At 40.3% G+C, this 61915-nt stretch overlaps 2 protein-coding genes and 1 non-coding gene across 3 annotated transcripts in view; 1 reads left to right on the top strand and 2 right to left on the bottom strand.

Annotated features, from left to right (window-relative positions):
* Nucleotides 1-1570: 1570 nt before the first annotated feature.
* ppm1h (protein phosphatase, Mg2+/Mn2+ dependent, 1H) lies at nt 1571-40274 on the bottom strand. Its single transcript, XM_023284201.3, has 10 exons — nt 39733-40274; nt 28970-29135; nt 25976-26332; nt 16493-16605; nt 16234-16318; nt 15915-16033; nt 10499-10562; nt 8226-8333; nt 3483-3634; nt 1571-3116 (listed from the first exon to the last, which is right to left on the bottom strand). Exons 1-10 carry the CDS (start codon nt 39963-39965, stop codon nt 2969-2971), a joined length of 1545 nt encoding a protein of 514 aa, XP_023139969.2. The 5' UTR covers nt 39966-40274; the 3' UTR covers nt 1571-2968.
* On the top strand, nt 19711-19782 carry trnaq-cug (transfer RNA glutamine (anticodon CUG)). The gene has a single exon. It is a non-coding gene; the product is annotated as a tRNA-Gln (tRNA).
* A 17742-nt stretch (nt 40275-58016) lies between the features above and the next one.
* The window catches only part of avpr1aa (arginine vasopressin receptor 1Aa), a 4221-nt gene continuing 322 nt past the window's right edge, over nt 58017-61915 (bottom strand). Inside the window, exons 1-2 of the mRNA XM_023284194.3 lie at nt 61159-61915; nt 58017-60414 (exon numbers count right to left, since the gene is read on the bottom strand). The exon at nt 61159-61915 is cut by the window's right edge and continues 322 nt beyond it. Coding sequence (XP_023139962.2) covers nt 60131-60414; nt 61159-61915 — 1041 coding nt within the window. The 3' untranslated portion in view covers nt 58017-60130. The remainder of the gene's footprint in view (nt 60415-61158) is intronic.

Here is a 61915-nt window from a genome sequence, read left to right as displayed (position 1 = left end):
TTAACTCAGACTTTCTGCTTCAACTTCACATAAAAAGGGGAGTTTAACTCGTCAGGTGACTGAAAATGAACGGCTTGTGCAGTTCTTGATCCAAAAGTTGGATGTTTCAACTCATGTTTTACTACAAATACATGCAATAATAAATAAATACAATGGCTAGTTGTTAGTTTAGTCACTATTAATGTCATTTTATATACTGGATTGAACTTGAGCAGTGGAAGAGAGAAGGAATTTAATGAAATTATGGTGATTCAGAGAGGTAATGTTGCGCAATGTTAAGTTAAGCGTGGTTTAATTCAAACCAGCTGAATGTTATACTTCAGTGCAGCTGAACAGGTTTCAGTTAACCTTAAAGTAAAATAACTTTTTCAAAAGCTGAAATACACAGCAGAGAAATACAGGTTGAGAAGTTCATTCTAATGACAGACAGCTGCAGCAGCAACTAACACAGGTGTTCAGCGGTAAGTTAGCCACCTGTGTTGATTAGCCCCCTAGCTAACTTAGCCGCTTAGCTAGCTAACGCGTCCGGACCAACTGCTCAAACATGACAAAACACAACTCTTCACAAGTCGCTGACTTAACGTACAACAAAATAACGCTACAGGTTAGAAGTATTTATCTTCTTACCGTGTTTTACTCCAAAAACAAGATCAACAGCAGCCAGAGATGCTACCAGACGTGCCGACCACAGATATACATAGTAGACTAGATACGCTAGCGCGCTGTCTTCTATATTGTCTATGGTCTGACCAATCACTGCTCTCTGGCTCCGCCCTCTGGGAATCTTGTTGTCGTTTGGCTCCACACTTGCTGATGACCACTTCCGGTCTCAGAAAATGAAAAAAACTGACCTTTTTTCGTTTCTGTCTCTTACTGATTTTGTTTTTTGGTTTTTCTAAATATAACATGAAAATCAAAGCATTTTTAAAATTTTGTACATCCCTTTTTGATCATGAAAAGGAAAAACGCCTTGTATTTCAATTTTAATTTTTGTATTTTAAAACGAAGATCAAATAACCACTCATTTTTTGTTTTTCAATTCCCATTTCAGAACGGAATATCCATTTGCCAGATAAATACACGGACCATAAAGGCAATTATTTTTTGTATTACAGTTTTTTCAGAAGTGTTGTTTAAATGCGCACACTATAGTGATATCTTAACAAAACTGCACCTATTTGAACAAATGTAGATACAGATAGTGTAGGAAAATAACCACCTAAACGTGTTCACAATATTTTCTGTGCACTCGTTTAAAAGCAAAATAAGCCACAATCTCAAAACTAACCAGTGCCTGAAAAGACATCTTTTTGTCTGCAGTGTCTCACCTTAAGTTTTAGTTTAACAGAAATTATATTCATGTTTTAAAGTTACCAGGAATTCCATTTGCTGGAACGGCTATTGTTTGCCCTGGCCAGCAAATGTTGAGTAATGTTTCTGTTTATTCCCCTGTGCGTACACCCTGAGCCAAGATCAATCAACTACTCATAGCTTACTTTCCCCCTTACTACACAATTCCACGCTATTTTGAAAAATCAATGACAGAGAATAAAGTGGGGAAAAAAGGCGATTAAAAGGTCAGAAATTGTCTTTTTTTTTAATAGAGCAGAAAAGTAAGCATCTAAACCATTTTTTTACACTGTTTCTAGGTTTCTAAAAGAGTACAAATTACGAGTTTTGGTTTTTTGCAAGATGTACATCACTTACAGTAAAAGAAAGAAGGGTCCACTGAAAACATTATTTACATTTATACATTGAGTTACTCTGTTCCATTAGCTTCTGTCACTTGTACAGCAGTTAAGATAAAAACAGTAACATCTAAATGAACTAAAACCGCTGAATCAGAGGACAGTACTGAGACACATAAGGTCAGTGTTGTCTATTTAACTGTCAGCAATGATGAGTGTTACTTTTACTTAAAATTACGTTAAAAATCAGTCTTGTTAGAGGCACCTGTTATTCCTATGGATCAGTTACTTTTAATGGGCACAAATATCTGACAGAAGGTTTGAACTCTCTATATAAAATGTGACAATGCAAGTTAATAATGGCACAGGTAGCAGGTGATAATACACCTGATGTAGCATGCAAACAGCCACTTAAAGAGGACAATGACAACATGTCTTAAAGAGGATAAAAGGAAGACGTTTCAGAGGCTGGTGGAGAACGAGTGCAGGAGAAAGTCTTCTTGGTCTCACGTAGTCAAAACCTTAAAGTTGGCTCATCATTGTCAGTCTATTCTTCATAAATGGGTTTCTTCAGTTTCAATGGAAGCAGTTTTGCTTTACAGTGAGCGCAGTGTTGCAGTGCAAATGAACAAAAACACACCTGCAGAATTATGAGAAGCAACAGTCTAGATAAGGCTCGCAAGTTTTTGTTTTCCTACCTTTCAACAGGTGACTACAATTATGACTGGCAAAATTCAAATGAATTAAAAACCCACATGAAACAGAGGAGGTACGATTAATATATACAGGACATCAGTCTTCAGGTTAGTTTTTTTTCCTTTACACTGTACAGGTGTTCAACCAAACACACTTATCAAATGTCTTACGTCTTGGAAGGAATATTTACATTTTCACATTTATAAATATTGTGCATTAGGTACTAACAGCGATCCTGAGATGCACATCACCATCTCATCTACGAGCGTCCAGGCTCTTCAGCTATTCCCCGCAACAAAGTTCATGATGGCTTCCTCGAGGCTGAACAAAAAAAAAAACAACTCACTTTTTTATCCATAAAAAAGAAGCAGTCAAATAGAGATCACCCTAATTGAGCATGATCAAGGGGAAACTGGCCAGAAATCCCATCTCTGACCAGAAACAGCTTGGATCCCTCAGCAAAGGAGGAAGTCCACACTAAAGCACTTTTAAAAGAGAACAAGGGATGAGGGAAACTGCAGAAGTAAAGCTGGGAGGACAAGGTGGGGTTGCGTTGCTGTGGTGGTTGTCGTTTCGTAGCTCGGCTAGTTCTGCTTGTTACCGTACATGAGGGGAATGATGTAGACAGAGATGTCATCTCCAGAGCCTAATCTGTCGTTGGATATCCTCCAACCTCGATCCTTCAGCACTCCTCGTGCTCTCATTACCAGGTCTTGAGCTGCCATTGTGTACCTGATACAACAGAAGAGATAAATGGTGAAGGTGCAGTCGTTGCATGGGGCTATTCAAAAAGATAAATGTTCACATAATAATTATGGACAGCATTTTACTAAGTACATCTGCACACAGTCAGATGACAACAGAAGATCTGAAAATATTATAGTGAACTTTTGAAACTAAGCTCACAGGAGCAGGAGTGACAGCGCACCCTGTTAATAGTCTTACAAGCTTTTCCTCGACATCGGAGAAATGACTTATCTAAATGTTGGGAAATTTGCATAATTACAACAAGATAACAATGTTCATCATCTCCAAACAAGACAGGGGTGAGAGGAAGTTCAGCTCTGACTGCTGACTACAGCTGATGAGCAAACATGCCTGTGCTGGTCGTCGGGGTCGCAGTTCGCCAGGAAACAGCTGACTGCTTCGGCTACTTCCTGGTTGGAGAGGACGTCCCACAGACCGTCAGTTCCCAGCACCAGAACGTCATCAGCTCCATGCTCGGACTGTGCTAAGGGGTAAACTTTGACCTGAAGGTGAAGGGAGAGAAAAATCTATAAATTTTGCATAAAATGTTACCTTTAGGGCTGCACAGTGGCTCGGTGGTTAGCACCGTCATCTTGCAGCTAGAAGATCCCCGGTTCGCGTCACGGCCTGAGATCTTTCTGCATGGAGTTTACATGTTCTCCCTGTGCATGCGTGGGTTTTCTCCGGGTTCTCTGGCTTCCTCCCACAGTCCAAAAACATGTTGAGGTTCATCGGTAATTCGAAATTGTCCGTAGGTGTGAATGTGAGTGTGATTGTTTGTCTCTATATGTAGCCCTGTGATAGACTGGTGACCTGTCCACGGTGTCCCCTGGCTTCACCCTAAGTCACCTGGGATAGACTCCAGCACCCCCATGACCTGACTGAGGATTAAGCGGTATATAGATAATGGATGGATGGATGCTATCTTTAACCTTAAAGGTAAGTTCAGCCAGTTTAGTAGTTATACCCCGATGCCATGGCAGTGAATTTGATTCTGCACCATACTAGTTCCAAGGATGTTAATAAAATGAAGCGTTTTAAATTTGAAAGTGAAAGAGTGAAGTACACACAAACAAGATGTTGGGTCATTCCTCATAAAACTTTAACTGAAACACAACTTCATCACCATCATTCCTATCCTCTTAAGGAGGACCTACACACAATCTTTTATGCTCTTTAGTAAAGCATTGCCGCAAAGTCAACAGCAAAATTGGTAAAACAAAAATGAACCAAAAGAGCACTTTTCAGAAAAATGATGCAGGTAGGATCAATTACATGCCTAATAGAATGAAGGTTGCATTAGCAGTAGGCGGTCGTGCCTCAAAATAAGAGAAGTAATCTGGAGAGACCAAACCGTTTATCGTACCAGGCTGTAAACACTTGTATTTCTGCTGTAAATTTGGACATTTTAACAATGAGGTCTATGGGGATTGACTCAATTTTAAAGCCAGCCTCAAGTGGACATTCGAGGGACTACAGTTTTTTGGCATCTCTGCGTTTGCTTAAATTTTCAGCCTTGACAGTTGCTGCTTAATTAAGACGCACAGCTAGTGAGGTTAAAAATGAGTAAGTGAGCTGACTTTCCACAGCCTTCAGAGACATTATTTCATCTCTGAAAAGTAATTTCAATTAAAACAGTTCAATGCAAGACATATATTGCAATTTATAGTGTATTAAAAAAAAAAAAGGCTACACCTCAAGCAATCTACAAACATTATGGATATCTCAAAACATCTGCAAGTAAAACCAAAACTATGGTTAAATATCACCAAGGGTAAGTGAGAAGATATGTTTTATTCTTAATTTAGGTGCACTGACTATTCATTCCCCATTTTCTCGACAAATCTTCCTCTATATCCCTTTCAGCTGATATTCTTGAGTAAAGACATCCTCATGTTACTGTGGCAACTCTTGTGAGGCACAATCTTTGAAACTACTATAGCTGAACAAAAGCATGCTCTGAAATAGCAGGCAAAAAGAATATACGGTGGCCTTGGACTGCCTTTGTTTGGTTGCTTCAAGTAATTCCTTTGCTACTGTGGGGGAGTTTCTTATTCAAAGCAGACACACCAACTTACTGCAGAGGCTACCGTGGAAACAGTACCGCACACAGCGCCTGTGAAAGCAGTTGTAAAGGAATCAGAAGGACCTCCGTGTGGATCATGAGTCTTTTTTTGTGGTAAGCCTCATGACACGAGTCAAGGGAGAAAATGAGTGAGACTGTCAGTCCATTAAAGAGATGGCAGCTCCAAGAGTCAAATTCTCAATATAGATTTCAGCAGCGGCAACAAAATATCTCTGGTAGAAGGGTGACGACCTGAGCTTTTGATTTCTAACCCAGCACCCGTATTTAATGTCATAGTGACTCCATCTGCCAAGTTCAGTTTTTGTCTTAGCCTTTTCTCTTCACAAGTGGAGAGAAGTCAGTAATTCTGAGTTGACATCCCTGCAGGGCCCTCTCCAACCTACCACCTAATGCTATGCTCAGATATGACACGTCTCACATGCCGCTAATGTGTTTATGCTCGATCTGAAACAATAGGGACTACAAGCACTTCAGGGGAACATCAAAAAGGAGCCTGAACTATGACTGAACTCAGAGGGCAATGAATTAAAGATCAAGAGAATTCATGGGCTTCGTGACTACCGCAATCATGAGCAGAAGGAAAGGGAGTCATTTGAGGGCGATGGCCAGTGGGGAATGTTAATGTGTACATGCTGACCACACAGTTCACAGTGCTGACTGTTAATGGCCAAAGGCATTGTACATCGTTACGTCCGTGTTCTCTTTTTATCAGGAGGTCATGATTATGAAGTAAAATAAAACTAAATATCCATCATAAAACACTGCAGCACTGTTAATGTACTGCCACTGACGACCTCAGTTTATTTTTTCTTATTTTTTTCCTACATAAATGCTCAAATGCAGATGATTTAATATGAACATATGCTTGAAAACAAGTGAGTTTGATAACAGACACACTAACAATCAGAATCATGAGGTTCCGATCCTCCACATCAACTTTACTTTTTAAAAGAAACTTACTTTTTGGACATTTAACAATCACATAGGAACAAATCCAGAGAGGAGGAGGCACAGATTTCCTCACCAATAGTCCAAGTAATACCAGTATATGTGCTGCAAGAAGTGCTCTGTGTTCATCATCCTGTATTTGTGCACCCAAACACCCACCTTTTTGTCAGCAACAAGTTTATGTAATTTGTCTCAAAGCTAGATCGATACTGTGAGCTGACAACTGAAGGTGACAGTGTGAGAAGGGGAAGCAAGTAAAAACAAGTAAATCACCAAACATACTTTATTACAAGTATTACCACTCAAAGAATAATGTGATTGAGGGACATTATTCTGTCTGCACATTGTGAAAGAAGGCATAATCCACTAGCTACATAAATGTGAAAAAAGTGGAAATTCTTGAAAACTTTTTCAACATATTTGAATAGTGAAGTACACACTTGATCATCTATAAAACATCACCTTTGAATAAAAACACATTATAGTCATGGCGCGACAATGACAAGGTCGTTTTCAGAAATTAAATAAGAAATAACAATTCAGTCACACAAGAAAAGTAAGTATATGTATCACACCTTTAAATCTATAGCTGTAAAGCCTTTAAAAAGAAGGTTGTGGATGCCTGAGTCTGGCAAAGAATTGAAAAAGATCTCCAAAATATCTGAAATAAATCCTTTCACTGTGAGGAAAATCATCTACAAACAGTGCAGATTTCAAATGGCTGCCAGTTTGTCCAGAACTGGCCGCCCCAGCAGATTCAGCCCAAGAGCAGACCGTCTGATGCAAAAAAAAAAAACAAAAAACTTTCAAAGAACACAAAACTTTATCACAGGATCTGCAGGTAACTGTGCAGCAGATGTCAAAATGCTGGACCTAAAGTCAGAAAAATGCTGCATGACTTTGACCTGAATGGGAAGTGTGTCAGGAAAACAGTCTTTATGGTTGAAAAAGAACATCAGAGCAAAACTGTGGTTTTCCAGTGAAGATACGAGCAAATAGGAGAGCTTGTGAAGTAATGTGCTTTGAACAGATGAATCAAAAATAGAGTTATTTAGCCACCGTCATAGTACACATGTCTGGTGAAGAACAAGGACAGCTGTTCGGGAGAAGACACTTACACTGACTGTGAAGCATGATGGTGGAAATGTTATGGTTTGGGGCTGCTTCCCTCATGGACTGGGCAGTTTACAGTCATTGATTCAACTGTTAATTCTGCATTACATCAAAGAACGTGTGAAGATAATGTGAGGTCATCTGTCTGATAGTTGAAGTTGAAGCAGAAGTGGACATTTTACCATTATAATGATCATAAGCCCTTTAGCAAATCCACCAAGGAATGGCTCAAAAAGAACAAATGGGACATTATGGAATGGCCCAGTCAAGGGCCAGATTTGAATCCAATGGAAATGTTTTGTGGGATTTTGAATGTGCAATACATGCAAGAAAAACCCCAAACACCTTGCAAATGTAAGGATTTTGCAGGAGGAGTGGTTAAAGATTTCAGAACGAATGTCAGAGACTGATGGACAATTATGCAAAACACCTACAAGATAATATTAGCTTCTGATACCAAGGGTGCAGTCACTTTTTCCACCAAAGAATAGTACAATCTGTTGACAGTTTTGTTGAATAAATGATTGAAAAAGCAAAACCCCTGTGGTTGTGTTTAAGTATATTACCTTTATCTGTAGGTACTGCTTCAAAGATGATTAACTGTTTGCTTGTCCAAATATGTCAATAAAGCCAACTATTTCTATGGAACATACTTCCTTTTTCACATAACTGCAAACCCTCAGTTATGTTGGACATGGACATATTACTATCCTGACACACAGAGACAGACAGGTTTCACGCTCACATTCACACCTACAAGCAATTTAGAGTTACCATGCATGCTTTAATGTTTTAGGACCGTGGGAGGAATCCATGGGTTCCAGAGGAGTCTTGCTCGTACATTTAAAAGGCATCAGCTGAACCCTGAACCACCAAAGCTCAGCACCACAGCATTGTGTTGCCCCAAGGGAGGCATAATGAGAGATCAAATTCAAAATGGAGCATACCTCTGGGCAGCAGGACAGGAAGGGCTTGATGTAAATGTTGGAGTCGTGCACTTTGAGATTGTGGTCGCCAAGGCCTCTCGTGACACCGATGGTAGCCAACACACGAGCCTGCAAAAGACGAGCAGCACATCAAGGCCAGCCTTCATTTGAGTTAAACAGAGCAACAAAAAAACTCTGCAGTGTTTCGGCTTCTCAAAATGAGCCTTTTTGATTTCAGCTTTTGCTTATCTAAGTGCTCTCTAATGATGAGTGACATCTTTTTTTATTGAACAGAGAATAAAGAGGGAAACAGTGAAAGCCTTAAAGAACACTTTTTTTTTTTTTAGTCACTATCTAAACGTGAGCCATCATTTCTGGTGGTCATGATAAACTGCAGAGATCTGGGAATAATGTCGGCATCGCTATCAGGCAAGAAACGTGAGCAGTACAGTGATCAGGCAGTTTGGAAACAAGCCAGTAGTTTAGATTATTTCAATTTTGGATAATCATTTTACCATTCATCTTGATTTTTCAAAAGTTTTGAACAACTGGCTTGCCTGAGGGTTTGTTTAAAAGCTCCATTATCATCATGATCATAATCATATCAGACTTCCTTTTATATTACTGTGTTCCCAGATCTGGTCAATTAAATTGGGGAGCACAATGATATTTTTGGCTAAAACAAAGACAACAAGACCAAACAAAGCAATAAAGTGGAATTATTTTTAACTTGATAGCACTAGACCTTTCCAGTTCTGTCAAAACTAGGAAAAACATAGTTGTGATAAGTGATTTAAGATCATTTTGACACTTGTGTAGGTATTCATGAGGTTGTAATATGATCCAGACCGTTCTAATGAATTTCTGGTGCTGAATACTCAAGCATATAATAATTTTTTTTGAATTCTCCTTTGGATAAGCTTAAGACTTCACTCAACCTTCTGTGAGTCTATTCCATTCACTTCACGTTATTATGCCGTCCTTGATAACTGTAAAAGTAACCTGCACGGCATCGCTCTGTTGACATTTTACAGACTACTCCCAGTGGGAATCTTTCTCTGGATGGATAAGCAGCATTTAGACAAAAAAAAAAAAAAAAAGCTGCAGCTCACTGTCAGCATATCCCAGATGTAACAGGTCAATAAAATCATTCTCCAAGACTCAAATGATATTATATTCATTTATAAGCTGAATGAAACTGGACTGTCTGGACATATCTCTACGACTGCCTCTATAAATGGACGCAGGCACGGGACCGGGGAAGTGGGCTAATTGAATCTACTGTACAGACAAAGGGCATTTAAGTATGAGGGCAAGTGAGGCCTGGTAGAGATGAGCTGGGATCGGTATGCAGCACAGAATGGAGGAGCAGAGGAGACACAGAGGTGGAGAGGAGGGAGAGCATTTCAAAGTGGCGGTGCAGCTCCTCCAGCAGAGAAGGGGAAACATCCTGGGATTAATTGTTGAGCGCTGGGGCCCAGCAGGCTGCGAGCCGGGCTTTGAAGTGCTCTGGCGTTCCTCTCCCTCGCACAAAGCTCCCTCGCTCTATCTAGCCATCCATCTCCGTGCCTCACTTCAAAGGGAGAGGACACGACGTGGGCACCGGGGTAAACCAGACTGCGGTTGCAGGAAGAGAACACTGTGGTGTGACATCTGCCCCTGTCATCAGTCAAACATAAATCTACTGTCTGTACGTATTAAAAAAGCAGCCGGTGAAGGCCACGGTGAGAACATACTCAAATCTATCATGTTCCCTCTCTGACCTTTTCAATTCAACAAGGACAAGATGCTGCACACCACTGCATGTACGGCATCACTGAGGGAAAGGAAAATGTCAGGAACAGTGTGCTGAGCTCATGACCTTTTCTTTGGTGTTTGTGTCAAAACACTGACAAGAATCTCCTGCAAGTTTCAGTGATTCATTTCAGTTCGACTCCAATTAACATATTGCCCCTTATTGGACATTTCCATCTGTCTTTCATCATATCCATCTAAGAGGTGGCTTCAGATGGGAGTCCCTCCTTTCAGCCCTAGCTGGGCTAGTGCTCCATTTTACCTGCTGAGGGACGTAAAAGCACAAAGTCCATTAGAGTCCAGAAATTGCCTGTGGTATTGGTGCAAGATGTGAAATCCTTGTGGAAAAAGAGGCCAGGGATGCTTTCCACTGGCTGGCTCCTCCACACAGTGGCAGGAGGGGGTTGACTAATGGTGCCCTGGTGAGCTTTGATTACAGGCGAGGCACACAAGGCCGTGGGAGTAACTCTGTCAGCTAGCGGCTGCCGAGCACTTCTTACCTTCTTCCCTTCGCCGTAGATCAGGGGAAACTTTAGGTCATCGTCCTCTATGGTTTTATAAGCCCTGTGCAGAGAAGAGAAGACACTTTAATGGCTTTTTTGTTTATGGCAGGCAGCACACACGTGCCCTGGAGATGCATCGCTTCCGTGCCCCCCACAGGGCCTGCTGCCGAGGCGACTGGCACGGAGTGAAAGAGTATGTTAGTGGGAAAAAAAGAGACGAAATTCACCCAGACATCACAGAGAACGACACAGAGCCTTAGCATAATTCTCTCTCTCTTTTTTTTTCTGTCTAACTGATCTTGTAAAAGTCTCCCTAGCGACAAAGACGACGTCTACGGTGTGTGAGACTGTCTTGGTTAACTGTTGGTTTTCTGTGACTGTCTGCAGCAGCTGTGTTTATGAGTACGTGCGTGTATGACTCTGAAGGTCTGGATGTAAAACGGCTGAATGATGCAAGACCATCCACGTTCACATTCTGTTCTCAGAGCAATGTTTAAACTTCCCCAACTAATGAATAATTTACCACCTTCACACTGAGACCAGACGGAGCTGCAGCATGATGAAGAAGACTGTAAAGTACAGTATGTATTCATGCCAGGTCTAAGGATACACTTTTCACATTTACAGCTCAGAAACTTGCAGTAAAGAAACCCAACACTCTTGCTCATATGCTCATAGTGAGTGTACGCTTTTTCATCCATGAACGGTTTAACGTCAGAGGAACAGCTGTGTAACTTTACTGTACCAGAAACACTACAAATTTGAGCCAATTTCCAGACGAGCTGCCAGGACAAAGTTTTCCATTCACAACTCACACCAGGTGCAACGAATAAAAATCTGGCTTTGATTGAATCCTGACCTGTATCAAATAACGTTTAGAAATACAGGTTATTCTTCACTTTAGCCTTTAGCTTGGAGGAAATGAAGGAAGAAATACACATAACTGACATAAAAAAAAAACAGTTTAAAGAGAATTTAGAGCACTTTTAATTGTATCAGTTATGGAAAATAGCCATATAGTTGGAAAGACTGCTTAAAACAAACACGTTATTTGCAAATGCCATGTGACCCAGGTCTGCCCCACACACCATACCCAATGCTTTTCAGCTGCTGTGAAGCAGATTAGCAGGGACCAGGATGGTTTTTACATTACTGCTGGTTCCACTCAGAGAGACCATATGTTTCCACCTTAGGCGAGCGCCACACTGCTGCACTCAGCACTTTCTGAACTGTGCGGAGCGACGACTATCACAGCAAACACACAGCCCACAAACACAGAAATACAGTCTGCAGCCTCTTCTGAGTGGAGAGCTGCATCACAAAATAACAGTCCGCTGAAGTGTTTCCACACCAATGCTTGCAGTGATCATGGCGTGCTAAAAAAAAAGGCTAAAAAAGCACCATGATGATGGGAAACTTAAACTGACCATTAAAACAGGTCTCACCCTCTCTATTTTAACACCATTTCTCCTGCAAAATTACTCCAAACTCCTTTCATTTTAGTATTTCACCTTCAAGAAGTGTTAGTCTCCGGAAAAAAAAAAACTACAACAGAGAGGCACACACTTTCTGTCATTATTTCAAAGATGTCTTGGATGAAATCCCCGGAGCCTGCTGTCAGGGACAGTCTCCCTCTCGAGACGTGTGTTTACTGCGAATCCAGCCTGTCAGACTTGAGATAACGAGTGTGTGACAGAATGAGAAAGATACACATTAATCCTGTTATGATACCTGCTCCCTGCTCTGGGGACACATCAAAAACAGCAAGGAGATTTGCTCGTGGGCCGCACTGTTTGACCACAACGCTGGCCGCTTTGACATTCAAGGGCTGTACGACTGCCCGATAGACCGCAGCCTGTGACTAACTGGGAGAGAGTGGTGTGGGGGGGGGGGGGAGAGGAAGAGAGTGACACTGGGAAGGAGGGGAGAGGGGAGTTGTATCATCTTCTCTGCAGGTGACTAAGGAAGGGCAGGAGAGAAGAAGAGTGATGTCATCTCCGCTTGGTGCAAAGAGGGGTGACAGAAAAACATCAGCGGTACGTGCGCTGCATCCTAATTTGCACGCACACTGTTATATACATCCGTACACAAGCACAACCAGACGCACACACACACACACACACACACACACACACACACACACACACACACACACACACACACACACACACACACCTGTCGACAGACTTTTGAGGTGACATTGTGGCGGGGCCTGTTTCACCACCGGATGAGTCAGACAAATTGGCGCAATTGACGGTTGGTTGCAATAAATTTTTTGGACAACCTTGATGGGCTCTTCATAGACTGAGTGGTGCTCTCAGGAGCAAAGCAAGGCCAGAGTAAATGGCAGTGACCCAGCGATTCTCTAAATACATGCTGTAGGAATCGGTCACACCAATATAAAGGCATAATGGAAACGAGAGGAAGAACAGGAGGAGCAGGGGGGGGAAGGGGGTCAGAGAAGGGGGTGAGATTATACAGTACTGTGCAAAAAATTTTTTTGGTACTTTAGACATTTTGATGCTTATCCACCAGACTATACCAACAGGGAGATGTCTTATCAGTCCCAAAATCACACTGCAGCAGGACAGTGACACCAAACATACAGCCATGAAGTCATGAAGAACCATCTTCAGCAACAAGAAAGGTCCCCCAGGAGGTAGTCTGGCCCCTACAGAGCCCTGGTCTCAACATCAGAGTCAAACTGAGATTACATGAAGAAACAGAAGACAGCATAAGAAGAACTGTGACAACTTCTCTGGAACAACCAACCTACCAACTACCTTGAGACGAGGAGAATTCTTGATGGGGAGTCACACTTTACATTGATTTAATTTAGCTTTTTCTACAGAGAGCCTTTTGCACATATTCATTAAAGCTTCCTCCTTTGACATCTAGTGCCTAAGACTTTTGCACAATACTGTATGACAGTGATGCAAGCGTGTGTTATTCCCCCTCCTCCTTTATTCACTGTCTATAGGATCAGGGGGAGGACAGACACCCCTGTGGACATGGACACTAAAGGGAGAAAGCTTCAGAACTGCTCGTTGTCATTTGTCACTGCCCTCCTTTGTGTCCACCACATCATCTTGTTCTTTTTTTATTTTCCTTCTGCAGCCACCCACCATCTATCCCCATCCTCCATCCCTCCCTCCCTCCATCCCTCCATCCCTCCACCTGACAGCCTGTGCTACCGTGGCGTCTGGATCATGCCGAACACGACTGACCACTCAACATCCATCACTCTGGGCAAACAAAACCGCCCGCCGTCCCAGCCAACGACCACCATTACAGTCTGCGATGCCAAAGCCAGATCACACTCTGGTCCAACTGGCCGAGGGAGGGAAGGGAGGTAAAGAAAGCGAGGGAGGAAGACAGAGAGGTGGGCTGCAGGCCTGTATGCCTTCATTAGAGCACAGCCTTGATCATGGATGCCTTTGAGGGAATTGGACGGCAGCGTACACCCACACATACACGCAGCATGTGGGCACACAGGCTGCACATGCACGTGTACATGCGTAGACAGAGAACGGCACAGACATCAAAACCTGATCCTCTCTGCCTATAGAGCCTATGAACTGCACCTATACAAGATGACACAGTTAAGTCACACCTACGCAAATCCACAGCAATCAGCCCTGCCGGCTGACAGGCTACTAGTTTAAGACCCAGACTTAGTCCGGGTGAAACTGAAGCAGAACTGGGTTATGGGTAGAACCTTATTAAAAATACATCACAGGCCGTCTGCACTGCTGAGACAGTAAGCAGGCAGACGGCAGGCTGAGAGTTCTGGGCCCAATAAGGAACACAGCCACCGACTGACCTACATCTGCTGAACTGAGCCGAGCCGCAAAACACAACTGCACAGAGATGTCAGAAAAAATTCTGTTCATCCCTCGTCAGTCACCCGCTTTGTCCTCAGTCCAGTTGCTCTTTTACCCTCGCTGTCCCTCTGTCACTAGCATCTGCATCAGTATATATATATATATATATATATATATATATGCACAGCACGTTTTCTGCAGGGGTAAACACAATTCAAACGCTTAAAGAACAAAGAACTCCAATTTCTGGAATGACTCTAATTGCTGTTGCTACAACAGTGCTGTTATGTAATCGAGTCCATTTACTCACATTGGATTCATGTACATGCATTTGGATTTGAGGTATTTCTATATTTCTCTTTTGTTTTCTATTTCAGAAAGAATTATTGTACTTTATATCCCAAAGCATTGATCTGACAGCTGGTGAGCTTAACTGCACTTGAAGATTCAACTTAGAAAACTACAATCACCTTATAATATATAATATGATGATTCCATAATACAAGATATTCCCAAAAACTACATTTATATTAGTTACTTAAGTACATACGCTTAGCTACTTTTTACTACTTACTGTAATTGTAGTGATGAAAGCCCAAGTACAACTTTAAATACAGGACTTTTACTTTTGAGTTTTTCATATTACAGTGGTAATTCTACTTGCACATATCTGAATGTTTCTTCCATCACTGGCAAAAGTTAAATGGAAGAGGTAGGTGTCAAATCCCAGTCGTTATCCAAATGTGGCCTTAGTACTGTAGCTGTGTTTTTAACTACAGTATGACTTCAGGGTTAAAGTCCTTACAAGATTACATTAAATAATATATAACCTCAACATGTTTTTCTCTTACAGAGAAATGTAAAGTGGACACTTGGAGATGTAAATATCAACATTCGTCTGCTTCCTTTTTATCTGTTTGGTGCCCTTTTTTTCTTCTCTATCCTTTTACCTTGCTTTCACATTTCCATCTGTTTCTTCGTTTTTATGTTTTTTTTCTCATTTCCTCCATCTCACTTCATCTCCCTGGATCTCCATGACCTTTTTTTTTAAAAAAATCTCTCTCCACAGTAAGATAAAGAGGGAAGTTTTTGCTTTGCCCACAAATTCCTTCATGACTTCTTCTCATACACAGATGAAGAAATGTCAAGGACACATTCTGGCCTCCCTCTGACATTGAAGCTTTGAATGTTTTTTTTTTTTTTTGGACACTGGCACACACTGAATTGGACAGAGACGCTATTAGTGGCTATTTTCATAACCGGTACATTGCAAAGCCATTCAGATCTAGATAACAGGTTATCATGCAGAAATTACTTTGGTATAAATGATTCTCTGGGGGTTTATAAATGCAGATACACAAGTAAAAAGTGTAAAAAAAAAAAAAAAAAAAAGACAAGATTTTTAACAAATGTGTTCAGCAAAAAATAACTTCCCAGGAAGACAAAGGGCAAACTGACAGACATACATACTGAAGGAGCAAAATGGAAAAACACTTGCATTTGACATTATGATCAATTCAATCAGTAGTTCAATAAAAAAAAAAAAAAAAAACGTCTATCAATGAATCACTTTTCATTAGTTGACGTACCATCCGGACATGGTGAAGTCACGGTACAGGATCCTCTTCCCCACCTCCTTCCTATGCAGTCTCCTCGGGAACTCCAGATGTGTGAACTCGTTCCCTAATAAGTGGGGCTGCATGTAGGCCTTTGATATGAAAAGAAAAAAAACAGAAAGAGTAGAAGATTGACATGCCCAAGGGATAGGAAAAACAATTCCATAGTCTATTAAGCTGGCAAAGAGAGCAGGCTAAGCCTAGCTGGTGTCTCAACAGGAGGGGAGGTCAACTCTGCTAACATCTGACAGCTGTGCTTGCTAGAAACCAGCTGAGGAGGGTTCTTTCTTACCAAGAACTGCAGTCGCTGTCTCTCCGACTCTGGTGTGAACTCTGCTGACATGGGAATGACTTCCCCAGCCCGGATAATGATAGCTCTGAGGGAGAGGAGCAGACAAAGCAAAACTCTGTTTATTTAGGAAGGGACACAGTTGCTCCTGCTGGCTGCAAGGCAAGAGGAGGTGAGCGACAGAGACAAAAAGATGCTTATATGGTAGGTTATGTGTGTTATATAGCAGTGCACACTCCCTTTGTGTGCATGAGTATCGTACCTGCTGTCCCCGGCGTTCCCAACGTAGAGCTTTCCAAGCAAATAGACGACCACCAGTGCAGTGCAGCCACCTGAGATGTTGTAGACGGCCTTCTCCTTTTCTATCTGGACATCCTAAATACAAACACACACATACAGAAGATACGCATGAATCCTCTACTGAGAACATTAAAATCCAAACTCATCCTTGAAACATTATCGTGTCTCTAATCATCATAGCCTTCAAAAACTTTTTCCTATCACGCAGCGCCATATAGCGTTTAAGCCCAAACCTGATACGGAGTAAAATATCGCCTTGATGTGTAAAACCAGACATGATGCTATTATTAATTATAGCACCATAATGAATTCATTTATCAAGAGCGCCATAAGTCTAGGCGCAATAAAAAGAATGGAAACCTAAAGGACAGAAGAGGAAGTTTGGAGGGGCCGCTGGTTATTACACCAGTTAATTAGCCCAGATTAATTTGGTGCTAATTAAACCAAAAATGATTTGAAGAAAACCATGCAATCAGTCCATTAATTAGATGAATAATTAACCTGTCACTAGAATTAATCAAAATGGTAACATAAATTTGAACCAAGCTGCTCAGACTACGTCTTAACCCCTTTGCGCTCTACGTGGCTGTTGTTGGTCGGCTGCTAACAGCTCCTCAGGGGCCTTTAATCGCAAAACAGAAGCTGAAAGATATCCCACGGAAATGAGCGACCCCTCAGGCGCCTCATTTGCGTCCCTCCGTCACGATCAACAGATTGAGTGGGACTGAAAACGCTGGCAAACACGTTCGCGCTAGTCCTTCCCGAGCGTGTTTTCCCATGAGGGATGTTCACCCCAGCTAAAGTGTATCGCCCTCTGCTCCGCCGCTGACAAAATCCATCAGAATACCACTCTGTAAATGTGTGTGCGTTTCCGCTACACTAAAGGGAACGTATGTGTGTTTCTCTGAAAGGAAGACAACAGAAGGATCGCAAGTGTTCGCGAGCACAGTGCGCATAAATATGTGCACTCATGCCTAGATGCAAGATGCATTAAGTGTGCGAATCTGAGCACGAGTGTGTGTAAATCTGCACTCCAGCAGACACTCCTGACAGACACTAGTCTTGGGGGTAGGGGTTGGAGGGGCAGGAGGAGGGGGTGAACAAATGTGTCCTTCACCCTGCATGAATTATGAATTCACAGTGAGCTATACATATTTATCCTTGCTGTGTCCAATGCCTCTTGCCGCTGGCAGTTCTTCAATAATGGAAACGTCTGCATAAACATCTACACCTATCTTGACTCCACTTCAGCCTGGAAGAGTCACACAACTGAGCTAAATAACCAGAGGGCAGAGAGAGAGAGAGACAGAGAGAGAGAGATGCAATGCCTAAAATTACACATCCCATTTTTCACAACTGCCATTCTAGTGCCAAACCAGTTTCTACACGTCTTAAAATCTTTATTATATCCTTGAAAGACGAAAAATATCACCAGGTAGGACTGGAAATCAGAAGTCATCTAGTTTCGCATCGTCATATCATTACCTAATCCAGTTACAACAAACAAACATAACTCACTGTAAATAAAGCAATCATCCAGTAAATAATTCTAGCGACAAGGTCAAAGCAAGAACAGTCAATTATATTCCTCTTAATCCACTCTTATAAACTCATTCAGGAGAAAAATACCGGGACACACCAAAGTACAGCATAAACAAACAGTATCATGCTGTACACACCCACACATTTGGCCCCACCAAACTACATGAAGTGCAGTGGAACACAAATGGAAAACATTTGCATCCCCATCCAGATGAACATCTCAATATTCTTTTTTTTTTGTTTGTTTTTTTAATCTGTTCCTAAAGTCGTGGGTTTCCATTAAAAAAATAAAAAAAATATATACAGTTCTGTGAAAGAGTATTTGCCCCCCGACAGAAATTTTCTATTTCATGAATACTTTTTCACAGCACTGAATAAATGAAAACAGGACATAAAACAGGCCTACAAACACATTAACAGATGTTTTATAGTTTTATTTTAATGGAACCCATAATCAATGTTTGGTTTTGCGTGTTCCTGCCCCAAAAGTCCCCATCGTCACCATACCATTCAAACCAGCTTACACCAGGGCAGTACCTCCCTTTTCTATGCTCTTGGCAGTATTTTTTGTTATTGGATTTGCAGAATCAATGAGACAGCCTTAACCTATTAGGCCTAAAAGCAGGAAATGTAAAGGAATAACTCAGGGAACAGTATGGGGAGAAAAAGAAGTTAAATGTCAGAAAAGATGGAGAACTCTGGTGATGGACAATGTGGCAGGTAATTAACAGAATTAATCATTTTTAACTAATTAGCCAAAGCGGTGACATATCAGCTGTTTTTAAAGACAAGAAAGACCTTTGGGGAAAATCTTTCAGAACATTGATGTTAGCGCTACTTTAATAGAAAGCATTAATAACTTTGTACCAAACACATTTGCACTCACACAGTCACCAACCTTGACCAAGGAAAAGTCAGTATTCACACATTAATAGTTAACTGACACCTCACAAAAATAAGTGCAGAGTGAAGAATATGAAGTCAAAATGGATGTTGACAATTCATACCAGGTCAAAAATACATTCTGAATGTGGTTTGAAATTGCTAAAGCTAATTAATTTGCCTCAACTTCCTCAAGGTTAATGTTGAACCGTATATTTTTTGAAAACCATTAAATGAGTGGTTCAATAGTTTGGACAATACATATTGGTGAATCCGTCACACGAGACAAAACATACCTTTATACCAGTCTCACAGCTGTAGCTACAGCTTAGCATTACTGGAAAACTATCATGGCTTTGTCCATAGATTAAACTAAAAAAAAAAATACACCCTGAAAACACTTCTGAAGACCACTTATAAAAGGAGCTGTTCAAGATTTTAGGACATGCCATTTTTTTCACTTCCATACACGAAAAATACCACTTTTATGCCCATTTGCCAAATTTTAAACTACTGCCAGCAGCTACTTAGCTTAGCCTAGCACAAAAATACAGCCTGGTTTTGTACAAATAACAAAACCTAGCTAATAGGACATCTGAATTTTACTGATAAATGGGTCATATCTTGTTTTGTAAAACTACTTAGACACCAAAACCTTGCAAAACCAACATTTATCTTTTATGGGAGGTTAAGCACTTCCTTTTTTTGGCTGCTTGAAGCAGTGAATTCATGATGACAATGATAACAGTAACAATAGGTTCCATGGTGTATTGGTCAGCACTCTGGACTCTGAATCCAGCGATCCGAGTTCAAATCTCGGTGGGACCTGAGTGTTGGGGGCAGTGGTGGTACAACGGTTAAGTCTCTGGACTACTGATCAGAAGGTCAGAGGTTCAAACCCCGATGTGGCCACTGTTGGGCCCTTGAGCAAGGCCCTTAACCCTTCCTGCTCCAGGGGCTCTTACTCCCCCAATTGGGGAGAGATGCGAAAATCAGAATTTCCCCTCGTGGGATTAATAAGGGAGAATAAAAATAAATAAATTTAAAAAAATAACACTTGCTTTACTCTTTATTTTTTGTACAGACAAGATATAATACTGTAAATACTGAGCTCAGTGAGAGAGTCAGGCTAGCCAGTTAGCTTTGTCTTAAGCTAAGTTAACAGGCTGATGAAAACGCCAATAAGCCAATTTTTTTTCAAAATTATCACCTATTTGTGATTCCCCAGCTCCTAGGCTGAGCCCTTAAAGGACTCACAGATGGGTATGGAGTTACTTTCTTTATTTGAAGCAGTGGCGTTATTTCTTTGTTTTGCATTAAGATTTTGTAATGTTTTCCATCAAATCCCTGCCCTCTCTCTTTGGCAGCCAGACATACTATTGCTGCACAAGTGTCCTGTGCTTTAGTTTGAGCGTATCTCTTGCTCTCACACTGCTTCTGTGCGTTCATGAAGCTTCTGCTCAGATTTGTAATCTCAGTGTGTTATCTCTGTGAAGCAACCTTGTCAAAGGTCCCCAGCAAATAGAATTCCAGGTATGACGCTGATCAATGCACTCCTTGTAGAAGTGTACCTTTACTTCTGACAACATCTCTTATGAGCAAGTAATGCGTAACCAGGTCCATCCTCTCTGACCTTCCAGGGCTTTTTATACGTACATCAGTTGATTTCTTGTAGGATTTTTGGAGTTAATACACTTATTGTCACAGTGTTCCCATTACTCCATGCAATTAACACTTGAAAGTCAAGCAAATTATCATATATGGATTCCCATGCTGCACATATGCCTTTACCAATTAAGTGATAGTGCATTTAAAATAACATATTCAATTGAGGTCCTTGATTTGAGTCATCCATGCCAGCCAGTGTTCTGCTGAACTGGGTTAAATAATAAGAGATGCCATAAAGAACCTAACTGGCCTGTTTGTCTCCAAAAGTGACCCAATGGAAAGCCAATGTGCGATGGGGCTACTATTATATGTAGCTCTTTTATGCAGATATTGGTATATGTATTAAGTCAGGAAGTCCTACAAAATACAATTGACAAGCATATGATAAGACCTTGGAGGGCAGAAGTGGATGAACCTGCTTGTAAGGGACGACGTAAGAGGCAAAGTGAACGTGCCTACAAGGAGGCAGCAATGATTTCATTGATGATTTTATACTTGTTCGGGAATATTTTTGACAGGATTGATTCACAAAGATAAGACAATGAGAGTACAAATTTGTGAGCAGAAGTTTCACAAGTGCACGGAAGCTGTCTAAGGGCGAGGACAAAACTAAAGCACAGGAGATTTGTGCAAGCAACAGCATATCTAAGTGCACACAAACCATTTTAAGCAAGAGGAGAGCGGATTTGCACTCAAGTAGGGGCTATTTGAGAAGAAGGGCAGGGTTCGGAGGAAACGCATTACAAAATCTAAACCTAAAATGGAGACATAATGCTCTCAAATTGACAGACCACACTGTTGATTGAAGAACAAAAAGTAATTCCCTAATAGTCGTCGGATGTCAAGTTACAGCTAAAGTACAGCTCAACTAGATTTTACACACATACAGAGAATGAGCCAGGTGCTACAAATATATTTGCTAAACTGAGGAGGGTCACATGAGGCCAGTGATCTCATCGCCTCTTATTTCTGTCCTGGCTCAACATAGAGCTCAGCTGATAAGCCTGTGTCTCTAAGCTACACATTGGTTCTGATATTTGCACCTCCCTGAGTGTTTATCGGGCCTCAGCAGTTACTCCACTTCCAGAAGGATGCAGTGAGTCGTGTCAGAATTAAAGCCGTTTCCCGCTGATAAGATACAGTGGCTGGGCGAACTCTGAGACAGAGATTTAGAGAGATACCAGACCTTCCCAAGATTCCCTGACACTTCCCATTTTCTTAAAGAATGAGCTTCATTAAAAAAATAAGACGAGAGGCTTTAAAGGGGTGAGATTCTGCCAAAATCGACTTTTGGGTACTTAGTCAGCAGAAGTGACAGTATTTCGGTCCAAGAGGAAATGTGTGCTATTTGAAACAAACTGCATCTAATTTTACAAAAATTATTACTGAAATTAAAATAAATGACAGCTGTGGAGGAAAGTAAGTACTGTAATTAGAGCCTATAGTTGAGAGCTGCAACCACCTGGAAAAACAAATTAGTGAAACGCTGAACAGTGAACTGAAAATACATCTTATAAGATTTAAAATATAGCTCTTTGAAGAGCAAATTAGGGAGGGAGAGAAACACGTGTGGTAGGGCAGATAGGCTACTGACAGGAATAAGGTAAAGTGGGAGGAACGGGGACAGAGTGTATTATAAAGTCAGTGTGAACTGAATTCCCAGCTAGCAGGAAATGTTACTCTAACACTGACTACCATAACTTATAATAGTGCTTAAAGGAAAGGGATTTAACGGAATATTCAAAGATCATTTTAAGAACATTTATGCATAATACACAACGTTTTAACTGCAACATTCAGGGGATGTTGTCAGGGCCTCAGATTATGTTACATGATAACAAAAGGAAAAACGTCCTCAAAAAATGTTTTCAAGATGTTATCGGGGCTCACATGAAAGAACATATCTGTATAAAACAATCCTGTAATGTAGTATGTCAACAAAGGTAGAACATTCTGCCTGAAGTTTTAGGGGGATGTTTTTGAATTAACATATTATAGAACGTTCTTTGGTAAAATATTTAAAACTGTCACACTATGTTGCATGTTATCAGAGGAAATACACTCGAGAGGCGACATGTGCAAAATGTTTAGTGAAATACTTTTAGCATGATGGTCTGACAATGTTATCACCAAACATTCTTAGAATTTCCTTAGAGAACGTCATCCCACCCCGAAGAACATTCTAGGAACTAAAAATAGCAACGCTACTTTGCAGAATTCTCTCATAACGTTTTTTTAGAACAAAAAACATTCCAGCTGGGTCTTCCAGTGTAAAACTGGATTCCAATTTCAAGATCATGTGATTTCAGACATTTATCACCACACTGTCTTACTACAACACTGTCAAGCAGTGGCTGAATTATCATGATAAGCAATTAAAAACACAATACTCGAGACTCGGTGCAACAACATCACGTATTCTGTCACCAGAAACTCACAATGGATCCTTCAGTGTATTAGCTGATCCTTAAACGAGCATTAATTACTCCCACACACAAACAACAATAAGTGCCCCAGTACACTATTCCTCTTTTTGAGATCAGACAGCTTGGAAAGAATTATTAAATACATACTACCATCTAGTGGTCAAGACATGGAAGCACCAGACTGCACTGACTACTTGGATTTCTGTATCCACACTGCCCTCTATCAAGATCTAACCTCTCGGAGAAATCTCTTCAACAAATGTTATCTTTTAGCAATGACGGAGGCCGAGCATCACTTCAACATAACGCAGCGCATCTGTTTTAGCATGTTTCCAAGGCCAGGCGGGAGGGCTTTTACAGCAGCAAGAACACAGATACTAACTACGTTTTAGTATTTTTTCTAGCAAAATTGGCACTAACTCACTCTTTCCAGCTTTTCAAGGTGAATATTTTTTGCTATCTTAGTTTGTTTCCTGTGAAATTACACTGAATATATTTGGATTTTGGGCACATGTTCGTGACAAAACAAGACATCTTAAAAGAATTTCATGGCTTCAAGGGCAACTTTTGGTAATTAGCAGATTTCAGCTTTATGCAACAACAAAGGTGAAACTGCAAGTCCTCTCATTTTTATGGGGTTTGTGTTTACAGCATTCCCTCTGGTCTTGTTTTTCATCATGTAGTAATGTATTTTTTTCTTTAATTATTGTACATTAACTCTCCTTGTTTGTCTTACATATATTTTCTTCAATCCATTTGCATATTTTAATTTGCTTGCAGGCATTATACTGTCTACATAGCCCACTCTGATTTACTATTAATAAAATCCCTGTAAGTTTAAAACAAGCTGGTTTTATCTCTCAGTGTAAGAGTACATACCATCACTACTCTTTCGCAACGCAGGCAAGGATAAGCACAGGCAAGTACAGAGAGTGTTCAAAGCTGTGATGATGAAACTGAAACCAATGACCGATGACCCTCCCTGTCAGACAGGCCTGCACTGTTTTGATTGGCTCTGCTCTTGATCTCTCAGCATCTCCATGAGTTAAGTCTCCAGCATCCACTTTCAGCACAGCCAGATGGTGAGAGATGGTGACCTGCAGCAGCTCGAGGGGAAAGTACATCACCTTTCCTGGCTTTGCATTGGCTGTCTGACTGGTGCCGTGTGCTTCAAGAGAAACAATCATGCATTATGAGTTTGGAAAGTGTTTGTGCTGTTGTCATGGTTTTGTTGGAGTTTACCGTGTGTAATCACACCTTAAGCTGCTTATCACCTTCACCCACCTGGTATAGACACCTAATAATCTCTGTGGACTATGGCAGGGCGTAGAGATGGGATTTATAGCTCTTTGAAGGGAGCCGGATCTTGAGGAGCAGTTCCTTTCAAAGAGCCCTTCAAAGTGCTGGCTTGCTATTATATTCATTTATGTTTTAGAAGTCAGCCAGGAGTAGCTGGTTTTTATCAAGGAAACAATCACTGGTGGCAGTTATAAGATACAATACAGATCAGAATAATTCAAACTTACACATCCTACCAATATATATTCTATTGAGTTTTATATACATATATATATATTGTATTCTTATTTTTAATTTTTATAATTTTTTTAGTATTGTTAAAATGTTCTTGTGTAGTTTACATTGTTTTTCTTATTGTTTATCTATGCTATATGGTGGTGCAAGTTGCTTCAAAGAGATGTTTTTCTGACAAATACTGCATTGTGCTCTACCTTGCGTGTCGTCCCCAGAAAAGTGCATCCAAATGCTGCTACATTTCCTTTGACTCTGGCTCATTTTGTGTTTTTTTTTACGTCGCTAACATCTCCTTCTCCCTGACAAAGCGGTAAATGTGGCCTCACTCCAGTTAGCTGCATATATAGCTGCATTCACGTGAATAGAGCGTGCTGTGGACGACTCAAACTCTGAGATGTCATTAGTAGTTCTACATGAAGGTGGCATATTATTACAAGGAAACACCACAAACTCTTTTACTTCCACTTTTCGAATCGACCTTTGTAGAGTCATTTGTACCATTTTAGTTAGGATTACATACAGCACACGGCATAGAATGTACAGTTATTAAAAGTTAGTAAAAATGGTTCATGTGCGCACCCTTCTCTTTGTAAACTAACAGGAAATTTAGAGGCCTTTGTGCTTCACTTTATGTCTACAACAATGAATCAATATCAACTGATGCAATTAGAGCCTAATGGATGTTATCTAAGCACACTGATTGCACAGTGCTGTCTGTACACAGTTACTGATAAATGTTGTAGCCTGTGGTGTAAAACTCAACAGGAGGCTGGAAAATTCTTATCGAGTTCTGTTTAGTCGTGTATATAAGGTAAAGGTGTGTGTAAAGATTAGCAGTTATTTGGACTGCAGGCTATGCAAACAGAACAGAGTTAATCCTATTTTTTGTCTTTTTGTAAGCTTCTATTCATTTTCAGCCACACCCGGCTTGCAGGCAACACAGCTGGAAAAGCTTTTTTCTTTGTAGTCTTTAGATAGGTGCTGCATGTTCTCCTCCACCCAGTCATAAAATTAAGGACTGGAGCAACAAGTTTGGAGGTATTAGTTGGGGATGTCCAACCTGGGAATTATAGTCAATCAGACATCACACGATGTTACTGTAGTGTCAATAAATCTCCTCACAGTTCATTTTTATGTTGCTCTATTGTGAAGTCTGTTGTGTTTTAAAACACCAGAGTGGAACTGAGAAGACAGCCACAGATTTTAAGGTGCAACACAAACATAAAATTAGTAACAAAGTGTTTATGTTTTTCTTTAGGATTAGTGACAGGAACATATTGTTTTTACTGTATATGATGAACGGTGAGCATCATCTCCACATCACGTTAGCAGCTGTTGTTTAAAACTAAAATGCTGATTTTCAGTTTTTATATGAAGCAGCACAGGTCTCTTACCATGTCTTTGAAGGCATTCTCGATAGCTCCGATCACCAGACTCTCAGGTGAAACTTTCTTCTCTGTGAAGAATCGAGTGGGTGGGGTGCTGGGGGAACCTGGAGCCCCTGCGGCGCCTCGGAGTGAAGCAGCTCTGGTAAGGGCACGCTGAGATGTCGGGGTGAGGTGGTGATTGATGGGTTCTTCACCCAGGCATGTGGGTGGCAGCAGGTTGGGGGTGCAGAGAATCTCCATCACCTCCTGCAAGTGCAGTGCGATGTGGTGATGGAGGAGACGGGAGGCCACTACAGCCGCCCCAGAACCAGCATGACCGTCAAACAACGCCCAGTAGTGAAAGGTCAGATCCTCAGAGGTCTCCTGCACACAGGGAAGAGCACACATCCGCCACACACACATTAATCAGTTGTGTCAACATGTGCGTCTCCAGGATGTTACATGAGAAGAGGAACTTTGTCAAACTTTGCAATCACACTGATCCATCAACATGATCAACTACATCCTGAAAACCTATTTATCTTCTGTGGAGCAAACTAATCCTGAGCATGAATGATCAATGCAAATGTCTGCTAAAAACACTGGAAACTGGCTGTTTATTGTCGGCAGTCGACTGAAAAATGTCTTTCCTTGGTTATCTGCCAATATTAGTAATATTTAAGAACTGATCAGGACTTGAAGACATTCAGATCTGACCCAATAAGCATCTCTAAAGGGCATACACTGTTTAAAAAAAAAGAAAACTGCTGCATCCATGCTTGAAGCTAAGAAATTTAAAGCTTTTCCTGCTTACTTTCGATTACAAGCTACAAGATATCCTCTATTCTAAAAGAATGGAATGCAATGGCCTCTCATCGAGAATAATGAAAATGTGACTATAGCAAAATGCAAAGCATCATTTATGACTGCAGCCACAGGATACACAGCTGTGGTTCCAAACCTGGAGGCCCAGGACCCATCAGCTGGTCTCAAGATACCATGAATCCCTGGAGCAAAGAATGAAATATACACTTCTGATTTCTGTGTGTTTTTTAAAATCTTTTTTCTAATCTTTGCTCTTTTCTTTGCTGGTAAGATTTACCACTTCAGGCCTCTAAAAGCCAACAAAATGAAACAATCAAAATGGGGAACACCACGAGAAGAATTGCATGTATAGTACGGTCTGATCAGAACAGGGTTGCAAAGCTTGGTAACCGCTGGTGCGCCTTCTGTAGTGTCAGTGACCAGAATAATCTAAAAATCCTGTTTAACAGCACACTGGAACAAGCTACACAGCTACCTCTCATTGTGTACTATGTAAATAAACTCATGCAGACGTCAGTGCATCATGCAAGTGAATGTATGAAAGCTCCTTTGTGTGCTGCATTCAAATTCATCCCACAGGTGTTCAGTGGGAACACTGCCAGGAGACTGCAGCGGTCAGTTCAGTGATCTGATCCAAATGTAAACCTCCCCTTGGGGGTGCCAGATGTCTATGATTGGATGAGCCAGCTCTGCTATGATGGTAATGTTTGCTTGAGCTTCAATCCGCAGGGTTTAATAGGCTCGGGATGATGCGCTACGTGCTCCCAAACTGCGTACTGTCTTGATCTACAAAGGATCACTTCCCACGTCATGCTTAAACATAGTTTCCTGTGATCTGGCTCATTGATTGAGCACTTTTGAGTTTGCCGTCTTCACAAACCACAGCAACTCTATGATCCTCCGTTCTCCTGAACCCAGTGGAGCTTTCTGCTTCAAGACTCTTACATTACATGAGATTTAAATACTGATGGTGGAGTTAAAATGGCATGTAAGTAGAGACATGAAATCGCTGTTGCACATTATGCTGTGACGCATATATAAAACGCAAACAAGAGGACTGATGTATACTGCATTTTTTATGGCAATTGAGCACAAGGCAGTGGTAGCACATATTTCTGCACACGCTAAAGATCTGACTCTCAAAATCTAATGCAGGCAGAATCTACAGCATGAGTCCATGAGGCAAGCACGAAGCACTAGAAAGGCTCTACTGGACTTTTATTGGTTTAGCATCACTGCAGTAGTGAGTCATGAGGCACTTGCATGAGTTTGCTGTAGGCAGCGGGTTGGCCTGAGTAAAGTGCTGGTGGGCTGAGAGGAAATGTTAGGTACATCATTTTAGTGTGTGAGTGAAGAAAAAAAACAATGAAACAATGCAGAAATTAGAACAATAGAAAGACAAAAGCAGCAGGTGAACATCATTGTTTTGTCATTGTTTTTCAGTGCCACCAGTCTGAGTAACAGAATTAAGAGTGTCAATACACAGTGTGGATGTAGCACTCTGCCCTTCAGAAGAAAATGGCAGCGACATCCCGTTTCATAATGATACAGAGTTCTCCTTCGCAGTGTGTCAGCCTATTTGTGTGTGAGAGCTGTTGAAGGCTAGTGTGGTGTGGAAAGGACGCTGTGCTGTACGCCCCAATAAACTGCTGATGGGACAGGACCAGGGGACAGCGGGTCTCGACAAAACGCCCTGGAGACATTCAAGGACGAAAGTCACTCTGATTACTACCCAGACTTCATCACTAAATACAGGCTAAAATGTAAAAAAAACAACTTCAGTCTGTGATGGTTTGACATTTTTCATAGAAAAACACGGCTCACCTGCTTGCATCACTAGCACCTAAACTAAAGTATAAAATTCCATTTGGATTTGTTCTTTTGATTTGTTTAATGCCTGCTCTAAAAATATAACAAATCCTCGCAGGAGTTGTTTTCACTTGTGAACTGAATTTCTTTATGAGACTTTCCACTTCACCTCACCAAAAAGACTTTTTTTTAAACTTCAGTACCCTGAAATCATCATTTCAGCTGCACTCCATCCAGTCAGTGTGTGCTTGCTTCTAAGGAAAAGAAATACAATAGATCCCACTGATGCTTGTACTGTGTTCTTTAAGGCAATCCCTTTCTGTCATCATGGAATGTATCTGCAGAATGTCATGGAAAGATTAGAGATTTCCCTTCAGTTTGACTCACCAGGTTCTCCCGGAGGCCCAGGCCCTCTCCGTTAGGCAGGGAGGACCTCCTACGATCCATGGTCGTTCGGTTGGGTGTAGAGCTTCCTGTAGGTCTCCTCTTGACCACCAGCACCTCACAGCAAGCCTGGTCCTCATTCAGTGTGCTCTTTCCTGCATTGATCACCCTAAACAGAGAGAGAACAGAACACCAGAAAAGGCATTTCAGTGGAATATTAGTTTAATAAGACTTCTAAGATATGAGAAAATGTGATAGCAACAAGCATAAGAGTCGCAGCCACGAATTAAAACCACTGAGAGGCGATCATCTCGTTACAATGCAATGTTCTGCTGGGTAACACTGGGTGCTGGCATTCACGTGGATGTTCCTGTCACAGCGGCACCCCCCATCGAACCACTAAGACTCAGAAACGGATCAAGGAGCCTGACAACGATCCCAAGGCATTGACCTGGCATGCCAGCTCCCCAGATCCCAATCTGATCAAGTATCCAAACGATCCACCGGAACAAACCTGAGCCTCCCAGACGATCCACTTCCAATGGCATGATGTCAGACACGACAGGACACCGGTAGAGGCCCGATGTCCATGCTCTGATGGGTCAGAGCTGTTTTGGCAGCACGAAGGGGGAATTACACAACACTGGGCTGGTGCTTGTAATGTTGTGGCTGATAGGTACATTACAAATGAACTGTGCGAATATTTACATGAAAGAAATCCAAAAGTCCAGAGCATGCATGCTCAAGTTGCTCCACCTAAGTGTTGCAGGTCATGCATTGCTTGACCTGCAACACTTGGGTGGGTGGCACATGAATGTCCGGACTCAAGGTTTCCCAGCAGAACATTGCATTATAACAAGGCGATCGATTTTATTCACTTGACCTGCCAGTGGTCATAATGTTGTGGCTGATCAGTGTATAGTGTCATACAATATATATTTGCAGAGTAGTATTTAGAATAATGTATAATATACATAATAGAAATGTAAAAACAAACAGCCTCAGAGGGATCTGAGGGATGAACTATTTTCAAGTCATCAGTTGTCATCCTTCTATCACGAACACAAACAGCTTAGAAACAGCTGTGTCTTGAGTTTAACTTCACCTAAGGTGGTTGTGTGTCTTCTCCTTTATTGCTATCAAGATTTCCTGAACACATGGCTGCAGATATAAGAGAGGGAAGACGTGTGACCTTTCATCCGTGCAAAGTCTATAAAACCCGTCCACAACTTGATTTCTGTGTGAGAGTCTCACAGCAACCTGTCATGACAGCAGATTCTTGCCATTAACAAAGCGAGACAATGGGAAATAAGGTCGACAAACACACAAACTTTAAGTACACATTTCAGTGTAAGTCCCCCGCATGTAGGGCAGAGGACAGACAGACACATGAATACTACATTATACAACACCTGGCAGATGGTGCCATACTGCTGTGAGCTGCCGTAGCTATGGACAAGCACACGCTGCTTAAAAACACTCCAGATATTCTCCATTTAGCCACACCATAGGAGACATTCAGTCTACAGTGGCCCTATTAAAACTGTGCATTAAGCAGCTTATAAAATTAGATGAGCAAAGGCCATGCAGGAACACATCGTAATATAGGCATTATTGCAGAAATTCTGCCATGTTTTCATTTCAAAGACTCAAAACAGAAACATTCCTTGCCTAAATATATGAAAAAACACATTACATCAAGTTAATCTCAAAACAAATTTACCAGTGGGGCTCTTATCAGATAAATGAGGCATTCTATGGCTACATGTTGATATGAGAGGCAGCTGTAATTACCCCCCTATGTGGGATTCTATGTAAATAATCCTAAGTGGTCATGAGGATGAGCATGCAGAGCAGGGATCCCCCGTCTCCAGCTAAGAAAACATTGTGGGTCATAAAACTGACAGGAAATTGACCCGGGGCCTATCTTCACTCAGCGAGATTGATTTTAATTGCTGACTTACACAATGAGCTATTCACCACTTCCCTATTCTAAAAACCAAGAATAGCACATTCCCTACAGTGTGTTGATAACAGGAGTTTTAAGGGAACACTTAACCACCAATGAGTTATTTCTGTGTCTCTACACCAACTTAGAACAGAGAAAAGCATCAATCACACCGACAAGTCTCATAATTTTTTTTTTTTCAAGCAATTTTTTTGGCTTTATTTGACAGTTTAGTCAAGAGGCAGATAGGAAAGTAGGGAGAAGAATCGGGGGAAGATCTGCTACAAAGAGCCATGAGCTGAAATCGAACAAAGGCCCCCCGCCAGGGAATCTAGCCCATTTATGGGTCACCCGCTCAACCTGTTCATTGTGATTAATCGATTGAAAATTAAACAAAAAAAGTCATTTATCCACACAAAATGTCAAATATTTGCTGGTTATAGTTTTTCAGATTTGACAACTTTCTGTTATTTTGTGTTATTTTACTGTAAGTGACAAAAAAAGATTATCTTCAGATTGTGAATTTTCAGTTGAAGACTAAATACAGAGTTTGTTGCGTTCAGAAGTTCTGAATTTAACCAAGTTGTTAGGAATTTGAATGAAGTGACCAAAATGTGTGTTAAAGAGGTTTATAAAATCTGATCAAACCAAATCTCAACTGTTGTGGTGAAGGAAACTGTCTAGCTTTTAAATGTCAGACTATACATTTATAACAAGTTCAGTTTTATTTTAAATTTTAAATGTCATTACTGCTTATGTAGTTGTAAATGTTTTAAGACTGAAAAATACCGGTGACTCTGGTCTCGAGCAATGTTCTGCCCATAGCGCTATGAGTCTGGTTACACCCCACATCAAGAGTAATAACATAAACATGGAAGGATAAATGTTGAGAAGTTGTCTTTTAATCAAAGAACAAAAGCATCTCAACAAAGTTTTATATTGGAGTTTGTGTTATTCTAAATTTTGACATGAAAATTTTCATTTTTACTGTCAGTCATGAGTCTCCTCAATAACCAATTATCAGTACACACACAAAACGTTCATCCTTCCAGACAGCACGCCTGATTGCTATAGAAAAATTCAAAACCTGCTTGAGATAGATGATTAATCAAAGCTAACATCTGGCTGACATTAATTGATGATTGCATTATTACTGTGAGGTAGTGGGCAGACCAATATGTTTTTTTCAGACCAAATATCGATCATTAGCAATCAAGAAAATTACCAACCATATTTGAAACTGGACTGTATTTGCAGTTAAAATGAAAATCTTGGTGTTAGAATTAAGAATAACTCAAACTCCAGCATAAAAATAGTTTTATTTATGTTTTACGTGCGATAATCAAAAGAAAACTTTGAACTATTTATCTTTCAGTGTTGATAGACTCTTACTTGTGGTGTATAGCCAATCAAATGTGGTGACTACAAACAGACAGGCAGCTGCATCAGAGTTAAGGTTGCACATTTCTAAATTCATTTATTTTATCGGGAATCCATTACAAAAACAAGAAAAGCACTCAGAAAGCGCTGTACTCCGCCAAGGCTGTTCAGTCGTATCACTTCCAATGGATGAAATCTTGAAAAACTTCGTGGCAGAAATCACGGCACCATAGAATGTGGCCATTTAATATAGATGTAACCACAAACAAAAAGACCTTGTGCTGAGCACAGGCCTGTGTTATGCATGTGTATGCTATGTACAGATACCAAATCGCGTGACCTAAATATGTAGCAGGTGGCAGGAATTGATGGGACTCAGAAACACCCCCACAATTTTTTTTTAATTTAATTTTTTTTTAATTTAATCAATTGTTCCTTGTATCGTTTCCGACGGATAAGTCCCGATAAGTCCGCAAAGGTGGATTTGTAGTAGGATCGCAATCATGTGATCATCAGCAGGCAGGTGACGTAGTGTTCACTTGTTGTCATAGTTACAGTGACGCCGCTATCTCTCAATGAAACAGAAATCTTTAAGAAATCTGTGGATCCAGACTATAAGCCGCATCACTGACAGAATCTAATCACTTGGTCCTTGTGTCATTTCTGACCTTCCCTGAAAATTTCATTGAAATTTGTTTGTCCGTTTTTGAATAATGTTGCTAACAGACAGACAGACAGACAAACAACCAGACGGACAAACGTACGCTGATCGTCACATAAACCCTCGCCGAGTTCTTTGGCTGAGTAATAATAACACTGAAAAGCAGAAAAATGCGGAACATTAGATATGATAATCAGCCATTTTGATAATTGATTGCCGCCTACTGTGGGGTAATGAAATTAAAAAGACAAAAGCTTATTATTTGACATTTAAGAACTCACTGCCTAATATCACCAATCCATCCTTTAGGGGAAACACTGGGTGAACACAGACCTCATAAAACTGGTACTGTGAATTCATTAGTGTCCGACTTTAGGAAAGTTGTTAACTATCAGGTCTTAGTTTGCTAAACACAAGCAGAAATCACAGTAAACTCGGGAAAACAGCCAACAGTACTACAAAGTAAGAAGGTTTGTAATATGTAGCTAATATGTTCAAACAAAATGAGCAGGATGTTCCTTTAAGGCCACAACCTTCATACACCATCCTGCATGTCTGAGACCAAAGCGCAGCAGGGAGTGGCGTTCCTCTAACCTCGGAAGATAAGATAAGATTAACAACAGTTGAGCTTTCAAGCCTTTCATCTCTAATATGAGAGGAAAAGCCATCCACACCCTGAGGCATGGACTGTGTCCGAGAGCAGCGCTGTCATATTCACTTACCATTTCACTTCTTCATGTTTGAGACAATGGCATGACCTTAATTATCTTGTCAGTCATCTATAGTATTTGTTCTTCAGTGGAGGGATTTTTTTCAGTAGCATTGTTTCTGATGCTTTCCTAATGAACAAGTGACCACCAGGGTGACTCATAATATTGTACAATGCTATCACAAAATACAACCAGTGGTGAAACTGCAACAGAAAATAAATAAATTATTATTCTGACATGCAATAACTCATTTATTGCCGTTTGTCTTGCAAGAAGTCAAACATTAACTGATTCATCCTCAGTTCTGCTCTTCTCTGTTTTGTATCACTGCTAATTGAACATTTGGGATTTTTCTACTGTTGGCTCAGCAAATGTTGGACTCTGGGAATATGTGTCATTTTGCAAACACAATGGTCAAATCAACCTGCAATTGAGACTGATTTAAATTGTAGTTCTAACTTTACAACACTTCAGACCTGAGAGTCGAATCACTGCTGTGCTCTGGATCAGTCTTTGTTAAAACACTGTTGCACAACCAAAAGCACTCATGAGTGATGCCAAGTTGTGGTGGGAAAAAAACTGACCTGGAGGCAATGAACCCGGATAATTATAGCGTTTCAGGTTAGCTATTGAAACGGTGTATAGTCGATAATGGATTTTGAACATTCATACTCCATTTAATCCAGTGGAGGTTTCGCCTACAATCAAATCCAGTTCAAACTTTAATAAGTTCCATCATCACATTTCCAGATGAACACATTTTAAGTTGAGTGTTTTTTTCTGTTTATGCAGCACATTGCTTCTGCTATTGGATGAATGCGGCCATTTCTCGGGTATTATGTGTAACTCTATATAATTGCAGCCTTTACTTAATGCATTAAGACTGCTGATTGGAAATAATTACTTCTTGTTGCATATTTTATCTTTGGTTAAATAATCCTTCTTCTATATGGTTTTCTCCTGTACCTTTTTGCTGCTTTTTCTTCCACAGAATATTATGAACAATCACTATAGATAATGATGAAGACAATCCTATCATGATAATTTGATTAGGGAAGTGTAGCACATCTTTTGCTCCAATAGTAGCTCATATTTTAACTCCATATTAAGGAAACCAGGCAACTGAACTGAAACACGATTACACTGTTCCCGCCTCAGAGCGACGTGCCGTGTTGATGTAGCAGAAACAACACAAGAACATGTGCCGCATCATGTGACTGAGCACTGGGAAGCTTTGTACGTATGAAGCGTTGCTCATGTGCCTCCCCTCCACAGTGAAGCGTGACGTTAACTTCATGTGGCCTCCTCACAACGGGAAAATATTACAAATTTAATGTGTGTGGATAACGCTCCAATTAAACCAGAGAAAACACATCCTCTTTTCTGGGCTGTTTGTGGTGTTTAAAACGTCCCTCTGCATCTTGGAAACGTTCCCTGAACATGCCTGTCCTAATTTAATTCAACACCCTGGTTCACACTCTAACTGTTAAACACCGTGAAGCTGACACTTTTTTATACTTCTGTTCCCTGAACACAGATTTTAGCACTGAGTGTGACAATTTGCTGCTTGCACCGACATGCTAATATGTTCTAATATGAACGTCTGCTGACCTGCAGACAGAACATACAGTGTGCGGTGGTGGTACTAGCGTTTAACTTACAGACACGCTTATTGATTAACTATTGATCGGACTAATGCTGAGGTTGCAGAGGAGCTTTGTCACAACTGATCTTTATTCTCTAAATACCACTACACTACTATGCAAACAAACAAGCTGGAGGAGCTGAAAGAGGAATGTGCATGTGGAGGAGACAAGCAGCTCAGCAGTTGAAAGCCATTTGCACTGTATTTTTTCACTACTTTACCATGCTGTATTTCTGAAACTGGTGAAGTAGCTCTTAATCAACTTCTCCTTCAGGCTACTCTAGAAAAGAAATGGCTTAAGTATAATGGACAGCATGGATCTGTCTGCTCTATCTTATGTAACTGCCTTTGATTTGTTCCCATTCAATGCATTGAATTTCCACTTCTTTCCAAACCGATGCTCCACTTTTGCTGCAACCGAAAACCCTCTGATTGTTCGTCCTCTTGTCCTGACCCTCAGTGTTGTCCTAACAGAAAGTAACTGTGTCCAAACAAGGTAAATTTGGGTGAACATAGCGGACGACATGGTGGTTAGCACCGTCGCCTCAAAGCAATGAGGTTCTAGGTTCAAACCTGCTGGTGGGATGGGGCATTGGTTTGTATGTTCTCCTTGAGCTTCCTCTCAAAAACATGCATGGCGGGTTCACTGGTGAATCTAAATTGGCCGTGAGTGTGTCTCTGACCAGATGACCTGTCCAGTGTGTGGGGTACACCCTGGACAGGTCATCTGGTCTTGATCGATATCAGCTGGGACCTCACGATGATATTCCCCAACTCCCGCAAACCTCTACTGGACTTCTACTGGATAACACGGATGTAACTAATGGATGGATGGATCCAAATACTATAAAACAAATTATGTCCTTAGAAATCATGTGAAGAAAATCTGACTAATCCCACACCTGGTGACATAATCATGCAGCTAAAATGTAAATATTCAAATCAGGCTCCAGCTTATAGGCTACCATTGAAGCATAGCATTCTGGGATTTCTGTATCTGTTCTCCTTGATGCTATTTTCTGCTCAATTCGGGTGACCATTCCCAAAAGAGATTTGAATTTGAAATTGATCTTTAGCTAAAGCCCTCCATCATACCTTAACACGTGAAAGTAGGCGTGGAAATTTGAGTCATCTTTCCAAAACCAAAAACACAAGGCCAAATGTTCTAAGAAATCAATTTAACATGAGTTTCTCTGCAAACTGCTACAATGTTTGGTTAACTAACATGCTGTCTGCAGTAGGAACCTGTATGTCGCTCTGCAAGCATGATTTATCTAAAGTAAGCATCTGAATACCTACAATTATATGTGTAATGTTACATTTCCTTACTGTTACTGTATTATATTAAAATGTACAAACTAACAAGTCACCCTGCAATTCCTTCATCTTTAGGACATTTTTAAAGACCTATGTTCGGTTCATAAGTTCACCATAAGTAGATCACATCTGCTTAACGTCTCTTAAAATGACATTAGGAGCAGCTCCTCTTATGTCCACAGCTTCTAGGAATGCTGAGCAACACGCAGCGTGGCAGTGCTGCACCCAAACAGTGAAGTGAATGTGCACACAAGCAAGAATAATAAGTGGTCAGTGTGTCTACAGCTACAAATCAACTGTGGAGAGGAGAGCTGCAGGAAACGTAGCCTTTCTGTAAAAGTGAGGCATGGAAGTGTGCTGCAGAAGAAAGGGTGACACAGGTTGGAGTGAGCAATACTCAGTGATCCATTCAAACGACCGTGCTCACTGGACCAGACAGAGCGCCCACTCAGAGGAGATGCATCAGAATCCTCCACATGAAGCTCGGCCTGTCTCTACAGAAAGCAACCCAGGATAACCCTCAGAGGGAGCTCAGAGAGGCCTACTAAGAGGAAAGCAGGGCTACAAAGGAGGAAAACAGGGTTTCACGTTCCAACATTCTGGTGTTACTTTCCATTTCTAATGATCTTCAAATGCTCCACTATATTTAGAATGTGGATCAAACAGCCAGGATGTTGAAATACATCAAAAATGCAGAAGAGAAACAGCAGATACGCCCAGATACACACGCTCACCTAAATCAGATATTGCATTAAAAGTAAAAATCAAATCAAGAGAGCCATATGTAAAATAGAAAAGTATTCATAAATACTCTATCTACCATGTATGCAGAAAATATAAAACAGCATTAACTTTATAGCAGCACTAGTCAGCTGTCTTCAGATGCATCTATTCTGGCTTTTAAGGATAAGGATAAGGGTAAACTTTATTGATCCCACAGTGGGGAAAGTTCACCGTTTAGGTTTATCCATGAAACCCAAGTTATCAGAGGGATCCATTGGTATCGGCAAGTGATAACCGTCTTGAGTGGATCTGTATGGATCACCACTTCTCGTATGGGCTCAGGTTTTCTCTGCTGGCAGCGATATTTCACAACAACGAGGCCTGCCGGTCAGCCAGCTGTTGACAAATCCCCAGCATGGCTCAGTCCAGGCTGATGCTACACCGAGCCGACACACACACATGTAGATACATATGCATGCTCCTGGCAGAAGTATCACATCTATGTATGAAGTAGAGGCTGTTGAACTGAGCATGCAGAATCATGCATCTCATTTAAACATGTTATATACTGCAAGGCACAGAAACCTCACCATATATAATGATGAAAATAGAACACCGATGAGTGGTTGATGGTTTCTAAAAACAGAAGTGTATTATATTATCATCCTCTCTCTTTTTTTTGTCTTGAGATTAAAAATTCTTCACGGCAGATTTGCATGAGGAAGCATGAAGGAGGGCGGGTGTGAGACTTCAACAGTTTCACACGATCTCTTCATTCTATAGGGAGCACAGACCATATGGATCTATTTTAGTCCTCAAACAGTCAATTTACCAGTTAATAAGCAGAAAATTAATCAGCAGTATTTCTGAAGTGTTCAAGGAAGAATGCTTATCTGATTCTATGAGGGTTTTTGTTGAATAATAAATTAAAAATGTGGGGGTTTGGATTATTTGGATGGACTTAACCTTGAGTTCTAGGAAATTGTATCCCACTTTTGAATATTTTAAGGATAAAACAACACAGAAAGTAATCAGAAGATGAATTTATAGTATGCGTATACGTTCACGCCCTCCTCTCGACGCTGCTAGAGCATTTAATTCTTGTACACATCGTTCACAAGCTACCAGGGAGTCTCCTCGCTGACTTTAGATCACATCCATTTGCACATCTGAAGTGGGTTCACAGCTGCACGGCGTAACTTGAAACATCAGATGCAGAAAGTCAGAGGGAGTTTCTGCACACAGTGTTCTTAATGAGCATCTAACATCATCGCTTAAACAATTACATTCAAGGAAAAAGTCAGAACAGCTTATCAAGCGTATGGGGGAGGAGAAACTCCCTCTTCTTTGTGGATCCGGGGCAATAAACTGCTCTGTCACACTTTGTGTAGCTGGAGGGCTGCCTGAAGGACTGAACTGTGACCTCTGTAGTTCTGAAGCACCAGACCCTGTTACTCTATCTGCATGAGTAGAAGTGATCATGACTCTTCGCTCTCAGGCAATACAGCACTTTTTTTTCTTTGAGTTGTAAAAATAGATGCAGAGTCATAAAAAATAACCTGGGATAAGTTTTTCAGCAGTTTGTGAGTCCTGTTTGACTTACAAACTAAACAGTTTATAGAAGCAGCAGTCGAATGCTGTTTATGATGTGTCTGTTTAAAATGCAACACATTTGATGTGTTACAGCTTTGGCAGGAGGACGCAGGGAGTCGGATGTGATGTGATATCAATAATGCAACAGATGATCTTAGATTCAGCTCTGGTCTCAGTTATCAGGAGGATTACAGCCTCTGACAGGTCATAGACTTTGTATCAAGGGGATGTGGACATGTTTTTATGACATTTACTGCAACAAAAAGTAGAAGAAAAATGGGTCAAATTGAACAAAGCACAACTGAAACAGGTGAAGACGTGAACCTGGTCACAGTTGGAGCTCATCCAGGAGAGCACTCCTCCTCTCCTCCACAATAAAGTCACTGATATCCTGTCAAACAGCTTCCACTGACCTCATTATGGTCGACTTTTATGGTATCTTTCTGTCTACACCGCCATCACACTAACAAGGCAGTCTGATGTGGTTCTAGAGGACAGATCATTGCCATGTTTTGATGAGATGTGGTTCTGGCATCCTCACAGCAAACCGTCATGTTTATGCGCTAAGGCTGGGTATGATACTGGAGGAGTGAGGAAGGGAAGGCCAGCTGCTGCTCTTCATCCTATTCCACATTTAAAACAAACACCAAAAAATAAAAACACACGAATCGGGCCAGAATCGAGCTGCTGGTGTTTGTGTTGACGCCTCTGAGCGGGTCCAGGAAGGACGCGCTCACTTCCAGAGGATGCTGTGCTCAAGAAAAAGATGGACGCATACAGGTTACTCACTCTGCGTAGCCGGTGGACCAGGGCAGCCGCTTGGTCTCCTTCAGGATCAGGATCGGTCTCGCTATGTGATCCGCCGAGCACTCGACCTCGTCCGGCGACAGTCCCAGGAACTCCGGCCGGCTATACGGGTATTTCAGCGGCAGATCCGAGCCGCCCGAATGGTCCCCGTTGGAGCCACCGGCCATCATACCTCCCATAAAATTGGCCACCGCCGATTTCATACGCGTGAGCATGGTCCCGCTGCTGCGTGGCTCCAGGAGATGCGGTTGCGTGATGAGAGTCTCCCCTCCGCACGGCGACGCAGATCGGCGGCGTGATCGGCAGACAGAGGGCGGCCGTGGAGACTCATTCAGCTCAGCGCTCCCTGGATGAACGCGGAAATAAAAAGCCAAACACACACACGCACACACCGCGCGCACACACTCTGAGGCAGGCGGGCAGGCAGCGCTGCACGCTGGTCATGTGACAAACCGGTTGCTGCTGGTGGATTTGGTCGCTCGGGCATCTATCTCCGTGAGCAGCTTACAGTTGTAACAGTGCTGGAGGTCAGAGGTGCGTAATCCCCAACCTGCGTCTTGCAGGAGTGCAGCCAAACGCTGGGTGCAGCCTGACCCAGGGGAGGGCAAGCACGGTCACAAAACACACACTGAAGCTACAGCATACCAACTGCAAGCAGCTGCACTTTATGCATGACAAAGTAATGTTTTCTGGATGTGCAAATGACACAAAATCAACCAGTTTGTTTCCCTTTAAAGATGAAAAAGGACTGCCCCCCACTTCTTATTAATGTTGGTCAAGAATCCATAAAGGTTTGGGATCCCTTTATGAATTACTTTCTAACCCTAACTCAAATATAAAAACTCTTTATTAACCCTCGTGTTGTCCTGCGGGTCAAAATTGACACGGTTTAAAGTTTGAAAATATGGAGAAAAAAAAATTCACAGTGAAACTTCTGATGCCCACATCTTCAACATTTTCAGGAAATCTTTGAACATTTTTTTTGGTGGAAAAAAGAAAATGCTAAAAATGCATCTTAAGAACATTCACAAAAAAATCGATTTTGGTTAATTTTTTTCTGAATGTTCTTAAAGAAAATATTAGAAGTTTTACTGATACATATGCAATCATTTTAGAAATTTTCAGGGTTTTTTGGGAAGATGTTTACTCATTTTTTTGAAATAAAATAAAATATTTCAGGGAAACTCTTAAGGAATTATTGGAATTTTCTTCCTGAAGGTTTTGCAAATTTTCACAAATTTGGGGATTTTTTTGCTGAATTTTTGGATTTTTTTCACACAAGGAAACAATATTTTTTGGTGCCTGTAGAGGACAACAGGAGGGTTAACACAAGTAAGCCATGACAGTCTTCATCAGGGTTCAATGTTAGCAAATGGTGCATTTAAAATCCATCAAGTAGCTATTTTTTTAATCACTACTTGATGACAGCTCTGGTCCATTAAGACCACCTGACTTTGTATTTTCTTATTTTTAATCCACCAGCAATCATGCTCTTGACCCTATTTTTTCTTCTTTCTAATTGTTTCTTTTCCTCTAATGTAATGTATCTGAAAAATGAAGTACATCCCATGGAAATTGTTGGTTTATTTGACATATTTGGATGGTCGGACATTGGATCATTTTTGATGCTTGAACACAACCATATGCACAATTTGCTGTGTTTTGATCTACAGAAATGTAAGTAGATGCAGCACAATAATTCTTCTGAGGATTCTTCTTAGCTAGTATTGCCCCTTTTAGCAACAATAGCTTCTTTTATTCATTTTGCATATTTGTCCACCACTGTACTAATTTGGGAGTACTAAAATGTTTTAACCACTCCTACAAAATGTCTTTAGTTGTGAGATGTTTGGGGGTTTTCTTTTATACACTGCCCAATTCAAATCTGGACTTTGACTCAGCCATTCCATAGCCTTTAATTTCTTCTTTTTGAACCATTCCTTGGTGAATTTGCTAGTGTGTTTAGGATAATTATTGTGCTTTCAGATGGATTGCCTCACATTGTCTTGAAGCATTCTTTGATAGGATGCAGAATTCATAGTTGAATTGATGACTGCATGCAGTGAGATAGCCCTTCATCATAACATTTCTACCACCTTGATTCACAGTTTTTTAAAGTTCTTCTCCTAAACAGCTGTCTTTGGTCTGCACCAAACATGCATACTGTTAAAGTGAGCAAATAAATTTATCTTTGATCCATCTCTCCAGAGCACATGATTCCAAAAGGCCTTCTCTTTGCCTGTATGTTCATTGGGAACCTGTTGCAGCGAAATCATTTTCCTGGTAAACCTACCCATCCTGGTCAAATCTGTACAATCTCCTTCTGATTTTCGATGCAGCACTTTGACACCAACTGTTGCAGACTTACTTTCAGATTCAGAGATTAAAGTTTGGGTTCTTGCAGACTTCTTACATCAAACAGTCTGGTGTTAGGTTGAATTTGCTAGGCAGCCAGTTCTGGGCAAACTTACAGTCTTTTGAAATCTACACCATTTGTACAGTGTTTTTTTTTTCCCTAGTGTGAAGATTTATTTCAAATAATTGGTAGATGTTTTTAAATCTGTTTCTAGACTCAGGAATTTGCAACCTTTTTCTCAAGGCCTCAGAGAACTCTTTAAATATTGACATGATAACACAAGACACTTTAATAGCAAAGAAGTCCAGAAGTTGGAGGTTTAAATAAAACAGGTTCCACCGTCATTGCCACCCAATCTAAAACTCCTGAGTCCATTTTTTTTTTTTTTTTAAGATTTGTAGGTGTGATAAATGTAGAAACACACTGACTTGTTGTCTGCTGTGCATTTTAAATCCTATTTAAATTATTAATATGACTACAAAATTTGACTTTCATCGATGGTAACTGTTTCAAAGAGGATCAAGTGAACAATATTTTTGTAGGACTGCAGTTAATATCAGTATTTAAGAAGCTGTCCCAGCCTTGGTCACAAACTGGCCTCAAAGTGGCAATATGCAAAAAAAAATGACAGCATTGTTTTTACACCAAATATGAAAATATATGAAGTTGTGCTGCTGTGTTGCAGATTCCTTTAACATGATATTCTACACAGTAGTGTTATTCATGTATGGGATTGTTCAGACCACAGATAACATATGAATAATACAATATTTAGCCTTGTTTGTCAGCTGGATTCAGATCCCAGACAGAATAAACAGGTCATTAGTTCAAAAACAACTATTCTCATGAGTTTAGCAAAGCCATAAAATGCTCATCTGATGAAACAGAGTGTGTTTTTGGAGCTGTTGAAGAGCACAAATAGTCCCCTTACATCAGCTAGATATGATCACAGCCATAAAAATCCCCAAACTGTGGTCCCATTACCTCACTCAGACCGCAAAAGAATACCTAGAATGGTACAATTTGTATGTCCTGATAAGGAGGAACACTGTAGAATAATAGTCTTGCTCTATCCCTCTTACCCCCCCCCCACACACACACACCCACACACACACACCCACACACACACACACACACACACACACACGCACACACACACACACACACACACACACAGAGGCACACAGGAAGACATTGTGTGCAGTCAGCTGACTTTGGCACGCTCTCTGTACTTGTACCTGATAAAAACCCTCTCTCAGTAAGGAAGAGTGAGGAGCCCAGCAGTAACAGAGAAGAAACAAAATAAGCAATTTGCACAGCATGAAATCTGACCTGAATCATGTAACAATAACAGTAATAATACATGGTCGAAGAGCAGCTTCCAGTAAAAACAAATAGAGCATAGCGTTAAATTACAGCCAGCCCAATACAAAAAAGTATATTTAAGTATATTTCAAAGATGTAATGTCAGTGATTGTGACAGCTTCATATCCTCACTATAGTTACAAAATGAATGGCGTCAGGCCAACTAAAGTAAAACATCAAACAGAAAGTCTAACAAAAGAGCCACATTCACCACAATAATTCAGTTGAAACCAGAAATATTTCTGCAAATATGACTCCTCTGGCTGTTTTTTTCTTTTTTGTTGTTGTTGCTGTTTAATATCACATGCCGTATTATTTGTTGTTTCTTTGGTATTCCTAGTGTTTCATAATTTTTGCGGCCAGGGAATCAGTGGCAGCGATTGGCTGGGCGATAAGCCAAACCACCAGGATGTGGGTCTAGACATCATGAACTTGCAAACACACCCAGAGCTTGCATTTTGGAGAAGTAAACCATATAAAATGATCTATACAATACTACAATCTGCAGACCAGCAAACCCACAGATCAGATTCAAAGGTTTCTTTCCGTTCCTGGAGCAGCAGCGGTAAAAGATGAAGTATAAGAATGACTTTTCTAAAACACCCTTCTTGTAAGGATAGAAAGATAAATTCTGATTCTGACTCAGCTGGTGAGACAAATCTGTTTGATTCAAAGGTTCACTGCAGAAGAAATGTTGCCATTTGGACACTCACAAGTCACATTCTGTGTGAGTCTACTGAGAGTTGGCTGATGTCTGCTTAGAATAAGAAATGCAAATGTTTGGTACTATAGTCCTATTATCACAAGAGACACTGCCATGAAGACATTAGTACCTTATGATTGTGTTACTGATTCTTTACATGCACTTTAATTTATAATCTCTGCTTCTTACCATATCAGCTAAGTCTTGTGCCCTCAAACAACTTCCCTGTTTTTTGCCACGCAACTTTGTTTGGTTGGCCCAGAGCGAAACTCACCAGCCCCCTGCATCATTAACAAGACACCAGTGTAATCCAATGATATGACAAAATAATTCAATTAAACCCTAATTTATTGGGGAAAGTGGACCATGTGAGAACAATATTAACTAAAAAATAACATTGGGTGCTGGTGGGTCATTGCTCCAAAAAACATTTTATATGTTTAAAAAAAAAAAGAAAAACACGTTAGAAGATTCACATGTCCAGAATTTGGATTGCTCTATATAAAATAGCATTTAAGGCATGTAAGGTCTATTTATCAGGCATATATATATATATATATATATATATATATATATATATATATATATATATATATATATATATATATATATATATATATATATATATATATATATATATATGTATATGTATATATATATATATATATATATAGTGATTTTTTTCATTCTCTTGTGAATCTGCACTGCACAATCTCTCATCTTTTGCCAAATAGCTTCCACCAATTTTATCATTATAATGGCAGAATATTCACAATGAGCCACGTAAACATCGACAATAGTATCTAGTGTTTGTGGTTATGTTTGGACAATTTCTATTTGTTTATGGACAATGAAAGGATTGTGCTGACAGGATGCATGATATGAAGGCTTCTACTTAGCGCACCCATCCGAACATCTAACACTCATCTGTGCTTCTTCAGCTACAAATAATCTAAATGTAATTTGAGACCAAAGCCAGATTTCCCCATGTCCACCATACATCTGTCCCTAAATGAATTATTAGAATGTCAAAGCCAACCATGTAAATGATCATTGAAAACCATTAACAAAGAATCGAAGTTTTAAACAGTGTACCCAACTTCTAAAAAAGTGGTTTGTGGAATTGAAATGTGTGATAAATGTTATTTTAAAGGCAGATTTTTTAAAATAATGATCCGTTAAACTACAGCATGCGACTCTCTGAACATTACAAGTCAAGCTTGGAGTTTATCGTTTCTATTCGACAGCACCCAGCCACATTATCTTCAATCTTTAGAAGCTTAGACACCCATTAAAATGGTGAGCTCACTCATTATACAGAGTGTCTCCAGAGAAAACAAATAAACTCTGATGAAAGAGGACTTCCAAAATTGGCAGACTATATCCAATCAATAATTCATGAGTTTGCCAGCAAAGAGTTCTACTGACCTAATTACACACAACAAGCTGATCTGTGAGTCTGGATGCAGGAGCTGATGCACTCTGGATATACAGTCATTCATATAGTGAATATTAACCAGAACACTGAAGAAGGCTCTTGTCTTTCCCATGATAATAATCATAAATGCAGTTAACTGAGAATTCAGCAGTGATCCACTCATTCCACATGTATTCCAGTGAAGCAAAAAACTGTTACAACATAAGCATTAGTGTTGAACATAGTGTTTAGGCTGTGTGCTATGGGAGTCAAGTATCAACAAAGTCATTGGGAATTTTCCTTTAGGAACCATGTATGGATTCTAAACACAGTCTACCATATAGCTGGTATACAGTGCCTATGAAAGGTATTCACTCCCTCTGACATTTTTCTCTTTTTGTTGCTGTTAAATATTGAATCATAGTCAGTTTTTCTATCTTTTTTTGAAAGAAAATTACAAGAAATAGTCCTCTTCCTTGAAACATTCCCCTTCCTTGAAAGTGACTCATCTAATTCAACTCAGGTGCAGCCGGTTAGTGCTAGAAGTCATGCAATTAGTGAAATGGAGATCATCTGAGTGCAGTGAATGTGTCTCAAGTGATTGCAGTGTAAAAACACTGTGTCTAGAAAGGTCCAGTCACTGATGAATCAGTGGTCCTGGCTAAAATGAAACCAGAAAGACAAAAGAACACTAACCAACTCTATGAAAAGGTTGCTGAAAAGTATAAGTCATAGGATGGATACAGGAACATTTTCAAGACACTGAATATTCCTTGAAGTACAATTCAATTGATCATTTAAAAAAAAGAAAGAAAGGAATATGGCACAGGAGTAAATTTGCCTAGAGCTTGCTAGCTTCAAAAACTGAGTGACTGTGTAAGAAAGAGGCTAGTGAGGAAGGCCACCAAGACAGCTATGACTCCTCTGAAGGAGTTGTAAGCTTCAGCAGCTTCAGTTTTACGGGAAAGAATCCAACGAGTGTGCAAAGAGCCTTCACCTCAGTCCCATTAAACACCTTTGAGATGAGTTGAAATTGCAAAATGAATCAACTGGGAAGGTCTGATCTTTTTCTTTCCTTTTGCTGAACAAATCCCTTGGAGCCAAGTTCCAAAGTAATGTGAAAAACCTTCCACAGTAGAGTGAAGCCTGTAAAAACCTTACAGCTAGAAGATCCACGGTTCTGGTCTCCGTCTTCCCAGGATCTTTCTGTGTGGAGTTTGCATGTTCTCCCGGTGCATGCTACCCTGGCTTCCTCCCACGGTCCAAAAACCTGCTGAGGTTAACTGGTGATTCTAAATTGTCCGTAGGTGTGAATGTGAGTGGGATAAGATCCAGCCCCCCGTGACCCTACAGAGGATTAAACGGTGTATAGATAATGGATGGATGGACTTTCATGAATCGCGTGTCGGCGTAATGCTTGGTTGTTTGCATACAACGTTTTTGGCGTCTCCATAATTTTGTCTATGTAGTGCACTTTGTTTGGGCAGATGGGTGGAAGCAGCTCTGTGGATGCCAATGCCTGACATCTGAAATAAAATGCTGGCAACTCTGTAACACAAAACCAAATCATTTAAGGTCAACTTTCCTTTAGGAGGCACATTATGTAATAAGAGCCCGAGGAAGTAAGCTTATACAGAAAAACTGAAGTCCCTATGATATATTATATCAGTTTAAATTACAGTGTCACATTTCTTTATATCTATTGCAGAATTCTAGCAAAGCTTCCAGCAAACTCCTATGGTGGAGCTCATCAACATGTACCTCTTGAATCCACTCTGACCCTCTGAAGGGATAAGGGCATGAAATAAATCTGTGGTAACGATGCAGTATGTTGTTGTTATTTCTTTATCCATTCCATATTACATAATTTTGCAGTGTTAGTCAATAAGTGACTGTATCCTGACTGTAATTCTACTTAATGTTCAGTGTTTCTATTTTTTGTCCACTTACTGCACATCATCTCCCTTCAGCTCCGTCTTATTCTTCACAGGATTAGAGCAGTGATGACAGGGTCAAGATGGATTCAAGAATGTGTTTGTCATACTAGCCTATGTGTGTGTGTGTGTGTGTGTGTGTGTGTGTGTGTGTGTGTGTGTGTGTGTGTGTGTGTGTGTGTGTGTGTGTGTGTGTGTGTGTAATCAGCTCGCTAGTCCAACTGATGACTGACTCACAGATGGACACAGATGGCACCCACACACACTTGAAGAAGAGGATAATCTGGAGGTGGTGAACCCGTGTTTGAGTGTGGATGATAGCAAAGGTTTGTGTCTGCACCGCATCCAAATTCTATCTCTTAAATAAAATGTGATACTCAGACAGCTGCAGTGACTATCATTTAATTGTCATTCTAAAGTCATTTAATTGTTTCATTGTTTTTCTGAAGAGGTTTGCATAAGACAGACATGGCACTTATATTAACATGAAGAAGTCTTTATGGATGTTTTTACTGTCGTCATTCAGTGCCATTCAGTCAATTATGTCATTTTTCTTGTAAAATTGACATTGTTAGATATGTCTCTGTTAGGACAACTTGATATTTAAAAGTGTTTGGGTTCAATGTCTAACTCTCTGTAGTCTCACGACAGTCAGTGTCTAAACCAACCTCTTATGACAGCTTAAGGTAAAATTAAATAGTTTCTTTAATTTTGCTCGTTAGGCCTGTTTGTGCCAGACATATGGCCAGCTGTTTCTTCACAAAGTCCACACAAATGAACTTCAACTTTGATTATTATTATTATTTTTTAGATGGATTTTCTCATAGTGGTTTAATAATTACAGCATCTTCTAAAATACATGAAAATATTCTCACAACAGTTCAATGCAGACAATAACTTGTGTTTAAAAATATGGTGTACTGAAACTACTAAAATGTCAAAATTCACACTAGATGGCCAAAAACGTGTTTGAGTCACCATTGCTCTCTATATGTACATGTATATGTAAAATCTACAGTTAATTCAAATTAAACTATGACTCAACTGTTTCTAAAAGAAGGGATAATGAAAAAACAGCCATCTTGGTGTTTAGCAAAGCGGGATACACTGATCACTTTTTTTTCAGAAATTCATTTTTAAAGCTTATTTTCTGTACTTTTGATTGCATTTTGAATGCAGGACTTTTACTTTAAGTTAATGAGCTGCACTTGGCTGGCCACTCACATGCTACTGCTGTTAGCCTCCACTTTTGATGCAGCAGTGATACTGGACTGGTACAAGTAGCACTACTAGCAATACTACCGTACTAACATCACTAGTACAACTACTGCTACTGAAAATTCTGGGCTAATAAATGTATTTTTGTTTCTTTGAAAATGCTCACAATATTGCTGAAATTACATGCTGTTTGTCTTCTGAGCATGATAACGGCACAACACTAAAATAAAAGAAAACAGAAAATGTAGTTAACATATCCTGGACTAGTAGGAGACACAGAGATCACAAATGTTTGCAATCATGCTACTGATGACGATTCCAGCGCTAATATTTCCTTTCAGTATTTGTTTGATCTCTGAGGTACTGATGTTTGTCGGACTCATCTTAACAATCTAAATTGCAAAATTTCAGTTTTTTTAAATGCATTCAGAATTTGTTAATTAGCACCGATCTTACACAAAAGATAAATATTTGACAAATATACAGTATATAGACATAAAGAGTTGGCCCCACAGTGAAAGTTGATCATGTCAGGTTTATTGGTAGCCTGTTATTTTAAGATTTGACCAGCAGATGTAGCCAGAGCACTGAAAATCTTCCAGAAAAATCCTCTGACCTTTGTTTTTTAGTGGACCAAGAATCTTCCTTTGTGTGTGAATGTTGTAGTGGTTGTGTTTTCTTGAAGAAAAAAAAAAACTTCCATATAGCACCTTTTTGTATGATACAATGAAGAAATAACATGACAGCAGACACAGTCCACAATCTAAGGTGCTGCTGCTGCCGAACTGTGAAGATGTGTGATTTATGGGTGTCGGGGGCCCGGATTCCTTTCCCATCTGTGCCATCAGAGTAAACCTGGGAATGGTCAGATGCTCCACAGGGGGTAGTCAGCCTTGACCAATTTGTCTGTGTTGCCACCTTCCTTACTCTGTTGAAAACAACACCTTCCCCCTGCAAGGTTAAGTTCACAGTCTGGGTTGTTTTTGAGGTTATACACACATGTTGTTTTTAGAGGCATTAAGAGCATATTCACTGATCACATGAACGCTTGTGCCATATTATTTTTTCCTACTTATGAAATAATAAAAAGATTCTTTGATTAGGTAAAACCATCATCTGTTGTTTCCAGTCAAATATCAAGTTATATTAGGTGTAAAAACATTCACATGTTGAGGACAAAATACAAAATTGTGTTTGCTTGTTGTATTACAAGTACTGCCCCTTTATATCATCAACTGGAATTTGTGAGGGAATGGTTCCACATGTCATTTCCAAAAAGATGTGATACACTATAGCTTTCAGTGCTGCTCGTGCAGTTCACACCACGTGTCATTTGTTAAGGAGAAGAATCATTTCATTTCCCTCATCACAAACAACTGCTAAAATAGAGACACTTTTCTTTCTAAATCTTTCTTTGCCTTTTCTAATATTTACTTAATCAAATATGTTAAGTCATCTAATGAAAGAAAACTGCAAATATGTAATGTGTTTTATTTGTGTTTCATGTAGTCTAGCACTAAATTTTGTTCCTGGGAATGGTGCAATATCCCATAGTAGTCTAATGAAGATGAGTTTCTAATTTAGAGTTGGTGTATGTTGCCAAGATCTCTTTAATTCTGAAACATTCAGTGGATCAGACTGGTTTCCAGATGATCCGCTGATATCAGGCGCCAGAGTTTACAGGGGCTGTTGCTTTGTGTCACAGGACAGGAAGAGAGCTGCTATTCTTCAGGCCCAAACAGTCAGTGGCAGATGGTTTAGCAAGATGAAGGTGGATGGAAAACTGACTTTCAGGATGCTTTTCTTTGCCATAAATATCCGTGCTCCAGAAATAACAGACATCATTGGGGCATGTGTGTGACCTAGAGAGCAATACTTTGGAAGTATCTTGTGTTCTAGAGGTCCAAACGTGACCACAGTCATCAGCAGCAATGTGAGTTTGTAGGACAAACACACTATTTCAGTTTAATGCAGTTTCTTTGACTAGCAGGTGGTGGCGGTAGCATGCCATAAGAAGTAACTAGAAAAGAAGGTTTTGCAAATGCTTTGAAGAGGAAGGAAATGCATTCAAAACACTCAAGGATGCATTCATACATTCAGGATAAGGGTGCAATGAAGGACACACACACACACAATGTATTAAAACATGGAATGTAAACATGAGTGGGTTTAAATACAAAAGTTCCTCCTTGACCTTGGAGAATACAGTTGCACAAAACAATGTCAGCTCTCAGACTGTGTGATGAGTGAACCTTGATTTGGAATAATGTGTCAAACTGTGATTGAAGAAGCCAAGAATGAGCTTGGATGCTATTTTCTCGCTCAACAAGGTCCAGAAGTCCTAACAGTGAGCCTATAAATCGCTCTGCCAAAATAATAAGACATCAAGCCACGTTCTCTTGCAGTGAAGTCATGTTTGAAGACTCTAGATAATCCTGCTTAGTCCATGGAAATATAGACAAAGCAGCAGCCACTTCTTACTGTTTCTCATTTCAAATTTGTTTTCATCTGAAACTTCCTCTCTGGCTAATTAAACCCCTAAACACTCATCTCTGTGGATCAGATTTACATATGAAGAAGTTGAAACAATCCCTTTCTGCCTTAAGATGGCTTAGATGTAACTACATTGTTGCTTTTTTTCTAAAATATGCAGGTCAATGACGTCCTGACCCCTCGCTGCAGGTCCAGCACACCAGCTCACCTGAAACTCTCAAAACACTGTCAAGCTACTCTATGCTACACAGTGGCAAGTTATGTCATAGGAGTACCTCAACTACACATGTTGAAAACGAATCTGAAGAAGCATGATGACACAGAAAACCCCACCCTGCATATTCACAGAATTGGTTTCTTTGGTTTGTTACACATGACACCTTTTTTTCTGAATCCAAGTTTTTGATACTGTGGTCAGTACTGTATTTTTATGGTGGAAATGCTAAGCTAATGATGTTCGCTGCTTACTTTTTGCTTGTGATGTGTCTCCTAGAATATGGAAAAGCCTATTAAGCCCAAAACACCCTGATTTTCACCACATGAGGTTTTTAAAAGACATTTGCAGCGTTCTCTGGTTTCACAACTCAACACATCCTGCACATGTGAAGTCCTAATGGCATGGCAGGGGACACATTTCTTTGGAGGCAACAGCTCACATCTGTCAGTTACTGGAACCCATACATGTACAGTTGGGCATTAAAAGCAACACCTCATCTCTCTACACCAGTGGCATCACCGTTCACAAACACGGCTGTCATAATTAGGAAGGATCAAGACTCTCCTGACCCGTGTACATGAGGAGTGAGAACTGCTCTGCTGGCACTTCATTAATCATTGTCCACAGAGACAATTTAACCTCCTTTTGGTTTCTAGGCAATAACACTGCTATGAAGGCACCACTCTCCACTCCTGTTCTGGGGGTTGCAGTGTGTCAACTATTTGTTTCTTCAATAATAAAGCTAATTTTTGTGTGAAATAAGCGCTTCATAACAACTTTCTGATGAGAACTTAATTGCACTGTTGAGCATTTTGCAGTCAGGCAGGGAATCCTATTTTTTTTCCACATGTGCTTCATGTATTTCATCTACACAGAGGACTGTATGGACGGAGGAGCTTCTCATCTCACCTCGCCAGCTCAGCCTTTGATTCCCTGGTTTGTATTTTCACATGTTGACCTATCATCTGTGTGCAGCCTTCATACGACATCTTGCTGTGATCTCACTATCAAAGCACCTGTTTGATTAGGAAGCGTCTAAAGGTTTGACCTTTCCTCCGCTTTGAGAAAAGGTTGAGCACAGTGTATGTGATGCACAGATGGACAACAAAGCTTGACGTCCGACTGTGGTGAATGAAAAATAACCCCATTTTTAAAGTTGGTACTGTTTTTGGTAAACTTATGATTAGTTATTGTCTTATAGAGGGTGAAACATGCAAAGTTCTTCCCGGTGATGGCGACAAAGAAAGGGCCACATCACCTTAAGGTGTCTGCAAAAGTATGTGACTCAACCCAACATCTTAAATTCTCTCTCCTAACATGCTATGAAGTCAGAAATATCGTCCTACATTTTTGATAACTTTCTAAAACCGACACCCACTTCACATATTTTAATGGTCATGTGCTTAGGGAAGAAAGTTGTAAATTTTCTCTCAACCTGTATTTTTTTATTGCTTACACAACTATTTTTTTTCACTTTTGTGTGTATGCCAAAAAGAGCAGCGCTGTTGATGCTTTTGAGGAAATATTCTTCAAAAGTACACGCCGTTATCCCCATGTTTTCCCAATTATCACATCTTGAGTCTCTTTGTCACAGTAGGCTGTTCACCCTCCCCTGGGTGCAGATGTACGTCCATCTATCCATTTGCTAAACCTGCTTTATCCTGCAGAAGGTCACAAGGGTGCAGCTGTACAGAGCGGCTATAAACATTTTCAGCCCTCAGCTGTGGTTGAAAGAAATTAGGCACAAATTTGCTTGTTTTGACTAAATCGTGGCCTTAACTCTTCTGCACAGTGTCTACCTAGAATAAAAATAGTCTCATATACTCATTTTAAACAACATATACACTTTTATGCCTTTGAGACACTGGAGAAAGATTAGAAATGTGGGGAAAGAGAGCAGGGGAATAAAATACAGCAACTGGTCTGCTGTAAGGGAATTGAATTAGGGACTTGCTGCTTGCTGCCACCCAAAAAACGCATACGAATTTTTAAAATAATATACAGAACCAGTTTCCAATCCAAGTTAAGTACATTCCAAGTGTTTTGTACCTTAAACCTATTATCAAATACCATCCAACCAAGACCACCGCCAAACTTCTGACAGAATTGTACTAATTTTGTTAGACTCACCACTACATTGCAGAACTGTTCCAGTACACCTGTCTACATGAGCTTTATTAGCTTGAGCCGATCAGAAACATAAGGATTGTGCAAACAGTGCTACAATGCATATTAACATCTGGGTGATAGCACATTCAGAACCTTCATCATTTGCAGTCTTCTGTGGCAAAATATTCCCAGAATATTCCCAGTGTTCATCGCAGGTTCACTGCTAGTAACTGGTGAACAATATTTACCATCCATCATTACCACCGGTGGAATGTTTAGACCCACTTAACACTTTTCAGCTCTTTTAACTGCTTCTTGTTTTATTGCATCTATTTCTATTTTTGTTTAGACAGGCAGTTTTGTTTTTCTTTTAAAATATCAGGAAAGAGTTATTATAACCTCTTGGTACAATCATGTTGTTTATTGGGATTCAGACTCCAGTCCTCCGTCTTCATCAGGACGTTAGTTACTAACAACAGGAATAAAATCCTTTGCTACTAGGAAACAGTAACTTACAGACACTGAGCTGACCCCAGAAATATGCTGACAGTTGGGAGTGGAAGTAGACAGTAGACATACGGACGTACACAGATCTGTGAAGCAAGTCAGTTTGTTTGCAGTGTATTTGACCCATTAAACTAAACGGCTAAGTTATGCAGGCTTTCTCTGCAGAGACGAATGTTACAGAAGAATGGGTCAAACTATTCAACAACAGTATTCAGGGCAGTATTGTGAATATGCAAACTGATTTTCTTGGTAATTTCTCAGTCTATGTTTCTTACACTGCCAGGATGTGAAGTGTGAAATTGAAAACAATTATGTTTTATCATAGTCCAAGTTTTGGATCTGCTTGTTTGCAAGGATTGAATGACCTCTGGGGGGTGATTCAGCAACACAATAGTACATAGAGAATGTGTGTTATTTTCAAGGACGATAGCAGCAAAACAATGGAGCAGGAAGAGTGGGAATGTATGTAATGGAGGCAGATATTCACTAAGACGCTGAGACAGCCTCTTCTCATCATAGCCCTTTGATTAGAGTGCTGACAGAGCTTCCTCTGTGAAATAGTTGCTCAGGTCTTATTCACTAAGAAGCCACACATCTGGCTCACTATGTTACCACTGAACAACTGTATTCTGATTCGGCCAAAAAAACTCACATTCCACATTTGTTGAAATGAACATTTCCATCAGAATAGCAGCGTTGTAAATTTGTGTTGCCTGTTTTTTTTTTAGCCTGTTTCGTTTACGCTCTGCTGCCAATGACAGTTTCTGCGTAGGGTTAAGGAAAGGCCAGCGTGTCAGGTGGAGGGAAGCCAGCTGTGGACAGAATTGTGCAGAGAGTAATAGAAAACATGACTTGTTTCCCTTGTTTACTCACTAAGAAAGGAAGTATGGATCTTCCTGGCATTAGTCCCACATGATATAGGACAGTAAATCTCTTAGACAGACAATGCACTGAAGAGCACACATAGAGCATTCTTGTGTCTAGTTGTATAAGATGAACTGTGGGATTTTTTTTTATAGCATTGATGGAGAAGGTGGAGGGTTTGTGAAGAAACAGCAAAGTGGTGCTTGAAAACATGCTGTACTGTAAAAGAGTGGAGTAGGCATGAAGTGATTCTGAACAGGTGAGCCTGGGAATAGTAGTTTTCATATGCATGTGTGCAGCTCTCATCTCTGCTGAATTCTGCTTTTTAAAACCCCCCTCTCTCATCCCTCCATTTCTGTTTTGTCTGAGATATAGATCCAATAAATACACAAAGGATATGAAAGATCCTGTGGCTCTTCATGGACCCATGTCGGATCCAGTTATGTTCCTACGTGATTTGTCTGGCTAGCAGTTCAGTATCTATGAACAAGAGACTACGCAGTGAAATTGATTTTCTGGATGATTTTTTTTTTCTTTTTTACCCCTGAAAAAGAAACCATTAATGTACTTGTCAAAATGCAACCTGTCACACAGTGTCCGTGCATTTTATTATCCAGAGAGAAATGTACTGAATGAAAGAAATGTGTTAGAAACTGCCTGCTGCACGTTTTATCAGCCTTAGTCAAACTACCTAAAGAAGCTCAGTTGCTACCTTTTAAGCCTTTGCTCAGTCTAGACTATGACTGATGACCTTAGGCTGGATCGTGCTAGCCTAGAGAGGCATGCTACCATGATTGGCATGTCTAATGAGATGCACAGCATGTGCTGGCCTGGGAATTTGAGATATGTCCAGCATACCTACAGCAATTCTAATTCCATGCTGCCTTAAATTGAGCTAGCAGCTGGATGATCCTAGGTGTCACTTGTTGGGATTGTCTGGTGCTTGTTTTACTGCTCTCGTTACTGTTGTCACAGAGCACCATACAGTTATATGGCACACAATGTAAGAGACTCATATAACTCCCTGTAGAAATTCTCCTCTAATACGTCTCTGTTATATGACTACCATCGCCTGGTGTTATGAGGTCAGATGGACAGAAATAAAATGAACCACCGAAGATACAGTTTTGAAAGGTTTTGGTTATTATGAGGGCAAACTCTGAAAATGGTCAATATCTTCGGCTATTCTGAGCAATATAAATACTATACTTGTTTCCACTGTCAGGCAATCACTTTTTAGAATCTTAAACATGGGGTTCAGATGAGTTAATAATACAATTAAGTAAATTTTGATGCATGAATCATTGCATTATTTCATTAAACAACTAGTGTTTCATAAGAGGTGTGACATAATGTTATCTGCAGGAAACAGAATAATGTAATAACGACATTTCATATGCAGTCAGACGATATCATCATTGTTATTATTAAATAGTTAAATGAAATTATGCTCTTGATTGACTCCAATCGACACTTATTGCATCACTCTAGCACAAATTACAAAAATATTTTGTTTCTTACCTCTGTCTAGCCATTTAGTTTCATTTGACTTGAATCTGAGACATCTTTTTGAGGTCCACAAGACACTGAAAAATGAAAATTTTGACCACTTACATCTCTTTCCAGAAACAAGCCAGTTACTCTGGATAATAAGTAAATCATTCCCTCAGGAGCAACTTTCTGCCAATGAAATTGTCCCAACATTAATACAATGTGTTCCGTGGACATTTTTTCTGAATATCTGCAAATATGTGCATAGCATCACAATATTCCATTCATTATGTCTATAACAAACCATTTGTATTTCATGGTTAATATATGAAGTCTCATTCGCTTGTACATCTCTGTACATTTTGTAAATCTTACACTTGCTACCTTTTGCACTTCTGGTTAGATGCCAAACTGCATTTTGTTGCCTGTACTTGTATATGTGTAATGACAATAAAGTTCAATCTAATCAAATCTAAAAAAAAAATAAAATACACTGCTGTTAAAAGAGTAGTTAGATATTCAGAAAAATGCATATGGCTTATGGAGAGTCAGACAAGAACGTCTTGTATGGTAAATATGCTACAATCAGTAAATGGTTAGCTTAGCATAGGCTAAACATTACTAAGAGGACAAATTCTACCTACCAGCTCCTCTGAAGCTGAAAAACATACACTGATCAACATTAAAACCACTGATAGGTGAAGGGAATAACAGCGATCATCTCGTTGCAATGCTCATGTGAATGGTACATAGCATTCACCTAAAAATAATTGTGCTTCACCAATCCCAGCAGCCACCATCAGCATGCAAATGAACCGCTTCACGCCAAAACAACTACCAAGTACCAACTCAAGAGACACAACAAAGAGCCAAAGGTTGTTGACCTCTGAACTTCAATGGGATGCACCAGAAGAAGACGGATCCTTGGAGGCCCCACCTGGAATCCACAGGACCCAAAGGATGCCAACATCCCAGTGTCAATCACTGAAGGACACACAGAGGTACTTCGACAGGTCAAAGCTGTCCTGGCAGCATAAAGAGGACATATACAATATTTAGCAGGTAGTTTTTATACAGTGGCTGATTAATTCACCTCATTTCGCCAATCTTACAGCATCAGAAAGAGTCACCTCTCCACTCCAAAACATAATCTGGTAAACAGTACCTTCCTATAAAACCACAATTTGATGTGGTTACACTTAAGTTTTTTGCACTGAATAAACAACATGTAGCATGTTATTTAAGGAGCTTTGGCAGTGCTGGTAAAGGATTTTTCAACCTTCAGAGAGAGCCAGGCCAACTACCTGACAATGCTAAGCTAACCACATGTGGCATCACATTTACTGAACATTCTCTACTTGAGAGCCGTATTAATCTTCTTTTTTTTAAGTCTCTGCAAGAAAGCAAAAAAAAAAAAAAAAATGGATGTTGAACTATTTCACAGAATTCTTAAAATGACATGAGCTCCACAAGCAATATTTTGTTCACCTTTACTATCTTGGGGGTGACTGGGGAAATCTTACAGAGACTGATCAAGCAAAGGCAACTAACATGTTTTTGTGGGCTCCAATGGATAAACTGGGCCTTCAGTGTAATGATTTACGACTTTATTGCACAACTTGCTAACAACTGTATTGGGACATTTACGTTATGAGAAGTTTTACCTGGTAATATATTTTGAGGTCTTTGGGGATGGACAGCTTGTCGAGAAGAAGTCTCCCATTAGCGGAATGTACCATTCACACTGTATTCAATTGAAAGGTCATAGTGTTGCATAATCCCAAAGCTTGGCAGGTTGGAAGTGCTTGGATTGGCTCAACATGTAAGTTCACCAGTTGCTCAATTTCCAGCAAAAATCCACACATGCACATTGCTGTGGTTGCACAACATAAACAATGAAATGTTCCATGTCTTGATTTTGAAAACACGGGACACAGTCTGTGTAATATTTACATCAATATGTGCATTTAAGCGTATATTTATACAATATTCAGATTATTTTCAATGTGCACAAGCCATTACAGACAAATAAAACTCATATTGAACAAATTTACATATAATACTTGTATTTACAGATATTTAAGTGCCTTTTATGCACAAATACACTATACACTTGGAGAGAAATGTACATATAGAGGTACACAGTACACATAGGCTACATATACATATACACAATTTAGACACTACTGTTCAAAAGTTTGGGGTCACCCAGACAATTTCATGTTTTTCATGTAAAACTTGCACTTTTATTCGTTTGCTAACATAATTGCACAAGGGTTTTCTAATCCTCAGTTAGCCTTTCAACACCATTAGCTAACACAATGTAGCATTAGAACACAGGAGTGATGGTTGCTGGAAATGTTCCTCTGTACCCCTATGGAGATATTCCATTAAAAATCAGCCAATTCCAGCTAGAATAGTCATTTACCACATTAACAATGTCTAGACTGTATTTCTGATTAATTTAATGTTATCTCCATTGAAAAATGCCTTTCTTTCAAAAATAAGGACGCTTCTAAGTGACCTCAAACTTTTGAACGCTCGCATATATACAATCTTGATACAATATACACGATGTTAATACAATATGTATGTTCTTTTGAGGCTTCCCATTGTGGTCTGACAGCCATTATGGTGGCGTGCAGGAAATTGTTTTTGTATTGAGTGCAAATGAAGCCAAAACACAAAGCCCCCAATGGTGCAGGATGTCAGGAAAAAAATCAGGAAGAGTGTTGACGTGTTCTGTGTGGAATGTGAGAGCTTCTCCACAACGTTTTGGGAACAGCCTGTGGGAAGGTAGACTCCTGCAGCAGCGGTCAGCCTCTCTTCATCAAAGCACCTCGCTTGTGTGTGTGCGTATGTGTGTGTGTAGGTGAATATGCCTCTGTTCTGAAAGGGATCCCATTTACCTCTGCTGAGAAGAAATGGCAGCCGGTATTAGGTGAACCTCATAAAGGACCGCCAGCTGCTGCATGAAACAACACCTTGAGCAAATTATAAAAATGTGGATACACGCAAGGACCAAAATGATAAATGTACCCCACATTTATGATTGCTTTCTTTCTTTTCTTCTGTTATTTTACTTTTTGTGTGTTAGGTCAAAGGAAATATTTCAGTCCGACTTACATAAGTCACTAAAATGTGATTCTAAGCAAAACAGCACAATGGAAAGCTGAACACAAAGGACAAGGCGCTTGGTTACTTAGAGATGAATGGACTGCTGGAGCCCCTGGCTGCTATAAGTAAGTTTTATCATTAAAAACACTCTGACAGGAAAGGGTGTTTGGCAGCCCTGCAGGGACACACAAACACCAGTAAAAGCATCTGGATTCCAGATTCTTAAAAGCACTGGTAAAGAAATCACATTGGAAGTCTAAAGAACTTGACTAATGCTTGCTTTTTAAAAACAAATTACGATTATATTCCAGATTATGATGCTTCTCTAACATTCTTGCTCAAGTTTTGTTAAAAAAACATGTATGCACATAGAATCCAGCCAAAGATCCACAGTTAATGTGTCCATATTTTGTGTTTTTGTGGCAAATTTTAATATCATTTAATATCTCTTCACTGTTTCATGTGTTTCAAGCAAAAGGGTTAACTTTCTCTTTAATTTTTAAGCTTGGGGGACATTTTATCAGTCTTGTCCAAAGTTAATATGAGCTGGCATTTAATGTGTATCTCAATGCCACTGCCAGACATGCGTTCACTCTGCCTGAACGGAGAACTTGGGGGAATTGTCCAGCTCTCTCCAGTTGCCAGTGCTGCCTGTTGGGCTCCGATTTGATATCTTAGTCAGCAGCGTCGTCCTGCGGAGGCTGCTGTCTGAGTCCTCTTTCTTGAAGTCAGTGTTCACTTTGTGGCAGCAGGAGAAGCAGTGCACAAAATCCTGGAGGAGGTGACCGCTGAAGATCATGTATATCCAAGGGTTACAGCAGCTGTTGAGACTGGCAAGGAGTGCAGACAGAGTCACTGCTGTGTCCACAGAATCTAGAGAGCAGTGGGAGGAAAGAGGAAAAGGGTAATTTATCCATAAAACATCTGGTTCAGGCAAGGTTGCAGAGACGCCTGTCAAACCCAATTCCTCTGGTGTTTAAAAGTAAAGTGCTTTTCTTCTAAGAAGAGGAAACTGGCAAAACACAGTTCAAAAACTCAGATTATAAAAACCCCGGTTAAAAATCCAACTTATATTAAGACTTTATGAATCTAGTGCCATTTTGTTGATATCAGAGGAAGAATCTGTTTAGGTACACAGACTTTGTCTCAGGAAAGAAAATGAAAACCCTTGTTACATCAATGTAAACTTGGTGATATTGTTGTGATGCTTCTTAGGGAATGAGGTAAACATTCTAATATTTTTAAAAGGGAAGACTAGAGTGATGATATCAGGGATTTCTAGCTAAACAACAGCTTTTCATGTTGTCCAAGGCTCAAAGTGCTTCACCCTGTTATTCAGTGAAGTGGCTTGTAAACAATAGATTAGTGTAGACATTTTTCTTCTGTTTTTCAAGTCACGTTTACTCTATTTATACACAGTTTTGGTTTTGTGTGCCAAATAAGTTCGTGCGTAAAGGCTGTGCGTAATTGGAATTTTCTTTGCGCACAGTGGTTTGTTTTTTCTTTTACTGTCCAGAGACTGCCTCCGTGTTACTCTTCGGCTGTAAATCACATAATTTCTAGACTGGTAAAATTCTGAAACGGAGTAAGAATTGATTTCATTTGATCAGCACTCACCAGCCCACTGGAAGTTTTCATCCCACACAGACCGCATCTGCACGATGAAAAACGGGGCCCAGCAGATAATGTACGCCAGAACTATCACGAAAGTCATTTTAACGGTTCTCAGTTTGGCTCTTGATATAGTTGTGACGCTGCTGACTGAATTCTTTCCAATCAATCCATTCTTGCTCGCAGCCCCAGACATCGTTTTCCTTTTCTTGAATTTGATATTTTTCCATATAGTGTGGCAGATGAACCCGTAGCACATCATGAGAATGACAACGGGCACGAGGAAGATGCCCACGGTTATCCAGGTGATGTACGCCTTGGCGCCCCAGGGCTCGATGAAGTGCGCCCAGCAATCGTAGACGTCCGAGCCGTTCTCGATCTCGCTCAGGGAGAAGATGAAGTATTGTGGGGTGCTGAGCACCAGGCTGCACATCCACGTGGAGATGATCATGATGTATGAGCGCTGGGTGGACTGCTGGAGGGTTTTCAGAGGGTGGCAGATAGCGATGTAACGATCCAGGGTCATCATCACCATCATGTAAGTGGACGCAAACATCCCCATCACCTGGAGGTGCTTCACTATCCTACACAGAAAGTCTGGACCGTAGAAGCGGTAGGTGATTTCCCAGCAGAGCTGCGGCAGCACCTGGAAGAAGGCGACCACCAGATCAGCCAGGCTGAGGTGTTTGATGAAGAGGTGCATCCGCGACATCTTCTTCTTGGTGTTGTGCATCGCCAACAGGACGCTCACATTCCCGATCAC

Source organism: Amphiprion ocellaris, chromosome 3, assembly GCF_022539595.1.
Source record: "Amphiprion ocellaris isolate individual 3 ecotype Okinawa chromosome 3, ASM2253959v1, whole genome shotgun sequence".
NCBI lineage: Eukaryota > Metazoa > Chordata > Actinopteri > Pomacentridae > Amphiprion > Amphiprion ocellaris.
The sequence above is the reverse complement of the archived record's forward strand: the minus strand, read 5'-3'. Positions and strand labels throughout refer to the sequence as shown.

Excerpts from the sequence above, each read along its gene's own strand:
- ppm1h (XM_023284201.3), bottom strand. The coding sequence starts at position 39,965 with ATGCTCACGCGTATGAAATCGGCGGTGGCCAATTTTATGGGAGGTATG. Across the intron at positions 10,563-15,914 it reads GACTTCACCATGTCCGGATG|GGCTTATAAAACCATAGAGG; the intron begins GTACGTCAACTA and ends TTCTCTGCACAG. Across the intron at positions 3,117-3,482 it reads GACCCCGACGACCAGCACAG|GTACACAATGGCAGCTCAAG; the intron begins GCATGTTTGCTC and ends CTGTTGTATCAG.